Genomic DNA, 72,089 nt, shown 5'->3' on the forward strand with positions numbered 1-72,089 from the left:
AACTACCAAAAAAATAAAAAAAAGTAGATTATTTTTGAGACTAAGCTTTTTATCCATGGCTACATTTAGGCAATGGGTCCCCTTGTAGAAACTAAAACAAGAGGTACAAAGTATCTCAATACCAACTAGGGACACAAACCAACTTCTCCATTCCATGTTGCTCACTTTGAAGCACAGAGTGCATACTAACTACCCCACATTGTACAGATTCATATGGTATGGTTTGTAACAGGTGGCGGTGTAACATTAGGTGTGAAAGCCCCATTGTAAAGGTCATGTAATTCTATATTTGTTGGATTATACCAAAAATCTCTGTTTCATGATCTCTGTGTGGTATTTATCAACACCGCTGTAAATACTCTTTCCTTTGTGAATGTATGTGTAAACACATCCAAAATGATCATGCCGTGAAATAATGTCACATTTCTTTGTTTTATTATAAAGAGAAAAAATGGAAAGAGCAAAAATAAGAAAACAATCTTAATAACTTCTAAAGCAATAAACATTATTCTGGAAAAAAATATATAAAAAAATTAATAATAATAATTAAAAATTGACAAATAAAAACAGGCTGCGTGCTTTGGTTTCTCACTGCAGGCAGTCAAAGTTTCTCCCTGCAGGCAGTCACTGAGTCCAAGGTGCTAAAGGCACTCCTTAACATTCACCCCAAAAAAACATCTGAGTCAGATGGTTTAGACCCTTTCTTCTTTAAGGTTGCTGCCCCTATCATCACCAAGCCTTTATCCAGGCTTTTTAACCTCTCTCCTCTCTGGGGAGGTTCCCATTGCTTGGAAGGCAGCCACGGTGCGTATTTTATTTAAAGGGGGAGATCAAACTGATCCTAACTGTCCTCAATGATGTCACCATTGCACTTGATTTTAAACAATATTGTGCTGCTATTTTTATTGACTTGCCCAAAGCTTTTGATACGGTAGACCATTCCATTCTTGACGGCCGGCTAAGGAATATCGGTGTCTCTGAGGGGTCTTTGGCCTGGCTTGCTAACTACCCCTCTCGAAGAGTGCAGTGTTTAAAGTCAGAAATGTTGCTGTCTCAGCCACAGCTTGTCACCAAGGAGTAGCCCAAGGCTCAATCCTAGGCCCGCGTTCTTCTCAATTTACATCAACAATAGTTCAGTCAGTAGGAAGCTCACTCATTCATTTATATGCAGACGATACAGTCTTATACTCAGCTGGCCCCTAACCCGGATTTTGTGCAACAAAGCTTTCTTAGTGTCCAACAAGCTTTTTCTACCCTAAACCTTTTTCTGAACAACTCAAAAACAAAGGTCATGTGGTTTGGTAAGAGGAATGTCCCTCGTCCCACAGGTGTTATAACTACCTCTGAGGGTTTAGAGCTTGAGGTAGTCACCTCATACAAGTACTTGGGAGTATTGCTAGACAGTGCACTGTCCTTCTCTCAGCACATATCAAAGCTGCTGGCTAAAGTTAAATCTAGACTTGGTTTCCTCTATTGAAATTGCTTTCACCCCAGCTGCCAAACTAACCCTGATTCAGAAGACCATCCTACCCATGCTAGATTACGGAGACATAATTTATAGATCGGCAGGTAAGGGTGCTCTCGAGTGGCTAGACGTTCTTTACCATTCAGCTATCAGCTTTGTAACCAATGCTCCTTATAGGACACATCACTGCACTCTATACTCTGTAAACTGGTCTTCTCTGTATACCCGTCGCACGACCCACTGGTTGATGCTTATTTATAAAACCCTCTTAGGCCTCACTCCCCACTATCTGAGATATCTACTGCAGCCCTCATCCTCCAACATACAACACCCGTTCTGCCAGTCACATTCTGTTAAAGGTCCCCAAAGCACACACACATCCCTGGATCGCTCATCTTTTCAGTTCGCTGCAAAAAAACACTCAAACTGGACAGTTTTATCTTAATCTCTTCATTCAAAGACTCAACCACGGACACTCTTACTCACAGTTGTTGCTGATTTGTGTGATGTATTGTTGTCTCTACCTTATTGACCTTTGTGCTGTTGACTGTGCCCAATAATGTCTGTACTATATTTTGTGCTGCTACCATGTCGTGTTGCAACCATGGTGTTATGTTGTGTTGCTACCATGCTGTGTTGTCATGTGTTGCTGCCTTGCTATGTTATTGTCTTAGGTCTCTCTTTAGGTTGTGTTGTGTCTCTCTTGTTGTGATGTGTGTTTTGTCCTATATTTATATTGTATATATTTTATTACCAGGCCCGCGTCCCCGCACGAGGCATTTGCAGCATAGACCTATGTTCAGTAAAACACTTGTAGATCTTTTCATGTCCAATTATAAGCATACGTTTATCTCTTTAATAATAATAAAAACAAAGGCACAGATGAATAAATTAAGGTACAATGTCATTTATCAAGGTCTACCAGCTTTCTGATTGAATGTGATTAGATAGTTAAAACAGTGTCTCCTCCAGTTGGTCACAGACAGAGGGCAGAACTGTACAGAGAGGACACACACACATACTGTACAAGACGCATGCAGACACACGCAGGCCACACACAACACACAAGTGAAGTTCCCTTTAAATCCTCTGATGAAGACATTTTCCACAGAAACTTCATAATATCTCTTCACACTGATTTCGCACAGAGACAGCGTTGTTACAAAATAAATGCCCATAAATGGTCATCAGTGCGATAAAGAGTTTGAGCCATAACGTGCCCCCCGTTTGAAGGCTGCAGAAACAACCAACATTCCTCGCAAAGTGATTGGCTGAAAGGTTGCACTTGTCACTATTTGTTGTCCTGCAGCTCTTATGTTCTATCACTCTGTTAGATGATCCTGTCAGGTCTATGTTCCTGCTTGAAGGTGGTTGGATACTCAACATTATATTACCTGCAGTGGACCAGAGACAGAGCTCAGAGAGGTACCAGGTGAAGTCACACATCAGAGCTACTACTCAACTACTTGTCAGTACAGTTAGAATCATACAGTAGATATTACCATTACAAGTCAGTTAGAAAGGTTATCAAACAGTTAGTTAAGATGGATGACTACGTCAACAAAGAGGTTGTTGAAATTGACAAGGTTATTGAAGGAAACCAGAATGGAGCAATGAGGAGAGTGACAACTGAGACACATCCCCCAGGTAAGAACACAGAAAACTCTATCACACTCACACACAGAAGCTTTGGGGCCCCTCACCCCACAGAGACTAAATGAACATGTCATAAGCTTTGAATATTGTGTTTTTATATTACAGGAAATTAGCTTTAAAACTGTTACATTTCTCTCAGCCTCATGGCAAAATGTGTAGAATAGCAGGAAATGTGCTCTAGACCAGCAATATTTTCTCTCTTCCCCATGGCAAAAAAAAGACACCCCTCCCAGGTTGGGTGTGGGGGGCCTTGCTCAGACCTGCTCTACACCACTAACCACACACACACACACACACACACACACACACACACACACACACACACACACACACACACACACACACACACACACACACACACACACACACACACAACGACCAAGACATACAAACACATGACGCAAAAACAGAAAAGTCCCAGTGGAAAAGTTATTATTTTACCCCACATTTAGATATGCAAAGGCATGTATGTTTTCAGTGTATTCAGAGGTTCCAACATGTCATACTCATACAGTCAAATCCTGTGGATCCCAGGGAAGAGTAGCTGCTGCTATCGCAACAGCTAAAGGGGATCCTAATAAAATACCACAAGACAGCTGTGAGAAACGATCCTCTTGAAGCTGATCATGATGAAACTGCACTCTGCTGTGTGTCCGTGTGTTTTCACACCAGTGTGTATCTCCCCAGCACCTGACGGTTCAGGGAGAAGACTCTACGGGATGGTTGCTGTAAGCTTTGGGGTGCTGTGTGTTCTACAAGTCGCTCTCAACATCTCCCTGCGACTAGTCTGTGAGTGTATTGTTATTTAATCATTACATTATATCAGACTTTGACAACCGATGAATGTTGTTCTGTTTAGCTAAGTGCTTCCTATGTTAGACATGGTTCAATGACTGGCAAACCACATCCAATATATTCTGTCCTCTTTTAGCAGACAGTCTGACTGAAGAGAGAGACCAGCTACCGACCAGTTACAATGACCTGATTATAGAGAGAGACCAGCTCCAGAAGGAGATAGACTGTATGGGGACGTTTTCTAATCCGGGTGAGTTTACCTAACACTCGATCATAACATTAACTGTACATGTTCGATATGCACAGGGCCGGAGCTACATGAGGACATTGAGGTGCTGACCTCAGTAACTGTTTCTAATGAGAAAAATGAATGAAATAGATTCTTGATCTGACTGAGTTCTAATCGCTCGTCTTTGAAAACGAGTGGAATCAAGAACATCGGTTTATTGTTAAGTTTGCCAAAGTCAACCCGGACTTGCATCCTGGATTTGCCTTTTAAGCAGCACTTTCACCACTTTCTCAAACGGCTAACTCCTCCCTCTCACAGCACTGGCCGAGGGCCTGAGACGGGAAACGACCTACCCCAGCTCGTAGTCCGCTCAAGTAGACACTAGAGACGCTGCTGACTGTGTTTCCGAGATGCCAGACAAAAGTACATTTTAAAACCGACCAGCATCTCCTTTCGTGTCTACAGACATCCCCAAACAAATACAAGTTGAATCTCTGAGAATGAGTACAAAACTATTAAATAGTCGCTTATAGATATGTCAGTCAGTCATGTTTTTCAGATTACCCTCCACAAACACAGTAACAGACAGAGTCACAATCACACAGGTATCCATAACATCAATGCGTTAGTCTTACAGTCAATACGTCACAAACTCATTGCTATAACACCATGTGAAAGAATAGCAGAACTTCCATTCATTTGAAATAAATAAGCAATACATTAGTAGTAATCTGTCATCATGTCAGTAAGATTATGAAGCAGGGACTTTTATTGCAGTAATGTTGAAGGGCTCGGGGTAGTATAAGTAATGTTGAAGGGCTCTGGTTAGTATAAGTAATGTTGAAGGGCTCTGGGTAGTATAAGTAATGTATAAGGGCTCTGGGAAGTATAGGTAATGTATAAGAGCGCTGGGTAGTATAAGTAATGTATAAGGGCTCTGGGTAGTATAAGTAATGTTGAAGGGCTCTGGGTAGTATAAGTAATGTTGAGGTGCTCTGGGTAGTATAAGTAATGTCGAAGGGCTCTGGGTAGTATATGTAATGTTGAAGGGCTCTGGGTAGTATAAGTAATGTTGAAGGGCTCTGGGTAGTATAAGTAATGTATAAGTGCTCTGGGTAGTATAAGTAATGTTGAAGGGCTCTGGGTAGTATAAGTAATGTTGAAGGGCTCTGGGTAGTATAAGTAATGGTGAAGGGCTCTGGGTAGTATAAGTAATGTATAAGTGCTCTGGGTAGTATAAGTAATGTAGAAGTGCTCTGGGTAGTATAAGTAATGTTGAAGGGCTCTGGGTAGTATAAGTAATGTTGACCGGCTCTGGGTAGTATAAGTAATGGTGAAGGACTCTTGGTAGTATAGGTAATGTATAAGGGCTCTGGGTAGTATAAGTAATGTTGACCGGCTCTGGGTAGTATAAGTAATGGTGAAGGACTCTTGGTAGTATAGGTAATGTATAAGGGCTCTGGGTAGTATAAGTTATGTTGAAGGGCTCTGGGTAGTATAAGTAATGTCTAAGTGCTCTGGGTAGTATAAGTCATGTTGAAGGGCTCTGGGTAGTACAAGTCATGTTGAAGGGCTCTGGGTAGTATAAGTAATGTTGACCGGCTCTGGGTAGTATGATTAATGGTGAAGGACTCTTGGTAGTATTGGTAATGTATAAGGGCTCTGGGTAGGATAAATAATGTTGAAGTGCTCTGGGTAGTATAAGTAATGTTGAAGGGCTCTGGGTAGTATAAGTAACTTTGAAGGGCTCTGGGTAGTATAAGTCATGTTGACGGGCTCTGGGTAGTATAAGTAATGTTGAAGGGCTCTGGGTAGTATAAGTAATGTATAAGTGCTCTGGGTAGTGTAAGTAATGTATAAGGGCTCTGGGTAGTATAAATAATGTTGAAGTGCTCTGGGTAGTATAAGTAATGTTGAAGGGCTATGGGTAGTATAAGTAATGTATAAGTGCTCTGGGTAGTATAAGTAATGTTGAAGGGCTCTGGGTAGTATAAGTAATGTTGACCGGCTCTGGGTAGTATAATTAATGGTGAAGGACTCTTGGTAGTATAGGTAATGTATAAGGGCTCTGGGTAGTATAAGTCATGTATAAGTGCTCTGGGTAGTTTAAGTCATGTTGAAGTGCTCTGGGTAGTATTAGTAATGTTGAAGGGCTCTGGGTAGTATAAGTCATGTTGAAGGGCTCTGGGTAGTATAAATAATGTTGAAGGGCTCTGGGTAGTATAAGTAATGTATAAGTGCTCTGGGTAGTATAAGTAATGTTGAAGGGCTCTGGGTAGTATAAGTCATGTTGACGGGCTCTGGGTAGTATAAGTAATGTTGAAGGGCTCTGGGTAGTATAAGTAATGTATAAGTGCTCTAGGTAGTATAAGTCATGTTGACCGGCTCTGGGTAGTATAAGTAATGTTGAAGGGCTCTGGGTAGTATAAGTAATGTTGAATGGCTCTGGGTAGTGTGAGTAATGTATAAGGGCTCTGGGTAGTATAAGTCATGTATAAGTGCTCTGGGTAGTATAAGTAATGTTGAAGGGCTCTGGGTAGTATAAGTAATGTATAAGTGCTCTGGGTAGTATAAGTGATGTTGACGGGCTCTGGGTAGTATAAGTAACGTTGAAGGGCTCTGGGTAGTATAAGTCATGTTGACGGGCTCTGGGTAGTATAAGTAATGTTGAAGGGCTCTGGGTAGTATAAGTAATGTATAAGTGCTCTGGGTAGTATAAGTCATGTTGAAGTGCTCTGGGTAGTATAAGTCATGTTGAAGGGCTCTGGGTAGTATAAGTCATGTTGACGGGCTCTGGGTAGTATAAGTAATGTTGAAGGGCTCGGGCAGTATAAGTAATGTTAAAGGGCTCTGGGTAGTGTAAGTAATGTATAAGGGCTCTGGGTAGTATAAATAATGTTGAAGTGCTCTGGGTAGTATAAGTAATGTTGAAGGGCTCTGGCTAGTATAAGTATTGTGTAAGTGCTCTGGGTAGTATAAGTCATGGTGAAGTGCTCTGGGTACTATAAGTAACGTTGAAGGGCTCTGGGTAGTATAAGTCATGTTGACGGGCTCTGGGTAGTATAAGTAACGTTGAAGGGCTCTGGGTAGTATAAGTCATGTTGACGGGCTCTGGGTAGTGTAAGTAATGTATAAGGGCTCTGGGTAGTGTAAATAATGTTGAAGTGCTCTGGGTAGTATAAGTAATGTTGAAGGGCTATGGGTAGTATAAGTAATGTTGACCGGCTCTGGGTAGTATAATTAATGGTGAAGGACTCTTGGTAGTATAGGTAATGTATAAGGGCTCTGGGTAGTATAAGTCATGTATAAGTGCTCTGGGTAGTTTAAGTCATGTTGAAGTGCTCTGGGTAGTATAAGTAATGTTGACCGGCTCTGGGTAGTATAATTAATGGTGAAGGACTCTTGGTAGTATAGGTAATGTATAAGGGCTCTGGGTAGTATAAGTCATGTATAAGTGCTCTGGGTAGTTTAAGTCATGTTGAAGTGCTCTGGGTAGTATAAGTAATGTTGAAGGGCTCTGGGTAGTATAAGTCATGTTGAAGGTCTCTGGGTAGTATAAGTAATGTATAAGTGCTCTGGGTAGTATAAGTCATGTTGAAGTGCTCTGGGTAGTATAAGTAATGTTGAAGGGCTCTGGGTAGTATAAGTAATGTATAAGTGCTCTAGGTAGTATAAGTCATGTTGAAGGGCTCCGGGTAGTATAAGTCATGTTGACGGGCTCTGGGTAGTATAAGTAATGTTGAAGGGCTCTGGGTAGTGTAAGTAATGTTGAATGGCTCTGGGTAGTGTGAGTAATGTATAAGGGCTCTGGGTAGGATAAATAATGTTGAAGTGCTCTGGGTAGTATAAGTAATGTTGAAGGGCTCTGGGTAGTATAAGTAATGTATAAGTGCTCTGGGTAGTATAAGTAATGTTGAATGGCTCTGGGTAGTATAGGTAATGTTGAAGGGCTCTGGGTAGCATAAGTAATGTATAAGTGCTCTGGGTAGTATGAGTAATGTTGAAGGGCTCTGGCTAGTATAAGTAATGTTTAAGTGCTCTGGGTAGTATAAGTAATGTTAAAGGGCTCTGGGTAGTATAAGTCACGTTGAAGTGCTCTGGGTAGTATAAGTCACGTTGAAGTGCTCTGGGTAGTATAAGTAATGTATAAGTGCTCTGGGTAGTATAAGTAATGTTGAAGGGCTCTTAGTAGTATAAGTAATGTTGAAGGGCTCTGGGTAGTATAAGTAATGTATAAGTGCTCTGGGTAGTATAAGTAATGTTGAAGGGCTCGGGGTAGTATAAGTCATGTTGATTGGCTCTGGGTAGTATAAGTAATGTTGACCGGCTCTGGGTAGTATAAGTAATGGTGAAGGACTCTTGGAAGTATAGGTAATGTATAAGGGCTCTGGGTAGTATAAGTATGTTGAAGGGCTCTGGGTAGTATAAGTAACGTTGAAGGGCTCTGGGTAGTATAAGTCATGTTGACGGGCTCTGGGTAGTATAAGTAACGTTGAAGGGCTCTGGGTAGTATAAGTCATGTTGACGGGCTCTGGGTAGTATAAGTAATGTTGAAGGGCTCTCGGTAGTATAAGTAATGTATAAGTGCTCTGGGTAGTATAAGTCATGTTGAAGTGCTCTGGGTAGTATAAGTCATGCTGAAGGGCTCTGGGTAGTATAAGTAATGTTGAAGGGCTCGGGTAGTATAAGTAATGTTGAAGGGCTCTGGGTAGTGTAAGTAATGTATAAGGGCTCTGGGTAGTGTAAATAATGTTGAAGTGCTCTGGGTAGTATAAGTAATGTTGAAGGGCTATGGGTAGTATAAGTAATGTATAAGTGCTCTGGGTAGTATAAGTAATGTTGAAGGGCTCTGGTTAGTATAAGTAATGTTGACCGGCTCTGGGTATTATAATTAATGGTGAAGGACTCTTGGTAGTATAGGTAATGTATAAGGGCTCTGGGTAGTATAAGTCATGTATAAGTGCTCTGGGTAGTTTAAGTCATGTTGAAGTGCTCTGGGTAGTATAAGTAATGTTGACCGGCTCTGGGTAGTATAATTAATGGTGAAGGACTCTTGGTAGTATAGGTAATGTATAAGGGCTCTGGGTAGTATAAGTCATGTATAAGTGCTCTGGGTAGTTTAAGTAATGTTGACGGGCTCTGGGTAGTATAAGTAATGTTGAAGGGCTCTGGGTAGTATAAGTAATGTATAAGTGCTCTGGGTAGTATAAGTCATGTTGAAGTGCTCTGGGTAGTATAAGTAATGTTGAAGGGCTCTGGGTAGTATAAGTCATGTTGAAGTGCTCTGGGTAGTATAAGTCATGTTGAAGTGCTCCGGGTAGTATAAGTCATGTTGACGGGCTCTGGGTAGTATAAGTAATGTTGAAGGGCTCTGGGTAGTATAAGTAATGTTGAAGGGCTCTGGGTAGTGTGAGTAATGTATAAGGGCTCTGGGTAGGATACATAATGTTGAAGTGCTCTGGTTAGTATAAGTAATGTTGAAGGGCTCTGGGTAGTATAAGTAATGTTGAAGTGCTCTGGGTAGTATAAGTAATGTTGAAGGGCTCTGGGTAGTATAAGTAATGTATAAGGGCTCTGGGTAGTATAAGTCATGTTGAAGTGCTCTGGGTAGTATAAGTAATGCTGAAGGGCTCTGGGTAGTATAAGTAATGTTGAAGGGCTCTGGGTAGTATAAGTAATGTATACGTGCTCTGGGTAGTATAAGTAATGTTGAAGGGCTCTGGGTAGTATAAGTAATGTATAAGTGCTCTGGGTAGTATAAGTCTTGTTGGAGGGCTCTGGGTAGTATAAGTAATGTTGAAGGGTTCTGGGTAGTATAAGTAATGTATAAGTGCTCTAGGTAGTATAAGTAATGTTGAAGGGCTCTGGCTAGTATTACTTAGCCAGCTAGAAGGATGAAGTAAGATGGTAACGTTAAAAGGAGCCCACCTCAGCAGTATCACCAAATAGGCTACTAAGCTCTCATAATAACTTTGCTTTACAAAGATTAGTCTACTGAGACAGACAGTGATGTGGCGCTCAGTGTTGAGGCTGATGAAGGCTGCAATGCATGCAGGAGGAAGCAGAGGAAACAGAGAGAGAGAGGAAGCAAGGCGGAGAGAGGTTAATACAGTGGTTCCAAAACTTAGGGTTGGGGTCCCATATGGGGTCCCCTGACTAAATCTGTATCAAAGAAGTTAGGAACTAAAAGAAAAGAAGATGTGTTTAAATATGAACATATTCACATGGCCTATCTTCCCCGTAGGCCTACATTTAAATGCACTCAAAATGCTAACAATGCAGGTGTAAAATAGTCCTACATTTCCTTTATATCACTGGTTGTTCTTCTTATCTCGATCACCACGGAGTTTATAGTTTATCTATTACACATCTTTTTCTAACCACAACATCACTGATATTAATACAGAATCCTTAGTAATATTCAAATCATTTATGTGAATATGATAACATGATCATCTGTTTGTGCGGAGCTTGATTAGTCATGCATGGAATTCAAATGTGAACGCAATGTCAGTTGAGAAAAGCCATATCTATGTAAAGAGATGATGAATTACGCATTTCAACAATACAACTGACTGAACAGTGTGACTCAGTGTGACTCATTTCTCATATTCATGTTCTCGTAGTCTCATTTCTCGTATAACATTACTGTTGCATAGCTATTAGGCTGTGTGTTTGTAGATCAACTGAGGTGAATGAACCTACAGCAGCCAAGGTGATAAAGGCTGGAGTCATTTTTGATTGTTTTGCTGTGCTCCAAATAGCATTTGAAAGTTTTTTTATTACATAGAAATGCAGTACTTTTTGGGAAGTTTCAAAACAATTAATCCCGCTGTTTTACGACCTCACTAAAATTCAATCCCTGGTTACGGCCCTGAACGCGTACTAAAAATGTTTTTTTAATATTCTTTCATTAATGAGTGAAGAATAATGAGATGCCAATGAATGTTTTAACTAACCTGTTCTGAAGGCTGGAACAAGTTTGAATCCTGTTGGTACTTCGTCTCTTCTGAGATTAAAACCTGGAGTGAGAGCAGACAGGACTGTGTGGAGAGAGGAGCAGACCTGGTGATCGTAAACAGCAGAGAGAAACAGGTGAGAGAGTGGGGGGAGAGAGATAAATACATAGAGAGAGAGAGAGACATGATAAACATATTTTGATCAGTATTAATTTATCTTTCTCAACAACAGAGATTTCTCTTTGCCTTCAACAAGAGAGCCTGGATCGGTCTGACTGACAACGAGACTGAGGGGTCCTGGAAATGGGTAGACGGCACACCACAGATAACAAGGTGAGAGATTTGACCAGTTGTGATATGGAGACTTTGAAAACAAATGACATTGCTTCAGATCATCTTCATAAAAATAAATGTTTCCCTTCATAGATGTCATTCAATGAGCTCTATAGATGAATCATAGAAACCAAGCATTATTTTCTTCAAGAAACTAAAAAGAATTTTTTTTGACACTATATATATATATATATATATATATATATATATATATACGTTTTTCACTTTTTGTTGGTGGCCCACATCAGACAGCGTGTGGCTTTAAAGCTGAAGAAACACAGGCATTATGTCTTTTATTTAGGATGATGTTTTACTGACAGTGTGACTGTCTGGTTCTCTGTGTTGTTAACATAGTTACTGGATAATCGACCAGCCTAATAATGGACGAAGTGTTTCAACCTTTCCGGGGGAGGACTGTGTTGAATTACAAAATGGACAAGACCAGCCTGAAAAGACATGGAATGATTTAAATTGTGCACAAAAACGTATCTGGATTTGTGAGTTGTGTAACAATAACTCACAGTAACAACTACCCATCCACCATCTCCCCTTTTCTATCTCTCTCTATGACTCTCTCTGACTCTCCCTCTGTCTCCATCCCTACTCATTTATGTTTTTTTCATTCTGAACATATAAATCAAATTCCCATTTACAGTACTTCCTGGGATGCATTAGTAGCTTCCTGTCTTCAGTAGTTAAATGATGGACACATCAGACACAGACAATGATTGAGACACAACAACACTAAAAGTAAACAGCTGCATTAGAACAGATAGAAAGGACCAGTATGAGGTTGTTAAGTCAGTACAGTCGACTCCTGATAGGTGCACATCAGATAAGTGTGAGACCTGGGTTCAAATACAACTTGAAATCGTTCAAAAGCTTTGATCGTTTGCTTTAGCCTGCCTTCAGAGCCAGGTGGGTACTGGGGCTTTTCTGTTGCAACAGAAGTATTTAAAATAATTTCATATAGAGAGGCATTCTGGTAGTACTCCTTAGACACTGGATTCATTTATTAGGTCTCGTAGTCTCAGAATTCACAGACACCCAAATGTACATTTTGACATGGCCTATTGATTAACAAGACACACTGTTTATCTTATTATTTTGTGCTATAATTTGCAGTTTACCTTGGAACATATTATCATTAGAATTATTTTACATTGTTGTGTCTCAATGGGCCGCAAGGCTATAAATAGTATTTATGTGCAATGGTCAGGTCACTCTGAGGAAGATGTCAGCTTTATGTTGAAATGTCAGTCACCTGTTCGCATCCTGTACAATGTATTAAAGTGAGCAATAAGAAATCAATCTGTCTTGTTGTTGACTGCTCCAACTCCTTTTTACCTCGAATTTGTCCATTTGGAAGTTCTCCTTGGCAAGCTATTCTCATATTTTCATACAGTATTTCATCCCAGGTCTGGTAAGTCTACACTACCTACTCAGGAATCAGATGAATATGTTTAAAGGAAAATAACATGTCCCAACCTCAACCACCATGTTACTTTATCTTCCTCTTTTAACATTTCCCTTTCTCCTGGGGACAACATATCAAAAACGTCTCAGAAATGGACACAAATCAGACACAGGGGCAGTGATATGTTCAGAACCTGAGTAGACATTGCTGTATAGTATATAGTCAGAAAACACAATGAATTGTTGGAGATGTCTGATGCCGTTCTTGACAAGCCAGATGTAACCAAGAAGGTCAAGTTTGACAGAAGTGAAGCTGAGGAGAGGATTGTGGACATCTACGTCAGTGCAGACACCGAGAGACCATGAGACCAGCACCAAGACAAAGAGGTAGAAGACACTTCTCCAAAGAACGGACCAGGAGGTCAACCTAACACACACACAATTTTTCTCTTTGAAATAACATTGAGTGGCTGCTGCCAACACACTGACTCAACTCCAGCCACTTTAATAATGGGAATTGATGGGAAATGATGTAAAATATATCACAAGCTACTTTAAACAATGCTACCTAATATAAAGTTTACATACCCTACATTATTCATCTCATATGTATATTTATATACCGTACTCTATATCATCTACTGCATCTTTATGTAATACATGTATCACTAGCCACTTTAACTATGCCACTTTGTTTACATACTCATCTCATATGTATATACTGCACTCAATACCATCTACTGTATCTTGCCTATGCCGCTCTGTACCATCACTCATTCATATAGCCTTATGTACATATTCTTTATCCCCTTACACTTGTGTCTATAAGGTAGTAGTTTTGGAATTGTTAGCTAGATTACTTGTTGGTTATTACTGCATTGTCGGAACTAGAAGCACAAGCATTTCGCTACACTCGCATTAACATCTGCTAGCCATGTGTATGTGACAAATAAAATTTGATTTGATGATTTGATTTCTTAGTTTTAAGACAAACTCATCTGCAGAAAGAGTCTTCTTAGTTTACAAGACCAACTCACCTGCAGAAAGAGACCAAATACAGACCAGTTACAAAACACTGACTGAAGACAGAGACCAGTTTTAGAAAGAGACAGACCAGTTACAGACAAGCTACAACACTCTGAATGAAGAGAGAGACCAGCTACAGATCAGTCACTAGTTACTGAGGAGAAAGAAAAGCGACAGTGGGAGAGAAGTGAACCTTGGACCTTGAACAATCTTTTTTAAAATTTTCTGTGGTATTGTTAACAAACACGCCCCCATAAAGAAAATGAGAATTAAAAACAGGTTCATCCACAGGATCGACCGTGATCGTGCGGAGTTACAACACGTCAAGAATTGCATTTGACGAAAGGCTTGGCACACGCATACTCAAGCTGACTGGCTCTCGTTCAAGCAAATGAGAAATAAGTGCACTCAGGCTATCCGTAAGGCCAAAGTTAGTTACTTTAAGGAGCAGCTCTCTCTCTGTGGGTCTAACCCCAAGAAGTTCTGGGAAACAGTTAAAAAAGTAGCGAATAAACCCTCCTCCTCACAGCTGCCCATGTCCCTTAATGTTGATGATGTGGATGTTACTGACAAGAAGAACATGGCTGAGCTCTTTAATCACCACTTCATTAAGTCAGGATTCCTATTTGACTCAGCCATACCTCCTTGTCCGTCCAACATTTCCTCATCTCCCACACCTTCTAATGCGACTATCCACGATGCTTCTCCCCTTTTTCCACTGCCCCGCTACAAAGTTTCTCCCTGCAGGCAGTCACCGAGTCCAAGGTGCTAAAGGCACTTTTTAAACTTCACCCCCAAAAAACATCTGGGTCAGATGGTTTAGACCCTTTCTTCTTTAAGGTTGCTGCCACTATCGTCACCAAGCCTTTATCCAGGCTTTTTAACCTCTCTCCTCTCTGGGGAGGTTCCCATTGCTTGGAAGGCAGCCACGGAACATCCTTTATTTAAAGGGGAGATAAAACTGATCCTAACTGTCCTCAATGATGTCACCATTCCCCTTGATTTTAAACAATATTGTGCTGCTATTTATATTGACTTGGCCAAAGCTTTTGATTCGGTAGACCATTCCATTCTTGTATCGGTGTCTCTGAGGGGTCTTTGGCCTGGTTTGCTAACTACTTCTCTCAAAGAGTGCAGTGTTTAAAGTTAGAAATTTTGCTGTCTCAGCCACAGCCTGTCATCAAGGAGTAACCCAAGGCTCAATCCTAGGCCCCACGTTCTTCTCAATTTACATCAACAACAATAGTTCAGGCAGTAGGAAGCTTTCTCATTCATTTATATGCAGTCTTATACCCAGCTGGCCCCTAACCCGGATTTTGTGCAACAAAGCTTTCTTAGTGTCCAACAGGCATTTTCTACCCTAAACCTTTTTCTGAACAACTCAAAAACAAAGGTCATGTGGTTTGGTAAGAGGAATGTCGCTCGTCCCACAGGTGTTATAACTACCTCTGAGGGTTTAGAGCTTGAGGTAGTTACCTCATACAAGTACTTGGGAGTGTTGCTAGACGGTGCACTGTCCTTCTCTCAGCACATATCAAAGCTGCAGGCTAATGTTAAATCTAGACTTGGTTTCCTCTATCGAAATTGCTCCTCTTTCATCCCAGCTGCCAAACTAACACTGATTCAGATGACCATCCTACCCATGCTAGATTACGGAGACATAATTTATAGATCGGCAGGTAAGGGTGCTCTCGAGCGGCTAGACGTTCTTTACCATTCAGCCATCAAATTTGCAACCAATGCTCCTTATAGGACACATCACTGCACTCTATACTCTGTAAAATGGTAATCTCTGTATAACCGTCGCAAGACCCATTGGTTGATGCTTATTTATAAAACCCTCTTAGGCCTCACTCCCCACTATCTGAGATATCTACTGCAGCCCTCATCCCCCAACATACAACACCCGTTCTGCCAGTCACATTCTGTTAAAGGTCCCCAAAGCACACACACATCCCTGGATCGCTCCTCTTTTCAGTTCGCTGCAAAAAACACTCAAACTGGACAGTTTTATCTTAATCTCTTAATTCAAAGACTCAACCATGGACACTCTTACTCACAGTGGTTGCTGATTTGTGTGCTGTCTTGTTGTCTCTACCTTCTTGACCTTTGTGCTGTTGATGTGCCCAATAATGTCTGTACTATATTTTGTGCTGCTACCATGTCGTGTTGCAACCATGGTGTTATGTTGTGTTGCTACCATGCTGTGTTGTCATGTGTTGCTGCCTTGCTATGTTATTGTCTTAGGTCTCTCTTTAGGTTGTGTTGTGTCTCTCTTGTTGTGATGTGTGTTTTGTCCTATATTTATATTGTATTTATTTTATTACCAGGCCCACGTCCCCGCACGAGGCATTTGCCTTTTGGTAGGCAGTCATTGCAAATTTGATTTTGTTCTTAGCTGACTTTCCTAGTTAAATAAAGGTTAAATAAAATAAATCCAAATATATAAAGAAGTGATCTTAATTGAAAGTTCTCACATCTGTTTACCTAATACATGGTCATGAGATCAACAATTGGAACATGACATCTGACATATTTTTGAAAGAGCTAATGTAAGAGCTGGTGATGGATGGGAGCAAAATGTTCCCTACTGAAATCTCCATTATGCTATTGTTAAGTGGAAATAAAATATGTGAAGAATAAACGTGAACCTTGTGTCTGAAAACCACTTGTAGATCTTTTCATGTCCAATTATTAGCATACGTTTATCTCTTTAATAATAATAATCACAAAGGCACAGATTAATAAATAAAGGTACAATGTCATTAATCAAGGTCTACCAGCTTTCTGATTGAATGTGATTAGATAGTTAAAACAGTGTCTCCTCCAGTTGGTCACAGACAGAGGGCAGAACTGTACAGACAGGACACACATACTGTACAAGATGAATGCAGACACACGCAGGCCACACGCACACACACAATACACAAGTGAAGTTCCCTTTAAATCCTCTGATGAAGACATTTTCCACAGAAACTTCATAATATCTCTTCACACTGATTTCGCACAGAGACAGCGTTGTTACAAAATAAATGCCCCTAATTGGTCATCAGTGCGATAAAGAGTTTGAGCCATAACGTGCCCCCCGTTTGAAGGCTGCGGAAACAACCAACATTTCTCACAAAGTGATTGGCTGAAAGGTTGCACTTGTCACTATTTGTTGTCCTGCAGCTGTCATGTTCTATCACTCTGTTAGATGATCCTGTCAGGTCTATGTTCCTGCTTGAAGGTGTTTGGATACTCAACATTATATCAACTGCAGTGGACCAGAGTCAGAGCTCAGAGAGGTACCAGGTGAAGTCACACATCAGAGCTACTACTCAACTACTTGTCAGTACAGTTAGAATCATACAGTATATATTACCATTACAAGTCAGTTAGAAAGGTTATCAAACAGTTAGTTAAGATGGATGCCTACGTCAACAAAGAGGTTGTTGAAAACAAGAATGGAGCAATGAGGAGAGTGACGACTGAGACACATCCCTCAGGTAAGAACACAGAAAACTCTATCACACAAACACACAAGTTTGGGGCCACCCCCTCACCCCACAGATAGTAAATGAACATGTCATAATCCTGCCTTATTATGTTTTTTATTAAAAGGAAATTAGCGTTAAAACTGTTACATTTCTCTCAGCCTCATTGGCAAAATGTGTAGAATATCAGGAAATGTGCTCCCGAACAGCAACATTTTCTCTCTTTTCCATGGCAAATGAAAAGGCACCCCTGCCAGGTTGGGTGTGGGTGGCCTTGCTCAGACCTGCTCTACACCACTGACCCACGCACGCACGCGCACACACACACACACACACACACACACACACACACACACACACACACACACACACACACACACACACACACACACACACACACACACACACACACACACAAACACTCACACACACACACACACACACACACGACAAAGACGAACAAACACATGACTAAAAAACAGAAAAGTCCCAGTGGAAAAGTATATTTTTTTACAATGATTTTACCCTACATTTCAATTTGCATAGGCATGTATGTTTTCAGTGTATTCAGAGGCTCCGACATGTCATTCTGATACAGTCAATTCCTGAGGACCCCAGAAAAGAGTAGCTGCTGCTATCGCAACAGCTAAAGGGGATCCTAATAAAATACATAAAATACCACAAGACAGCTGTGAGAAACGATCCTCTTGTAGCTGATTATGATGAAACTGCACTCTGCTGTGTGTCCGTGTGTTTTCACACCAGTGTGTATCTCCCCAGCACCTGACGGTTCAGGGAGAAGACTCTACGGGATGGTTGCTGTAAGCTTTGGGATGCTGTGTGTTCTACAAGTCGCTCTCAACATCTCCCTGCGACTAGAATGTGAGTGGATTATTGTTAAATCATCATGTTATATCAGACTTTGACGACAAGATCCAAAATTCTGATGAATTTTGTTCTGTTTAACTAAGTTCCTCCTATGTTAGATACGTTTAAATGACTGGCAAACCACATCCAATATATTCTGTCCTCTTTTAGCAGACTGTCTGACTGAAGAGACAGACCAGCAACAGAGGGAGAAAGATGATCTTATGGGAACGTTTTCTAATCCGGGTGAGTTTACCTAACACTCGATCATAATATTAATTGTACATGTTCAATACGCACAGGGCCGTAGCAACATGAGGACATTGAGGTGCTGACCTCAGTAACTGTTTCTAATGAGAAACATGAATCAAATAGATTCTTGATCTGACTGAGTTCTAATCGCTTCTCTTTGCAAACGAGTGGAATCAAGACAAGTGGTTTGTTTGTTTAGTTTGCCAACGGATTTGCATCCTGGATTTGCCTTTTAAGCAGCACTTTCACCACTATCTCAAACGGCTAACTCCTCCCTCTCACAGCACTGGCCGAGGGCCTGAGACGGGAAACGACCTACCCCAGCTCGTAGTCCGCTCAAGTAGACACTAGAGACGCTGCTGACTGTGTTTCCGAGATGCCAGACAAAAGTACATTTTAAAACCGACCAGCATCTCCTTTCGCGTCTACAGACATCCCCAAACAAATACAAGTTGAATCTCTGAGAATGAGTACAAAACTATTAAATAGTCGCTTATAGATATGTCAGTCAGTCATGTTTTTCCGATTACCCTCCACAAACACAGTAACAGACAGAGTCACAATCACACAGGTATCCATAACATCAATGCGTTAGTCTTACAGTCAATACGTCACAAACTCATTGCTATAACACCATGTGAAAGAATAGCAGAACTTCCATTCATTTGAAATAAATAAGCAATACATTAGTAGTAATCTGTCATCATGTCTGTAAGATTATGAAGCAGGGACTTTTATTGCAGTAATGTTGAAGGGCTCGGGGTAGTATAAGTAATGTTGAAGGGCTCTGGTTAGTATAAGTAATGTTGAAGGGATCTGGGTAGTATAAGTAATGTATAAGGGCTCTGGGAAATATAGGTAATGTATAAGAGCGCTGGGTAGTATAAGTAATGTATAAGGGCTCTGGGTAGTATAAGTAATGTTGAAGGGCTCTGGGTAGTATAAGTCATGTTGAAGGGCTCTGGGTAGTATAAGTAATGTTGAAGGGCTCTGGGTAGTATAAGTAATGTATAAGTGCTCTGGGTAGTATAAGTAATGTAGAAGTGCTATGGGTAGTATAAGTAATGTTGAAGGGCTCTGGGTAGTATAAGTCATGTTGAATGGCTCTGGGTAGTATAAGTAATGTTGACCGGCTCTGGGTAGTATAAGTAATGGTGAAGGACTCTTGGTAGTATAGGTAATGTATAAGGGCTCTGGGTAGTATAAGTAATGTTGAAGGGCTCTGGGTAGTATAAGTAATGTTGAAGGGCTCTGGGTAGTATAAGTAATGTATAAGTGCTCTGGGTAGTATAAGTCATGTTGAAGGGCTCTGGGTAGTACAAGTCATGTTGAAGGGCTCTGGGTAGTATAAGTAATGTTGACCGGCTCTGGGTAGTATGATTAATGGTGAAGGACTCTTGGTAGTATAGGTAATGTATAAGGGCTCTGGGTAGGATAAATAATGTTGAAGTGCTCTGGGTAGTATAAGTAATGTTGAAGGGCTCTGGGTAGTTTAAGTAATGTTGAATGGCTCTTGGTAGTGTGAGTAATGTATAAGGGCTCTGGGTAGGATAAATAATGTTGAAGTGCTCTGGGTAGTATAAGTAATGTTGAAGGGCTCTGGGTAGTATAAGTAATGTATAAGTGCTCTGGGTAGTATAAGTAATGTTGAATGGCTCTGGGTAGTATAGGTAATGTTGAAGGGCTCTGGGTATTGTAAGTAATGCATAAGGGCTCTGGGTAGTATAAGTAATGTTGAAGTGCTCTGGGTAGTATAAGTAATGTTGAAGGGATCTGAGTAGTATAAGTAATGTATAAGGGCTCTGGGTAGTATAAGTAATGTTGAAGTGCTCTGGGTAGTATAAGTAAAGTATAAGTGCTCTGGGTAGCATAAGTAATGTATAAGTGCTCTGGGTAGTATAAGTAATGTTGAAGGGCTCTGGCTAGTATAAGTAATGTTTAAGTGCTCTGGGTAGTATAAGTAATGTTGAAGGGCTCTGGGTAGTATAAGTAATGTATAAGGGCTCTGGGTAGTATAAGTCATGTTGAAGTGCTCTGGGTAGTATAAGTAATGTATAAGTGTTCTGGGTAGTATAAGTAATGTTGAAGGGCTCTTAGTAGTATAAGTAATGTTGAAGGGCTCTGGGTAGTATAAGTATGTATAAGTGCTCTGGGTAGTATAAGTCATGTTGAAGGGCTCTGGGTAGTATAAGTAATGTTGAAGGGCTCTGGGTAGTATAAGTAATGTATAAGTGCTCTGGGTAGTAGAAGTAATGTTGAAGGGCGCGGGTAGTATAAGTCATGTTGATTGGCTCTGGGTAGTATAAGTAATGTTGACCGGCTCTGGGTAGTATAAGTAATGGTGAAGGACTCTTGGTAGTATAGGTAATGTATAAGGGCTCTGGGTAGTATAAGTAATGTTGAAGGGCTCTGGGTAGTATAAGTAATGTTGAAGGGCTCTGGGTAGTATAAGTCATGTTGAAGGGCTCTGGGTAGTATACGTAATGTATAAGTGCTCTGGGTAGTACAAGTCATGTTGAAGGGCTCTGGGTAGTATAAGTAATGTTGAAGGGCTCTGGGTAGTATAAGTAATGTATAAGTGCTCTGGGTAGTAGAAGTAATGTTGAAGGGCGCGGGTAGTATAAGTCATGTTGATTGGCTCTGGGTAGTATAAGTAATGTTGACCGGCTCTGGGTAGTATAAGTAATGGTGAAGGACTCTTGGTAGTATAGGTAATGTATAAGGGCTCTGGGTAGTATAAGTAATGTTGAAGGGCTCTGGGTAGTATAAGTAATGTTGAAGGGCTCTGGGTAGTATAAGTCATGTTGAAGGGCTCTGGGTAGTATACGTAATGTATAAGTGCTCTGGGTAGTACAAGTCATGTTGAAGGGCTCTGGGTAGTATAAGTAATGTTGACCGGCTCTGGGTAGTATGATTAATGGTGAAGGACTCTTGGTAGTATAGGTAATGTATAAGGGCTCTGGGTAGTATAAGTCATGTATAAGTGCTCTGGGTAGTATAAGTAATGTTGAAGGGCTCTGGGTAGTATAAGTAATGTATAAGTGCTCTGGGTAGTATAAGTCATGTTGAAGTGCTCTGGGTAGTATAAGTCATGTTGAAGGGCTCTGGGTAGTATAAGTCATGTTGACGGGCTCTGGGTAGTATAAGTGACGTTGAAGGGCTCTGGGTAGTATAAGTCATGTTGTAGTGGTCTGGGTAGTATAAGTCATGTTGAAGGGCTCTGGGTAGTATAAGTAATGTTGAAGGACTCGGGTAGTATAAGTAATGTTGAAGGGCTCTGGGTAGTGTAAGTAATGTATAAGGGCTCTGGGTAGTATAAATAATGTTGAAGTGCTCTGGGTAGTATAAGTAATGTTGAAGGGCTATGGGTAGTATAAGTAATGTATAAGTGCTCTGGGTAGTATAAGTAATGTTGAAGGGCTCTGGGTAGTATAAGTAATGTTGACCGGCTCTGGGTAGTATAATTAATGGTGAAGGACTCTTGGTAGTATAGGTAATGTATAAGGGCTCTGGGTAGTATAAGTAATGTATAAGTGCTCTGGGTAGTTTAAGTCATGTTGAAGTGCTCTGGGTAGTATAAGTATTGTTGACCGGCTCTGGGTAGTATAATTAATGTTGAAGGGCCCTGGGTAGTATAAGTAATGTATAAGTGCTCTGGGTAGTATAAGTAATGTTGACGGGCTCTGGGTAGTATAAGTAATGTTGAAGGGCTCTGGGTAGTATAAGTAATGTTGAAGGGCTCCGGGTAGTATAAGTCATGTTGACGGGCTCTGGGTAGTATAAGTAATGTTGAAGGGCTCTGGGTAGTATAAGTAATGTTGAAGGGCTATGGGTAGTGTGAGTAATGTATAAGGGCTCTGGGTAGGATACATAATGTTGAAGTGCTCTGGTTAGTATAAGTAATGCTGAAGGGCTCTGGATAGTATATGTCATGTTGAAGTGCTCTGGGTAGTATAAGTCATGTTGAAGGGCTCTGGGTAGTATAAGTCATGTTGAAGTGCTCTGGGTAGTATAAGTCATGTTGAAGGGCTCCGGGTAGTATAAGTCATGTTGACGGGCTCTGGGTAGTATAAGTAATGTTGAAGGGCTCTGGGTAGTATAAGTAATGTTGAAGGGCTCTGGGTAGTGTGAGTAATGTATAAGGGCTCTGGGTAGGATACATAATGTTGAAGTGCTCTGGTTAGTATAAGTAATGCTGAAGGGCTCTGGATAGTATAAGTAATGTATAAGTGCTCTGGGTAGTATAAGTAATGTTGAAGGGCTCTGGGTAGTATAGGTAATGTTGAAGGGCTCTGGGTATTGTAAGTAATGCATAAGGGCTCTGGGTAGTATAAGTAATGTTGAAGTGCTCTGGGTAGTATAAGTAATGTTGAAGGGCTCTGGGTAGTATAAGTAATGTATAAGGGCTCTGGGTAGTATAAGTAATGTTGAAGTGCTCTGGGTAGTATAAGTAAAGTATAAGTGCTCTGGGTAGTATAAGTAATGTATAAGTGCTCTGGGTAGTATAAGTAATGTTGAAGGGCTCTGGCTAGTACAAGTAATGTTGAAGTGCTCTGGTTAGTATAAGTAATGTTGAAGGGCTCTGGGTAGTATAAGTAATGTATAAGGGCTCTGGGTAGTATAAGTAATGTTGAAGGGCTCTGGGTAGTATAAGTAATGTATAAGTGCTCTGGGTAGTATAAGTAATGTTGAAGGGCTCTGGGTAGTATAAGTAATGTTGAAGGGTTCTGGGTAGTATAAGTAATGTTGAAGTGCTCTGGGTAGTATAAGTAAAGTATAAGTGCTCTGGGTAGTATAAGTAATGTATAAGTGCTCTGGGTAGTATAAGTAATGTTGAAGGGCTCTGGCTAGTACAAGTAATGTTGAAGTGCTCTGGTTAGTATAAGTAATGTTGAAGGGCTCTGGGTAGTATAAGTAATGTATAAGGGCTCTGGGTAGTATAGGTAATGTTGAAGGGCTCTGGGTATTGTAAGTAATGTATAAGTGCTCTGGGTAGTATAAGTAATGTTGAAGGGCTCTGGGTAGTATAAGTAATGTATAAGTGCTCTGGGTAGTATAAGTAATGTTGAAGGGCTCTGGGTAGTATAAGTAATGTTGAAGGGTTCTGGGTAGTATAAGTAATGTATAAGTGCTCTAGGTAGTATAAGTAATGTTGAAGGGCTCTGGCTAGTATTACTTAGCCAGCTAGAAGGATGAAGTAAGATGGTAACGTTAAAAGGAGCCCACCTCAGCAGTATCACCAAATAGGCTACTAAGCTCTCATAATAACTTTGCTTTACAAAGATTAGTCTACTGAGACAGACAGTGATGTGGCGCTCAGTGTTGAGGCTGATGAAGGCTGCAATGCATGCAGGAGGAAGCAGAGGAAACAGAGAGAGAGAGGAAGCAAGGCGGAGAGAGGTTAATACAGTGGTTCCCAAACTTAGGGTTGGGGTCCCATGTGGGGTCCCCTGACTAAATCTGTATCAAAGAAGTTAGGAACTGAAAGAAAATAAGATGTGTTTAAATATGAACATATTCACATGGCCTATCTTCCCCGTAGGCCTACATTTAAATGCACTCAAAATGCTAACAATGCAGGTGTAAAATAGTCCTACATTTCCTTTATATCACTGGTTGTTCTTCTTATCTCGATCACCACAGAGTTTATAGTTTACCTATTACACATCTTTTTCTAACCACAACATCACTGATATTAATACAGAATCCTTAGTAATATTCAAATCATTCATGTGAATATGATAACATGATCATCTGTTTGTGCGGAGCTTGATTAGTCATGCATGGAATTCAAATGTGAACGCAATGTCAGTTGAGAAAAGCCATATCTATGTAAAGAGATGATGAATTACGCATTTCAACAATACAACTGACTGAACAGTGTGACTCAGTGTGACACATTTCTCATATTCATGTTCTCGTAGTCTCATTTCTCGTATAACATTACTGTTGCATAGCTATTAGGCTGTGTGTTTGTAGATCAACTGAGGTGAATGAACCTACAGCAGCCAAGGTGATAAAGGCTGGAGTCATTTTTGATTGTTTTGCTGTGCTCCAAATAGCATTTGAAAGTGTTTTTATTACATAGAAATGCAGTACTTTTTGGGAAGTTTCAAAACAATTAATCCCGCTGTTTTACGACCTCACTAAAATTCAATCCCTGGTTACGGCCCTGAACGCGTACTAAAAATGTTTTTTTAATATTCTTTCATTAATGAGTGAAGAATAATGAGATGCCAATGAATGTTTTAACTAACCTGTTCTGAAGGCTGGAACAAGTTTGAATCCTGTTGGTACTTCGTCTCTTCTGAGATTAAAACCTGGAGTGAGAGCAGACAGGACTGTGTGGAGAGAGGAGCAGACCTGGTGATCGTAAACAGCAGAGAGAAACAGGTGAGAGAGTGGGGGGAGAGAGATAAATACATAGAGAGAGAGAGAGACATGATAAACATATTTTGATCAGTATTAATTTATCTTTCTCAACAACAGAGATTTATCTTTGCCTTCAACAAGAGAGCCTGGATCGGTCTGACTGACAACGAGACTGAGGGGTCCTGGAAATGGGTAGATGGCACACCACTGATAACAAGGTGAGAGATTTGACCAGTTGTGATATGGAGACTTTGAAAACAAATGATATTGCTTCAGATCATCTTCATAAAAATAAATGTTTCCCTTCATAGATGTCATTCAATGAGCTCTATAGATGAATCATAGAAACCAAGCATTATTTTCTTCAACAAACTAAAAAGTAATTTTTTTGACACTATGTATATATATATATATATATATACACGTTCTTTACTTTCTGTTGGTGGCCCACATCTGACAGCGTGTGGCTTTAAAGCTGAAGAAACACAGGCATTATGTATTTTATTTCGGATGATGTTTTACTTACAGTGTGACTGTCTGGTTCTCTGTGTTGTTAACATAGTTACTGGATAATCGACCAGCCTAATAATGGACGAAGTGTTTCAACCTTTCCGGGGGAGGACTGTGTTGAATTACAAAATGGACAAGACCAGCCTGAAAAGACATGGAATTATTTAAATTGTGCACAAAAACGTATCTGGATTTGTGAGTTGTGTAACAATAACTCACAGTAACAACTACCCATCCACCATCTCCCCTTTTCTATCTCTCTCTATGACTCTCTCTGACTCTCCCTCTGTCTCCATCCCTACTCATTTATGTTTTTTTCATTCTGAACATATGAATCAAATTCCCATTTACAGTACTTCCTGGGATGCATTAGTAGCTTCCTGTCTTCAGTAGTTAAATGATGGACACATCAGACACAGACAATGATTGAGACACAACAACACTAAAAGTAAACAGCTGCATTAGAACAGATAGAAAGGACCAGTATGAGGTTGTTAAGTCAGTACAGTCGACTCCTGATAGGTGCACATCAGATAAGTGTGAGACCTGGGTTCAAATACAACTTGAAATCGTTCAAAAGCTTTGATCGTTTGCTTTAGCCTGCCTTCAGAGCCAGGTGGGTACTGGGGCTTTTCTGTTGCAACAGAAGTATTTAAAATAATTTCATATAGAGAGGCATTCTGGTAGTACTCCTTAGACACTGGATTCATTTATTAGGTCTCGTAGTCTCCGAATTCACAGACACCCAAATGTACATTTTGACATGGCCTATTGATTAACAAGACACACTGTTTATCTTATTATTTTGTGCTATAATTTGCAGTTTACCTTGGAACATATTATCATTAGAATTATTTTACATTGTTGTGTCTCAATGGGCCGCAAGGCTATAAATAGTATTTATGTGCAATGGTCAGGTCACTCTGAGGAAGATGTCAGCTTTATGTTGAAATGTCAGTCACCTGTTCGCATCCTGTACAATGTATTAAAGTGAGCAATAAGAAATCAATCTGTCTTGTTGTTGACTGCGCCAACTCCTTTTTACCTCGAATTTGTCCATTTGGAAGTTCTCCTTGGCAAGCTATTCTCATATTTTCATACAGTATTTCATCCCAGGTCTGGTAAGTCTACACTACCTACTCAGGAATCAGATGAATATGTTTAAAGGAAAATAACATGTCCCAACCTCAACCACCATGTTACTTTATCTTCCTCTTTTAACATTTCCCTTTCTCCTGGGGACAACATATCAAAAACGTCTCAGAAATGGACACAAATCAGACACAGGGGCAGTGATAGGTTCAGAACCTGAGTAGACATTGCTGTATAGTATATAGTCAGAAAACACAATGCATTGTTGGAGATGTCTGATGCCGTTCATGACAAGCCAGATGTAACCAAGAAGGTCAAGTTTGACAGAAGTGAAGCTGAGGAGAGGATTGTGGACATCTACGTCAGTGCAGACACCGAGAGACCATGAGACCAGCACCAAGACAAAGAGGTAGAAGACACTTCTCCAAAGAACGGACCAGGAGGTCAACCTAACACACACACAATTTCTCTCTCTCACACACACAATGCAAAGAAAAACTATAAACACATTTTATAACACAGGGAAGAGACCCTTGATAAGTCTTGATGTGTTGTCCGACTGACTGGGATCATAGGTCCACTGTTGGTAAATGTAAGAATTCCTACACATTACCGGCCGTTCTGTTGTTCTCTGATTTAGTTATTGCAGATAACGGGTCTCTCAGAGCTTCTTAGTTTATGAGACCAACTCACTGTCACGGCCGTCGTCGGAATGACACCAAGGTGCAGCGTGGTCAGCGTACATTTTCTTTTATTTAGAATAAAATGTCACCAACAAAACAAAGAAATACCAACACGCCCACAACGCTTATAAGGACCATGGTGCCCCTAACAAAGAACTTCCCACAATCACAACAGGGAAAAAAGGCTGCCTAAGTATGATTCCCAATCAGAGACAACGATAGACAGCTGTCCCTGATTGAGAACCATACCCGTCCAAACACAAAGAAATAGAACACATAGAAATCAGAACATAGAATGCCCACCTAAATCACACCCTGACCAAACCAAAATAGAGACATAACAAGGCTCTCTAAGGTCAGGGTGTGACACTCACCAGCAGAAAGAGTCTTTTTAGTTTTTAAGACCAAATCACCTTCAGAAAGAGCCCTCTCCTTTCGGAAAAGCTGACCACGACTACATTTTGTTGATCCCTGCCTACAGACAGAAACTAAAACAAGAGGATCTCCCGCGCGGAGGTCTGTTCAACTCTGGTCCGACCAATCTGATTCCACACTCCAAGACTGCTTCCATCACGTGGACTGGGATATGTTTCGTAGTGCGTCAGACAACAACATTGACGAATACGCTGATTCGGTGAGCGAGTTCATTAGAACGTGCGTTGAAGATGTCGTTCCCATAGCAACGATTAAAACATTCCCAAACCAGAATCTGTGGATTGATGGCAGCATTTGCGTGAAACTCAAAGCCCGAACCACTGCTTTTAATCAGGGCAAGGTGACCAGAAACATGACCGAATACAAACAGTGTAACTACTCCCTCCGCAAGGCAATCAAACAAGCTAAGCGTCAGTATAGAGACAAAGTAGAATCTCAATTCAACGGCTCAGACACAAGAGGTATGTGGCAGGGTCTACAGTCAATCATGGATTACAAAAAGAAAACCAGCCCCGTCACGGACCAGGATGTCTTGCTCCCAGGCAGACTAAATAACTTTTTTGCCCGCTTTGAGGACAATACAGTGCCACTGACACGGCCCGCAACTAAAACATGCAGACTCTCCTTCACTGCAGCCGACGTGAGGAAAACATTTAAACGTGTCAACCCTCGCAAGGCTGCAGGCCCAGACGGCATCCCCAGCCGTGCCCTCAGAGCATGCGCAGACCAGCTGGCTGGTGTGTTTACGGACATATTCAATCAATCCCTATCCCAGTTTGTTGTTCCCACATGCTTCAAGAGGGCCACCATTGTTCCTATTCCTAATAAAGCTAAGGTAATTGAGCTAAACCACTATCGACCCGTAGCACTCACTTCCGTCATCATGAAGTGCTTTGAGAGACTAGTCAAGGACCATATCACCTCCACCCTACCTGACACCCTAGACCCACTCCAATTTGCTTACCGCCCAAATAGGTCCACAGACGATGCAATCTCAACCACACTGCACACTGCCCTAACCCATCTGGACAAGAGGAATACCTATGTGAGAATGCTGTTCATCGACTACAGCTCGGCATTTAACACCATAGTGCCCTCCAAGCTCGTCATCAAGCTCGAGACCCTGGGTCTCGACCCCGCCCTGTGCAACTGGGTACTGGAGTTCCTGACGGGCCGCCCCCAGGTGGTGAGGGTAGGCACCAACATTTCCACCCCGCTGATCCTCAACACTGGGGCCCCACAAGGGTGCGTTCTCCCTCTCCTGTACTCCCTGTTCACCCACGACTGTGTGGCCACGCACGCCTCCAACTCAATCATCAAGTTTGCGGACGACACAACAGTGGTCGGCTTGATTACCAACAATGACGAGACGACCTACAGGGAGGAGGTGAGGGCCCTCGGAGTGTGGTGTCAGGAAAAGAACCTCACACTCAACGTCAACAAAACTAAGGAGATGATTGTGGACTTCAGGAAACAGCAGAGGGAACACCCCCCTATCCACATCGATGGAACAGTAGTGGAGAGGGTAGTAAGTTTTAAGTTCCTCGGGGTACACATCACAGACAAACTGAATTGGTCCACCCACACAGACAGCATCGTGAAGAAGGCGCAGATTACTTGTTGGTTATTACTGCATTGTCGGAACTAGAAGCACAAGCATTTCGCCCATTTGACGAAGAATTGCATTTGACGAAAGGCTTGGCACACGCATACTCAAGCTGACTGGCTCTCGTTCAAGCAAATGAGAAATAAGTGCACTCAGGCTATCCGTAAGGCCAAAGTTAGTTACTTTAAGGAGCAGTTCTCTCTTTGTGGGTCTAAGCCCAAGAAGTTCTGGGAAACAGTTAAAAAAGTAGCGAATAAACCCTCCTCCTCAGAGCTGCCCATGTCCCTTAATGTTGATGATGTGGATGTTACGTTAAAGGTACTAACTCCGCTCCAGACATTAACATGGGCCCGTCCTCCCCAATTATGGTGTCACCAACCTACTGTGTTGCGTTTCCATTTTTGTTCAGTAATAGATGAGCTGGTTAACCTCTTTGATCTCTAGGGGCGCTATTTCATTTTTGGATAAAAAACGTTCCCGTTTTAAGCACGATATTTTGTCACGAAAAGATGCTCGACTATGCATATTCTTGACAGTTTTTGAAAGAAAACACTCTGAAGTTTCAGAGCAAAGATATTGTCTGTAAGTGCCCCAGAACTCATTCTACAGGCGAAACCAAGATGATGCGTCAACCAGGAAATGAGCAGATTTCTGAAGCTCTGTTTTCCATTGTCTCCTTATATGGCTGTGATTGCGCAAGGAATGAGCCTACACTTTCTGTCGTTCTCCCAAGGCGTTAGCAGCATTGTGACGTATTTGTAGGCATATCATTGGAAGATTGACCATAAGAGACTACATTTTCCAAGTGTCCGCCTGGTGTCCCTGCGTCGAAATTGGAGCGTAAAGCCAGGTGCAATTATTTTTCCATTTGAGAGCAAGGAGAAACCAGGCTTCCAGGAAGGATATATCATTGAAGAGATATGTGGAAAAACACCTTGAGGATTGATTCTAAACCACGTTTGCCATGTTTCAGTCGATATTATGGAGTTAATTTGGAAAAAAGTTTGCGTTTTGAGGGCTGAATTTTCGTTTTTTTTTTTTTTTTTTTTGGTAGCCAAATGTGATGTACAAAACGGAGCTATTTCGAATACACAAAGAATCTTTTTGGAAAAACTGAGCATCTGCTATCTAACTGAGAGTCTCCTCATTGAAAACATCAGAAGTTCTTCAAAGGTAAGTTATTTTATTTGAAGGCTTTACTTGTTTTTGTGATAGTTGCCTGCTAAATGCTAACGCTAATGCTAACGCTAAATGCTACGCTAGCTAGCTACTGTTACACAAATGATTGTTTTCCTATGGTTGAAAAGCATATTTTGAAAATCTGAGATGACAGTGTTGTTAACAAAAGGCTAAGCTTGAGAGATAGCATATTTATTTCATTTCATTTGCGATTTTCATGAATAGTTATTAACGTTGCGTTATGGTAATGAGCTTAGGTCTATAAATAGAATCCCGGATCCGGGTTTGGTCGTCGCAACAGGTTAAGAAGCTAAGATTTTTCTACAAAAACAGATTGTTCCTTTCTCTAAGCAGTGAGAAGCAGATTATTCAGTCAACCTTTTTATCTGTTCTTGATTATGGTGACATTAGTTATCAGATGCTGCTACTCTACTGTTACGGATGATGCGAATTCTCTGACAAGAAGAACATGGCTGAGCTCTTTAATCACCACTTCATTAAGTCAGGATTCCTATTTGACTCAGCCATACCTCCTTGTCCGTCCAACATTTCCTCATCTCCCACCCCTTCTAATGCGACAATCCACGATGCTTTTCCCTATTTTTCCACTGCCCCGCTACAAAGTTTCTCCCTGCAGGCAGTCACCGAGTCCAAGGTGCTAAAGGCACTTTTTAAACTTCACCCCCAAAAAACATCTGGGTCAGATGGTTTAGACCCTTTCTTCTTTAAGGTTGCTGCCCCTATCGTCACCAAGCCTTTATCCAGGCTTTTTAACCTCTCTCCTCTCTTTGGGAGGTTACCATTGCTTGGAAGGCATCCACGGAACATCCTTTATTTAAAGGGGAGATAAAACTGATCCTAACTGTCCTCAATGATGTCACCATTCCCCTTGATTTTAAACAATATTGTGCTGCTATTTATATTGACTTGGCCAAAGCTTTTGATTCGGTAGACCATTCCATTCTTGTCGGCCGGCTAAGGAGTATCGGTGTCTCTGAGGGGTATTTGGCTTGGTTTGCTAACTACTTCTCTCAAAGAGTGCAGTGTTTAAAGTTAGAAATGTTGCTGTCTCAGCCACAGCCTGTCATCAAGGAGTAACCCAAGGCTCAATCCTAGGCCCCACGTTCTTCTCAATTTACATTAACAACAATAGTTCAGGCAGTAGGAAGCTTTCTCATTCATTTATATGCAGTCTTATACCCAGCTGGCCCCTAACCCGGATTTTGTGCAACAAAGCTTTCTTAGTGTCCAACAGGCATTTTCTACCCTAAACCTTTTTCTGAACAACTCAAAAACAAAGGTCATGTGGTTTGGTAAGAGGAATGTCCCTCGTCCCACAGGTGTTCTAACTACCTCTGAGGGTTTAGAGCTTGAGGTAGTCACCTCATACAAGTACTTGGGAGTGTTGCTGTCCTTCTCTCAGCACATATCAAAGCTGCAGGCTAATGTTAAATCTAGACTTGGTTTCCTCTATCGAAATTGCTCCTCTTTCATCCCAGCTGCCAAACTAACACTGATTCAGATGACCATCCTACCCATGCTAGATTACGGAGACATAATTTATAGATCGGCAGGTAAGGGTGCTCTCGAGTGGCTAGACGTTCTTCAGCCATCATCTTTGCCATCAAAGCTCCTTATAGGACACATCACTGCACTCTATACTCTGTAAACTGGTCTTCTCTGTATACCCGTCGCAAGACCCACTGGTTGATGCTTATTTATAAAACCCTCTTAGGCCTCACTCCCCACTATCTGAGATATCTACTGCAGCCCTCATCCTCCAACATACAACACCCGTTCTGCCAGTCACATTCTGTTAAAGGTCCCCAAAGCACACACACATCCCTGGATCGCTCCTCTTTTCATTTCGATGCAGAAAACACTCAAACTGGACAGTTTTATCTTAATCTCTTCATTCAAAGACCCAACCATGGACACTCTTACTCACAGTTGTTGCTGATTTGTGTGATGTATTGTTGTCTCTACCTTCTTGACCTTTGTGCTGTTGATGTGCCAAATAATGTCTGTACTATATTTTGTGCTGCTACCATGTTGTGTTGCAACAATGGTGTTGTTATGTTGTGTTGCTACCATGCTGTGTTGTCATGTGTTGCTGCCTTGCTATGTTATTGTCTTAGGTCTCTCTTTAGGTTGTGTTGTGTCTCTCTTGTTGTGATGTGTGTTTTGTCCTATATTTATATTGTATTTATTTTATTACCAGGCCCACGTCCCCGCACAAGGCATTTGCCTTTTGGTAGGCAGTCATTGCAAATTTGATTTTGTTCTTAGCTGACTTTCCTAGTTAAATAAAGGTTAAATCAAATAAATCCAAATATATAAAGAAGTGATCTTAATTGAAAGTTCTCACATCTGTTTACCTAATACATGGTCATGAGATCAACAATTGGAGCATGACAACTGCCATGTTTTTGAAAGAGCTAATGTAAGAGCTGGTGATGGATGGGAGCAAAATGTTCCCTACTGAAAGCTCCATTATGCTATTGTTAAGTGGAAATAAAATATGTGAAAAATAAACGTGAACCTTGTGTCTGAAAACCACATCTATTGTTTCTCCCGGTTAGCTGTAGAGGAAGAAGACATGTCAAGTGAATGACGGAGAGAGAGAGAGAAAACAAAAAACATTGTGATGTGAAGATTCAGAGGAAAGCATACTGTACTCTGTAAAATACATGTCGGAATTGTTTTTATTAGAAACATGTACGTTTCCAGCATAGACCTATGTTCAGTAAAACACTTGTAGATCTTTTCATGTCCAATTATTAGCATACGTTTATCTCTTTAATAATAATAATCACAAAGGCACAGATGAATAAATAAAGGTACAATGTCATTTATCAAGGTCTACCAGCTTTCTGATTGAATGTGATTAGATAGTTAAAACAGTGTCTCCTCCAGTTGGACACAGACAGAGGGCAGAACTGTACAGAGAGGACACAGACACATACTGTACAAGATGCATGCAGACACACACACACACATACTGTACAAGATGCATGCAGACACACGCAGACCACACGCGCACACACAACACACAAGTGAAGTTCCCTTTAAATTCTCTGATGAAGACATTTTCCACAGAAACTTCATAATATCTCTTCACACTGATTTCACACAGAGACAGCGTTGTTACAAAATAAATGCCCATAAATGGTCATCAGTGCGATAAAGAGTTTGAGCCATAACGTGCCCCCCGTTTGAAGGCTGCGGAAACAACATACATTCCTCACAAAGTGATTGGCTGAAAGGTTGCACTTGTCACTATTTGTTGTCCTGCAGCTCTTATGTTCTATCACTCGGTTAGATGATCCTGTCAGGTCTATGTTCCTGCTTGAAGGTGGTTGGATACTCAACATTATATCAACTGCAGTCGACCAGAGAAAGAGCACAGAGAGGTACCAGGTGAAGTCAAACATCAGAGCTACGACTCAACTACTTGTCAGTACAGTTGGAATCATACAGTAGATATTACCATTACAAGTCAGTTAGAAAGGTTATCAAACAGTTAGTTAAGATGGATGACTATGTCAACAAAGAGGTTGTTGAAATTGACAAGGTTATTGAAGAAAACGAGAATGGAGCAATGAGGAGAGTGACAACTGAGACACATCACTCAGGTAAGAACACAGAAAACTCTATCACACTCACACACAGAAGCTTTGGGGCCCCTCACCCCACAGAGACTAAATGAACATGTCATAAGCTTTGAATATTGTGTTTTTATATTACAGGAAATTAGCTTTAAAACTGTTACATTTCTCTCAGCCTCATGGCAAAATGTGTAGAATAGCAGGAAATGTGCTCTAGAACAGCAATATTTTCTCTCTTCCCCATGGCAAAAAAAAGACACCCCTCCCAGGTTGGGTGTGGGGGGCCTTGCTCAGACCTGCTCTACACCACTGACTCACACACACGCACATACACACACACACACACACACACACACACACACACAACGAACAAGATGTACAAACACATGACGCAAAAACAGAAAAGAACTAAAAAAAAGTAATTATTTTACCCCACATTTAAATATGCAAATGTTTTCAGTGTATTCAGAGGTTCCGACATGTCATTCTGATACAGTCAATTCCTGAGGACCCCAGAAAAGAGTAGCTGCTGCTATCGCAACAGCTAAAGGGGATCCTAATAAAATACATAAAATACCACAAGACAGCTGTGAGAAACGATCCTCTTGTAGCTGATTATGATGAAACTGCACTCTGCTGTGTGTCCGTGTGTTTTCACACCAGTGTGTATCTCCCCAGCACCTGACGGTTCAGGGAGAAGACTCTACGGGATGGTTGCTGTAAGCTTTGGGATGCTGTGTGTTCTACAAGTCGCTCTCAACATCTCCCTGCGACTAGAATGTAAGTGGATTATTGTTAAATCATCATGTTATATCAGACTTTGACAGCAAGATCCAAAATTCAGATGAATTTTGTTCTGTTTAACTAAGTTCCTCCTATGTTAGATACGTTTAAATGACTGGCAAACCACATCCAATATATTCTGTCCTCTTTTAGCAGACTGTCTGACTGAAGAGAGAGACCAAAAACAGAGGGAGAAAGATGAACAGTTCTCTATTCCGGGTGAGTTTACCAAATACATGATCATAATATTAATTGTACATGTTCAATATGCACAGGGCCGTAGCAACATGAGGACATTGAGGTGCTGACCTCAGTAACTGTTTCTAATGAGAAACATGAATCAAATAGATTCTTAATCTGACTGAGTTCTAATCGCTCCTCTTTGTAAATGAGTGGAATCAAGAAAAGTGGTTTGTTTGTTAAGTTTGCCAAAGTCAACCCGGACTTGCATCCTGAATTTGACTTTTAAGCATCGTTTCACCACTTTCTCAAACGGCTAACTCCTCCCTCTCACGGCACTGGCCGATGGCCTGAGACGTGAAACGACCTACCCCAGCTCGTAGTTCGCTCTAGTAGACACTAGAGATGCTGCTGACTGTGTTTGCGAGATGCCAGACAAAAGTACATTTTCAAACCGACCAGCATCTCCTTTTGTGTCTACAGACATCCCCAAACAAATACAAAATGAATGAGTACAAAACTATTAAATAGTCGCTTAAATATGTGTCAGTTAGTCATGTTTTTTCGATTACCCTAAAAAAGTAGACGGCCCGGGTCAAAATTTTGATTTATGGCCCTGTGTCCAGATGATGTGTACATGTCCAAATATGGGCCTCTGGCCAGGACATCCTGTTCCTGTCGTCACGTGTTAGAGGGTGTGTTATTTTATATCTATATTGCATCTATTCCTTTGAAGTTGTCATGCTGATTGATGTCTAGAGACCTGGTTGACCTGGGGGGGTTCTGTGTTTTAACTTTTGAAAGAGTATGGCCCCACACCCCCAGTTTTATTGCCCTTATGGTTACTACAGTGCCTTGCGAAAGCATTCGGCCCCCTTGAACTTTGCGACCTTTTGCCACCTTTCAGGCTTCAAACATAAAGATATAAAACTGTATTTTATCATCAGCAACAAGTGGGACACAATCATGAAGTGGAATGACATTTATTGGATATTTCAAACTTTTTTAACAAATCAAAAACTGAAAAATTGGGCGTGCAAAATTATTCAGCCCCCTTAAGTTAATACTTTGTAGCGCCACCTTTTGCTGCGATTACAGCTGTAAGTCGCTTGGGGTATGTCTCTATCAGTTTTGCACATCGAGAGACTGACATTTTTTCCCATTCCTCCTTGCAAAACAGCTCGAGCTCAGTGAGGTTGGATGGAGAGCATTTGTGAACAGCAGTTTTCAGTTCTTTCCACAGATTCTCGATTGGATTCAGGTTTGACTTGGCCATTCTAACACCTGGATATGTTTATTTTTGAACCATTCCATTGTAGATTTTGCTTTATGTTTTGGATCATTGTCTTGTTGGAAGAAAAATCTCCGTCCCAGTCTCAGGTCTTTTGCAGACTCCATCAGGTTTTCTTCCAGAATGGTCCTGTATTTGGCTCCATCCATCTTTCCATCAATTAAAACCATCTTCCCTGTCCCTGCTGAAGAAAAGCAGGCCCAAACCATGATGCTGCCACCACCATGTTTGACAGTGGGGATGGTGTGTTCAGGGTGATGAGCTGTGTTGCTTTTACGCCAAACATAACATTTGCATTGTTGCCAAAAAGTTTGGTTTCATCTGACCAGAGCACCTTCTTCCACATGTTTGGTGTGTCTCCCAGGTGGCTTGTGGCAAACTTTAAACAACACTTTTTATGGATATCTTTAAGAAATGGCTTTCTTCTTGCCACTCTTCCATAAAGGCCAGATTTGTGCAATATACGACTGATTGTTGTCCTATGGACAGAGTCTCCCACCTCAGCTGTAGATCTCTGCAGTTCATCCAGAGTGATCATGGGCCTCTTGGCTGCATCTCTGATCAGTCTTCTCCTTGTATGAGCTGAAAGTTTAGAGGGACGGCCAGGTCTTGGTAGATTTGCAGTGGTCTGATACTCCTTCCATTTCAATATTATCGCTTGAACAGTGCTCCTTGGGCTGTTTAAAGCTTGGGAAATCTTTTTGTATCCAAATCCGGCTTTAAACTTCTTCACAACAGTATCTCGGACCTGCCTGGTGTGTTCCTTGTTCTTCATGATGCTTTCTGCGCTTTTAACGGACCTCTGAGACTATCACAGTGCAGGTGCATTTATACGGAGACTTGATTACACACAGGTGGAATGTATTTATCATCATTAGTCATTTAGGTCAACATTGAATCATTCAGAGATCCTCACTGAACTTCTGGAGAGAGTTTGCTGCACTGAAAGTAAAGGGGCTGAATAATTTTGCACGCCCAATTTTTCAGTTTTTGATTTGTTAAAAAAGTTTGAAATATCCAATAAATGTCGTTCCACTTCATGATTGTGTCCCACTTGTTGTTGATTCTTCACAAAAAAATACAGTTTTATATCTTTATGTTTGAAGCCTGAAATGTGGCAAAAGGTCGCAAAGTTCAAGGGGGCCGAATACTTTCGCAAGGCACTGTATCTATGAAGCAGGAATGTCCGGGGTATTGGCTGTGGCAGACACATTATAAATAAAAGTCCAGAACAAGGCATGCGACCCCAGAACAGTAAACAAGATTTTTTTAATTAACATGGATTTTGTGATCAGTGGCAAAGCTGTGATGACTGTAACAACGGAAGCAGGACCGCGGCTGAAACATAGAGAAAGGGCTTAGTATAATGCCACAATATACGATGCGCCAAAAAAACAGTTTCTAAGTGTGTATAGAACCCAGATACCGCCCGCAACTGCGCTGAAAGATCAAGTGCTGATGTCGAATGGACAGCAATGGGGGTATCTGTTTGATTACCTGGCCTGTAGAGTGAACCTCTATACGGTAGCCGAAGGAGAAGAATATACCGACCAGACAAGGTTTTGTGTCCCGAACTGAGACTTATCACCAAGGGGTATAGCTTGTTCACAGGCTACGAGACCCGTTGGGAAGGTACCCCTGACTCCTCAGGGACACCATCAAGGCCTCTGTAGCCACGCTTTTAGACGTGGTGATTGGAAAGTATATACGAGAAAAATGCATCGGTTGTGAGATCAATCACCCCAGCCAGCTCAGGCATCCTTGCCTATACAACCCCCCAAGATACTACTTCTTCAACCATTTTGAGGCGCTGGTGAAAAGACTTTGGTCCTGCAGGTTTATACCATCGCTGGTCAGAGCCCTGGAGTCTATGGGTCTATAGAGTTATCCTATAGAGTTATCAGAAGCCTATAGAGTTATCAGAAGCCTGGGAAGTAGGTCTCAGCGAGATGACATACCCCCATAGCTGGTATAATATCAAAGATAAGGACCGTGATTTTTATTGCAAAAAGTTATCGGAACCTGCAAAACTTATTAATTGAATGAACTCCTAACACTGAACAATATGGAAATATTCCTGATCTACAACCCTACGTAAACGTGTACAAATCTCAGGAGATGCTGCCGGGGGAATAAAGACCAGCGGTAATTTAGCCTACATGTTGGGGATGGGTCCATTTAGGACGTATGTGAAAGATAAAGTATTCCCATTCCCTGCGCATATACATGCAGGATTTTACAACATATTTGTGTATACCGACATCATATCCTATCAAAGGGTCAGAGACAGCTGTGTGCCACTCCTGAGAACAGTTCATATAGATGGAAAGGATGGGGACATAGTCACTATCACCTACGACAAGCCACACTACGTACCTGTAAGCAAGAAATATATTGAAAACATTCTTGTTGAGCTTAAAACGGATCAGAACGAAAACATTGCATTTACTTATGGTAAAACAATTGTAAAAATCCACTTTAGACCCACCAAAACCTCTCTACATATATAATATTAGTATTATATATTTTATATACATAATACAAATAAATTAAAAAGGGTTATGGAACACCGACATCTCGACCTTAACCGTTATGTCTCATACTATGTTGATCAAATGGGTAATGGGTTACCCGGCTATTATGGATCCCCAACCATGTACGGTTCGGGGATAGGAGGTATATTTCGTAACCTCTTTAGGATGGTTTTACCGTTTATGAAGGGTGGCCTCAGCATAGCCAAACCGCATTTAAAATCATCAGCAAAAAATATAGTAAGTGAGGTTGTAGCCAATGCTATGACCAGAAGGGCGTCACCAGATGTCGAGCGTCAAGAAGGCTCAGGGTTGATGATGTTGTCTCGAAGACCAAAAAAGAGACCTCCGGGTATAGGGCGCAGGCTTGCGCCTAAAAAACAGTTAAAAGAAACTCAGTAAGTCAAAGACGGGGTAAAGTGAGGAGGTCTGGACCAAAAACGGTAAAAGAATTCTCTGAAGTATTTTCTAAAAGAACAAGCACCATGGCTCTTTTACACCGCATGTCCTCTGAAGCTATAATGACAGAGCTCGATCTTTTCACGGCCCCCTTAACCCAACATTTAGTAGAGGGGTCCAGTTATGTGGAGATAGCCCCACTCTCTGCCATTACAGACAACGGGCCCATAGAGTTTTTCATACCAGGCCACGGTGACAACTATCTGGACCTCAACAACACCTTGGTGCATTTGCGTCTAAAAGTGACCAAAAGAGATGGTACTAATATTGCAAACGATGCCAAAGTGAGTCTCATTAATTACCCAGTGGCCACCATCTTCTCCCAAGTGGATATGACTTAGGGTGAACGTCTAATAAGTCAAAGCAGTGCCACATACCCATATAGGGCCATCATGGAGTGCTTACTCAACTACTCTGAAGACACTCTCAAGACACAATTCAGCACCGGGCTGTTTAGCAAGGATACTGCAGGAGTCTCTATGGAATCGACAGACCCATCCACCGGTGCAAACAAAGGACTGCAGGCACGGGCTCGCTACTGTGCCGAATCTCGAGAGTTTCATCTGCTAGGCCCTATACACTCTGACATTTTCTTTCAAGAACGTTTAGTCTTAAATGCGGTTGATTTAAGACTAAAATTAACCAGGATGAGTTTTGCCTAATGTCTGCCCAGGACAGAGACTTTAGTTTAAAAGTGTTGGGGGCCACGCTTTTTATTAAAAAAGTGTCTGTATCTCTGGCAGTTCGTCTGGGTCACTCACAGGCTTTGATGAAAGGAAATGCCCTTTACCCTTTCCAAAGAATTACCATGAAAACCTTTAGCATACCTGTGGGCAGTAGAATCTGCAGTCAAGAAAACCTATTTCTAGGCCCTTTACCACGATACATGGTTATAGGTTTGGTCGATCACGCCTCTAATACGGGCAGCTTAAATAAAAACCCATTTAATTTTCAACACTTCAATGCAGAGTATGTAGCTCTCTGTTAGGACGGACGCTAAGGAATTCCAACCGCAATTTAATAACAACATATCTGTGTGAGAATTTTACAATCTATTCCTGGCTACCGGGAGGTATCTAAAAGATCTCTCTTTACCTATTGACAGAAACGATTTTGCAGAGGGTTACACATTGTATGCTTTCAATTTATCACCTGATGATGACACCTCAGGAAACCTTTCGGTGGTGGCCCAAGGTAACCTCAGGCTGGAAATGCGTTTCCGTACATCTTTAGCCTGTACCGTTAGCATGATTGTTTATGCATGCTCTGATTCAATCTTGGAAGTGAATACCCAAAGACAGGTCTTAGTAGATTATTATTAAGGATCGTTAAGCAAAGACATGAATACCCAAGAGTTGGAAGGGCTCATGAGCCGACTGATTGGAAAACAATTTTGTGGAGTGTTGGCTTGTGATGAATTACCTATTGAGAAATGGCAGGAGGGGCCTGCCATGTTTATTGTCAATACCCATCCTAAACACACAGTGAACATTGGCTAGCTGTGACATTAGAAGAGGAAGGAGGAAGAAAAATCTCAATTTTTTTTTATTCCTACGGTTTTTCACATTTCCCCAAATCTATTAAAGAATTTTTGACCAAAAATGGCTCAAAGATATACTACAACATCAAACAAGTGCAAGATAACCTTTCCACTACATGTGGTCACCTCTGTGTATTCTACCTATGCCAAAGAGCCTGGGGAGTTTCTTTTGAAGATGTTATGTCTCTTTATAAGGATGATTTAAGAAGTAATGATAACGTTGTAGCTTGTTTTGTTAGAAAATATCAAAAGTGTTCAAATGTGTTTCCTTTAAGACCGTGTAATCAAGGTGTATGCTCACGTCAAATGTTTCAAGAATGCCACAAATGTTAAATTGCTTATTTTTTTCAATTGATTGAATTTAATCATAGTCATTCAAAAGTCTAACCACCCAGAGAGATCGGGATTAGGGAAAGGTCCGGAGGTGTTCAGGGGGGTAAATGAGTTATCATCATTCATTTCATAGGGAGGCGGGTTGTTTGGGAATCTTTAGGGGTGCTGTATCTCGTTGAAGGTTTTTGTTTTAAAGGGTGAATCTGTTGACGAAGCTTATAGTTGGGTACACCCGAGAGGGGAATGTTGAGGATGGCCAGGGCCTTAAGAAACTGAAGCCACCCTGGAGGTCTTCTGTCATCAGCAACCTTGTGGGCCGATGTGGTACTTTTAAGCAAGTCAAGCATATGTGAACCCCTGACAACAGAGCCCTGAAGGATAAACTCTCCTTTGCCGTTCCATGTAGCGGCCCCATTTGAGTCTTTTATCTTGTTCATAATGTATCTAACATTTATCCTGTTACGTGCCGGAACATGGGTTAACATGTCATGCATAACTTTATCTTCAACAGGCATTTGATCTTCAGACGGTAAGTTCGCAGGTACAGGCATTACAGGGGCTTGGCTCTCGCTAGGCTCGTCATCTTTTAAAGGGTCCGGTAGGGAAATAGTTAAATGGCCGGTCTCTCTCTCCCCTTATTTCACCAAGGACAAATACCTTTGCAAGAGGTTTGTGTATTTTTGGACCTTATCATAGGGGTTCAATCCTTTTTGATTCAAAATATCCTTCATGGCCGTATCCAAATCATTTTCCGCTGTTTGTCTGATATTTTCAGGACCCTGCACTTGTTTTTTAAGTCTATCCAACTCTTGTTGTGGCACCAGATACATTTTAGTGTCCATCACCCTCTGTGTTCAACCCCCACGTCTGGCAGCAATAAGGCTGGTGATGAAGGGCACGGGTATACTTATTAAAACCTCTTACTTCTACCCCCTCCTTTTTCGAACATTCTGTTAAAAATCGCGCAACTTTTCAGCGTCCTGCTACTCATGCCAGGAATATAGTATATGCATATGATTAGTATGTGTGGATAGAAAACACTCTGAAGTTTCTAAAACTGGTTAAATCACGGCTGTGACTATAACAGATCGTGTGTTTCATTGAAAAACGCAAGAAAAACTGCTCTCTGAAAGCTAAAAATAATTTCCATAAGTCACTTTCATGGGTTGTTAAAAGAGGACAAAATGTAATATCGACCTGCATGCAATTCATACAAATTCCACACGATGTCGCCATTGTCGTCATTTTCAATTGAATTTTTTGTTGGAAAATCCAAGTATCTGGCTTCCGTTTCTTCCAGTCTCCACCAGGACGCTGTAAATGTGGACAATGGCAGCCATTGATTTGCAGACGAGGAGCAATTGAATATACATCGCCCTGTAATCATTTTGATAGATTATAAACGTTTACTAATACCTAAAGTTGGATTACAAAAGGATTTTGAAGTGTTTTGTGAAAGTTTATCGTCGACTTTTTTAATTTTAAAAAATGACGCAGCGTTTAAAAACGATGTTTTTTTCTGAATGACACAGCTTCCATAGAAAGCTATTTTGGGTAAATATGGACCGATTTAAACGAAAAAAAGACCCAATAGTGATGTTTATGGGGCATATAGGAGTGCCAAGAAAGAAGCTTGTCAAAGGTAATGAATGTTTTATATTTTATTTCTGCGTTTTGTGCTGCGTCGGATAAGCAGAGTCTTTGTTTACGTCGCATTCAGGCATTTTGAGGTGGTGCATGCTATCAGATAATACCTTCTCATGCTTTCGCCGAAAAGCATTTTAAAAATCTGACTTGTTGGCTAGGTTCACAACGAGTGTAGCTTTAATTCAATACCCTGCTTGTGAATTTTGATCAAGGTTTGAGTTTTAACGAGTACATTTAGCATTTAGCGTAGCGCATTTGCATTTCCAGGTGCCTACTTGAGACATATGCGTCTCAAGTAGAATCAAGAAGTTTAAAGGTAGAAGAAAACCCCCAGACTGTTGTATGCTATGTCGTTTCTTTTGAAGACTGGCCCTTTTATTGGCAAAGAGTTTGATCGCGGTCTTTTGTCTCTTTAATTTTTTCAATTGGGTCAGGGTGAGTGGAATGCGTCCTTTGAGAAGATTCAAAGCAATCTCATAGGGATAATATGAGATCTGAAGAATAGGGACCCAAGATGGCCTTCCGTTCATTAGCTGTAGCCCCAACTAGGCTTCTCAAGAGGGGCAGGTTTCTTTTTGAACGCAGAGACATAGCGGTTACTTTTTAGGAATGTACGCAGCCGGCCACTCCCACGGGAACAGACCTGTTCGTAGCCTCAGGTGTTCTGGAGTGTTTGCTTTTAAATCCACGACTAAATAAGAAAATTGTGCTTGGTAGCGTCCTCATAGCTCTCCATGAAGTAGGATTTCCTTCCCGGGTACATCTGCTGAGCTAGAGTGTTAATTTGTACTTTGTCTCTAGGATTTTTGAACAAAACCATATAATTGGCGTTCAAACTGATGGTGCGGCTATTTTTACCTTGGTGAAAGACATTCTGCACCAAGTAAAGCACGGACAGGTTTCTATGATGAGTATATTGGGTAAAAGCTCAGGCAATTTCGGGATGTTCACTACCTGCAAATAGCATATCGTCCAAAACCAGCAGATTGTTTTTATGAGGAGGTAAAAGTTCATCATCAGACAGGGATTCAGGTATTCCTTCAACAAACTTGATTTTTATTGTCTTCAACAATTCATCATAAAGAGGTTGATAACAAGAATAACACCACACAACATTATCAGGCTTTTGAGATAACACGTTCAGAATTCTCTAAAATACTTTTTACAAAACAAGTTTTACCGCTATTAGACGGCCCTGCGATTAAGGCCGAAAATGGTAGTTGCAACCGGGGGTCAAAACCTTCTACAGCAGTCATTATATCTTAAGCTTTAATGACACACTGCAGCTTGTTGCATAAGTCAGTAGCCAAAGGGCAATGTGGTCCCGTCAGGCAAAAGCAGTCTCTTGTCATAGACACCCTGAATCTTTTAGTAAGTGGGGCATTCCTTAGATGGAAGCCCTTTTTATCCCTAACAATTTCGACACATTTCGTTTGGTTTTGTTGACCTCTATTCTGTAAGGGTCAAGAAGTATGCCTTCTCTGTCGTGATAGTCTTGAATGTACTTGTCTTTGCTCTCTTGATCTGTGACCGATGCAGGATAGCCTGAAGCCATTTGCTTCAAAGATTTTGGCCACACGATACCCCATCTCTAAAGCCTTAGAGAATTCAACTGTGACCCAAACCCCTGTCAGGGCTCTTTCTTGATCTAAGTGACCACATGGGGTTTGCTGTTTGTTTTCACTGCAGGTGCGACAAAGGGGAAAGAAAATACCAACACTGGTATAAACAAACCCCTAGGAGGGTAGACAGTTGCTTTGATCAGACCAAAATAGTTTTGAGGTAAGTCAAAATCGCGATGAATAATTTCCGGATGCCCCATAGGATAGCATGAGGAACTCATTACATGAGGATAAAGGGATGTAAAATCTACATATCCTATTGTCTCGTTGGGTTGCGCTACATACCGCAAGGTCAAAGCATTGGTGCGGCCTCCATACAAGGCCTGTCGTGGTTCCAGGGGTTCTGGTGTGTCATAGCTGGAAAGGAAGGCTTGAACATGAGGATCAGACTTTTTGAGGGCGGCCCATTCGTGCTCTCACAAAAACTCCACTTTTAGCCCGTAAGTAGCCTGTAAAGAATCCAATTTGGCTTGAAACTCTTGGTACATTTCCCCAAAAGTATTTTGGGTTAGGACACATAGGGCCTGGGGCACAAAGCAAGATTTACAACCGTGGAAGAAACAACCGTTGTACTCATACACGGTCTCAACCCCGTCAATCTGGTTGTATCCATCTTTATGGTAAGATCCAAACACCTTCTCCCCCCGATTCAAAGCATGTTGAATAAAAATGTCTTTATTGTGGGCCAAATACTCCAACCATTGAATGGACCCACTAGAGTATGACTTGAATTGGCGTCGGTAGTTGTCAGGCGAGGGGATTGCTATAGATGATGTAGGCAGAAAGTGTGTACGATAGGTTTTCATGCATGCCAATGCAAAAGTTGTACAACTCCAGGGGTCAGTGCCTGCATCTTTGATTACCTCTTCTCTGAATCTGAGGCATCCTTCACGAAGTATAACTACATCATTGTCACAGTATGATTCCATCTCTTTATAGAAATCAAAGGTGCCATGTCTTCCTGTCTCGTACCACGTCATGAATCTCTCACGCTCTTTGGGAGACATTTGGTCACACCCGTACATTTCTGGGCTGGGATATGATCCGACATAATGTAGATTCTCCTCAGATGTGAAGAAGTGGGGGAACCAGCCTTTCACAGAGTTTTCAAAACCCAAGGCCTCTGGCATTTGAGCCAATCTCATGGGTAAGAAGCTTAAACTGTCAATGTATCTCTGATTGAAGGCTGGGTCTACAAAACACAAGATTTTACTAACTTGAGCTATGACACTGGGTGCCACGCCTTGCTGTATCAAGGGATTCAGAAGAAGGTAAGAGTCGTAGGCTCTAGCATTGTGCGCTATAAACGTGAAGTTTCTGTACTGGGGTTTTCTAAAGTGTTTTAGAAAGAGCAGTGCACAATTGGGTCCCTCTGCCGACCACTTTTCACCCTTGAAAGTCATGGTAGATACAAAAATAGCTAAATTTGTCTTAAAATCATAGAACACATATTTCTCTGAATGTTCATCTTCAGCCAAGGGCTGAATATAACACTCGTGTGGCACTTCTTGAACCACTTCAGCGTCTCTGCTTTTCAAAGGCCCTTTACAGATTGGACAATGTATGATTCCACACACATGTGGTTTAGGGCTATCTATTTTAAGGTTGTAATTGCAATGGCATTTTGGGCATATCTTGTTAATGTCACAACTGCTTACAGATTTACATGCCTTGGGGTGCCATGTTTCGAAATTTTGTGTTTTTCGTAAGAGTAGGTCGAACGACATGTGCGGTGGTAATCCTCACAGGGTGTCAAGTTTAAGGGTTGCATTGGGCAATTTGCATGCTGACATACTGAACAGTTATAACGGCACGAGTGCCCCCCCCCTTTCGGGTGTAGCCGGTATGGCAGGATGGACACACATGGTGCGCCTAAAAATGCAATGATGTTAGTAACTGCATAGTAATGTTTGTTTTGCACATAAAAGTACAGAATCTGAGGATGCGGTTGGGGGTTGTTTTGGAACTTCAAGAGAGCTGGATTAGCTCTACTGTGGTAAAAAAACACAATCTTGATATTCAGAAAGTTTTCAAATTTGACTATGTCAGAGAAAGCCACAGCATCCTGTATACCGAGACCCACAGCCGTTTGGATCTCTCTAGCCTTTTGCAATGCCGTCAGATCCGTACATCCAGGGTTAAGTAAATGCGCTAGGCCTATTGCAAAACATAGCTTATTATCGGGATTGTGAACGTTTATGAGGTAGGCCCTTTTGTTGCTTATGATTTCTGACTGCATTAGGCTATCAAGCTTCCTTCTCTGCCCACCACCACCCTGGGGTTGACGTATTATTTGCACTACAAGCTCGAGGGTCTGATCTGCTATGATGGCTAAATTTGACTGAACAAGGCGTTCTAGCAGTGCGATAAATTGTTCAAGATCTGCTTCGCCATTGGGTAAAATAAGAGATACTGTGTTATGCTTCTCCACAAATTTCCAAATGTAAGACATCACGTGGTTCGCCATAATCTCTTGCCCTGTCCAACAGATCGTTCAGAGTGTCCAATATCATTACGTAAAACACAGCATAGTCAAGGTTCTGATTCACCCATAGGAAATTGAAAAACTGTCGAATCTCTGTATTGTTGAATTTATTTCGGTACACAACCCGGACATTTCTATCAATATCATCTCCCTCCTGATTTATTAGACAATTTTCCAATTCCCCCAAAACATTGTGTTACGTTTCAGACTCTACGGACATGGGCGTTAACGGTTGGGATGTCGCTGTTGGTGTAGGGGGTGCCGAAAATGTCCGGCTCTCGTTCATCCGATTAATTAGGGTTATGAGGGCTTCGGGAATCTGTGATAACAGGTTTTCATCGGGCGTCCCTGACTCGTTCATACGATTAATCATTTCTAGGAGTTCGGCTGGAATCTGTGATAATATGCTTTCATCTATCGGTATTATGTCTGTTACCCCCGCCTCGTTCATACGATTAATAATTTCTAGGAGTTCTGGCGGTATCTGTGCTAAGAGGCTTTCAACTGTCTCAACTTGTTCCTGTGGTTCTGCCATTTGGATAATTAAGGATGTGCGTTTTGGGGTATTTCTGGAATGATCCGTGTTACATATATGATTTTACCACCTGTATTTGCGTTTTTTAATCGGTTTGCTGTTTAACATGCGTGGAATTGTTCTATGCCAGAATAACAGATCGTCTCGGTACTGTCTCTCAAGTAAAACCCCCAGTCGTTTGTGTAACAAAACCTTCCTCGATTTCAAAGCCCTGGAAAAGACTGTGAAAAACCTTGCTTGTTCTATTTCAGATCCGGATGTTGACGCCATAGAATTGTCGGGGTCAAGAAGGTTGGCTGCATCACAGAATAACCGGTTGTCAACCTCTGAAATGTCATTAAAAACAGGGATATCCCCTGCTTTGGTTGTTTCATTGGGAATGTTCGGTGAGCCGGAATCCCCCAGCTCTAGATGTATGTGGCCTTCTGTGCCGTTTTTCGCCGGGGAGGAGTCTGATAGAAAATAATACATACAACATAGGTTATTAAATATAAAAATATGTTATATACATAAAATGTCAAATATATTTCAGGTATAATACTATATATTAACAATAAATAGTTAAAATACCTCGGCTTTTTTAGCGCTGGCTGAATCTGCTGAATCGCAGAAACCGGGGGGCGTGACTTTTTCATCTAGTGTTCCCGATTCTGAAGGGCCGGTCTCGTGGGAGTCTGAAAAAAACATTATTTGTCCTTGTTTTAACATATTCAAGCCTACAAATGTATAAATAATAAAACTATGTATAACTAATAATATATATATATATATATAATGACTTCATGCCGTGTTGATGGAGCGCCGAATCGTGACGCCTCACGTTCCCGGCACAGTAATACCTTTCTGGAGGTGTTGATTCAGAGCAATGTACAAGAGCCCTCGTTATGCATTGCTTGTTGGGGCCTGGAATGTGTAGCGAGTGGGTGGAGGTTCCCGGGGGAGTTGTCGGAACGTTTAAATTCTCTGTTCTCCGTGTGCTGGAAAAAACGTTCGTGCAGAACGGGAGAATTGCATCCAAGTCACCCGTTGTGTCAGTTGTCCCAACGAAGTCGTTCAGGGTCCATAATGATGCCTTTATCCTTCTTGGCTGTATGTCGGCTGTAAATACAAAAGTAGCTTTTAATATAGGGTGCACACTATTTGTTTTTTAATTTCTAAATATTCTTGGGTATGTGATTATTTGGACTTACGTCGAAAATAGGTTGATGGCGATTGGCTGGCGGGGGTTTGAGTCTGCAAATCACCGTCTAACTCGTTCTGTTCCAGATCAGTTAAACCTCTTAAAAGCTGCATAAATGATGGGGACCCTAACAAACGTTAGATAATATTAACAGTTATACAATATACATTAAAACGCTAATATTATCTAACAGTTATACGAAATATATACACTTGAACTTATATGTGCATTTAGCATGAAATACATACCTTAAAAAAATCGTTGTCCACCCCCGTTTAAACACAAATAACTCGTGTTTAATATTACAGTAATATCACGATAATATTCAAACAAATCTTAAAATATATTTTTCACTTACTCACCTCCAGAAATATCCATTAGAAGGGCTTCACAGACTATCCTTTGTTATCTGTCCTGGGACTGCTGCCTGGTGTTTGGAGTTAGGGTAAGGCCGTTGGTACAAAAAATGTAGAATAGCATCTGTTTCATCTGCTCTTCCGAAGTCATTCAGAGTGCACACTTTTCGTTTTTTAATATCTAAATATTCTTGGGTATGTGGTTATTTGGACTTACACCGAAAATTGTGTGATCGTGAAGGGCTACGTAAAGGACAGTCGCTTCCCAATCACTTATGTCCAGTAGCCTTCAGAAATATCCATTAGGAGGGATTCACAGACTCTTTTTTAATCTTTCCTGGCAGCTAAATATTCGGGGCTGTTGGTCTGTGGGTTTTCGCTAAAGCTGTGCTAACATAGTGTTAAAGTATATGCTCCACTAGACTCGCTCCGCGTTCGTGTCCCTAACTAGAGAATGTACGGAATGAGTTTACAGGGCCGTGGTGGCATTGTCTCGGGAGATGTCATGTTTGCAACACCCTGTATATTTGGTTTAGAGAACAAAGGCAGTGAATTCAAACAACAGGAGGGGATGTCGAGACATTTTGTCTACAACCGGGGTGGGGGCATCGGGAGCTGATTAGAAATATCAATGTTTAACCCCGGGGGGTCGGCAGATATCTGGACATGCTGTATGCATGATAGTGCAAACCTTGGTTTCAAACGATCCCCTACAGAGATAAAGTGCCTTGAGTGCAGATGCCTCAAGGCAAGGTTTTAATTCAACATTTTTACCCCCCACACACACTCCTCCTGGTACGTCACACGCACACTCACGCACGCACCCTGATTTTCCGTGTCTTTTATCTTCGCGACAGACCGGGGTGATGATGTAAAATACATTTTCCTATCATTAAAGGGTGAGATACAGTTTTAAATTCCTTTGATTTAATCCCAAAAAAATTGTACAAACTTTTTTAAGACATGTTAGAATTAATTACCAAATTTGACTAATATTTAAACATGCATCACGAGTGTTTTGTGTAAAAACATTGGAGGCCTACAGTTGTACATCATTACAAACTTTAATAACCAGTAATGTTTATAACATAACATTGTAGGAAAGACTATAAAATAATACATTATTTTTTATAAGACATTGCATGCTACAGACCAGGGCGTGAGAGAAAATACTATTTCTCCTTTCGTTAATTAAAGGGTGAGATACATTTTTAAAACCAATGATTTAATTCAAAATATTTAGTACATACATTTTAACACACGTTATAATTCAACATTTTTACTATTTCTTACAGATTAAGGGTCTGGTTAGCCCTGACCATTATCCGTTTCCAATTCACCATCGCAAAGACGCTTGCCCGCTCCATCAAAGCTCCGGACGTTTTCACTCCAGGGAAAGATCCTCCTTATGGATTGTGAGTCCTGGGTATGTCTCAACGATAACCTCGGCCATCGCCGTAATTGTTCACGATTTTGGAAAAGACTGTCCAGCTTATTCATCAGTGTTCTGAAAATATGATAATTGCGCCATTTAAAACTGAACACTGGCATAAAAAAGTTTACATCCTTGCATGCATTGGAAAATACATGTGAACTGACAGATTTCGTCGCATTTGCACTATCAAATTGTTCACAAGCTAAAATTGTCACTTTGGAGTCAGGGGTATAAGCCATTGAAGTGATTCTTAGGGCCATCAGATCACTTCGTCCGCAGACCAGTTCTTCCACCGCATATCCGGGTAAACTTGAAGCGCTCAAGGCCTGTTCAATTTAACACAGCGCGAGTCTTATCTTAAGCCATTCTCTCATCCTTAGCGCTGGAGAAAAACTCCTGGGTTCTGCCCGATAAAGGGGTTTGGACACGCTGTCTGTGAATATCTTAACCGTAGATTCCTCAGGTTGGAATATGTAAGACATATGTCCCTCACTCCTACCCAAAACCTAAAACATTCTGGGGCCTCACGCAAAACATCCTCCAGGCTTTTGTCATTGGGTTCATGACATGATCCGCAATACACCCCGAGAATTGGCCTAGGAGACATATTTTTATGTTTAATATTCTGGGCTTTATTTTAAAAATCTTGTTTACTGTTCTGGGGTCGCATGCCTTGTTCTGGACTTTTATTTATAATGCGTCTGCCACAGCCAATAACCCGGACATTCCTGCTTAATAGATAGCAACCATAAGGGCAATAAAACTGGGGGTGTGGGGCCATACTCTTTCAAAAGTTAAAACACAGAACCCCCCCCCCCAGTTCAACCAGGTCCCTAGACATCAATCAGCATGACAACTTGAAAGGAATAGATGCAATATAGATATAAAATAACACACCCTCTAACACACGACAACAGGAACAGGATGTCCTGGCCGGAGGACCATATTTGCACATGTACACGTCATCTGGACACAGGGCCATAAATCAAAATGTTGACCCGTGCCGTCTACTTTATTCTCTTATTCTCTCTACCCTCCACAAACACAGTAACAGACAGAGTCACAATCACACAGGTATCCATCCATAACATCAATGCGTTAGTCTTACAGTCAATACGTCACAAACTCATTGCTATAACACCATGTGAAAGAATAGCAGAACTTCCATTCATTTGAAATAAATAAGCAATACATTAGTAGTAATCTGTCATCATGTCTGTAGGATTATGAAGCAGAGACTTATATTACAGTAATGTTGAAGGGATCTGGGTAGTATAAGTAATGTTGAAGGGCTCTGGGTAGTATAATTAATGTTGAAGGGCTCTGGTAGTATAAGTAATGGTGAAGGGTTCAGGGTAGTATAAGTAATGTTGAAGGGCTCTGGGTAGTGTAAGTAATGTTGAAGGGCTCTGGGTAGTATAAGTAATGTTGAAGGGCTCTGGGTAGTATAAGTCATGTTGAAGGGTTATGGGTAGTATATGTAATGTTGAAGGGCTCTGGGTAGTATAAGTCATGCTGATGGGCTCTGGGTAGTATAAGTAATGTTGAAGGGCTCGGGGTAGTATAACTAATGTTGAAGGGCTGTTGCTAGTACAAGTAATGTTGAAGGGCTCTGGCTAGTATAAGTAATATTGAAGGGCTCTGGGTAGTATAAGTCATGCTGGCGGGCTCTGGGTAGTATAAGTAATGTTGAAGGGCTCTGGGTAGTATAAGTAATGTTAAAGGGCTCTGGCTAGTATAAGTAATGTTGAAGGGCTCTGGCTAGTATAAGTAATGTTGAAGGGCTCTGGCTAGTATAAGTAATGTTGAAGGGCTCTGGGTAGTATAAGTCATGCTGACAGGCTCTGGGTGGTATAAGTAATGTTGAAGGGCTCTGGCTAGTATAAGTAATGTTGAAGGGCTCTGGGTAGTATAAGTCATGCTGGCGGGCTCTGGGTAGTATAAGTAATGTTGAAGGGCTCTGGGTAGTATAAGTAATGTTAAAGGGCTCTGGCTAGTATAAGTAATGTTGAAGGGCTCTGGCTAGTATAAGTAATGTTGAAGGGCTCTGGCTAGTATAAGTAATGTTGAAGGGCTCTGGCTAGTATAATTCATGTTGAAGGGCTCTGGCTAGTATAAGTAATTTTGAAGGGCTCTGGCTAGTATAAGTCATGTTGAAGGGCTCTGGGTAGTATAAGTAATGGTGAAGGACTCTTGGTAGTATAGGTAATGTATAAGGGCTCTGGGTAGTATAAGTAATGTATAAGTGCTCTGGGTAGTATAAGTCATGTTGTAGTGCTCTGGGTAGTATAAGTCATGTTGAAGGGCTCTGGGTAGTATAAGTCATGTTGACGTGCTCTGGGTAGTATAAGTCATGTTGAAGTGCTCTGGGTAGTATAAGTCATGTTGAAGTGCTCTGGGTAGTATAAGTAATGTTGAAGGGCTCTGGGTAGTATAAGTCATGTTGAAGGGCTCTGGGTAGTATAAGTCATGTTGAAGTGCTCTGGGTAGTATAAGTCATGTTGAAGTGCTCTGGGTAGTATAAGTCATGTTGAAGTGCTCTGGGTAGTATAAGTAATGTTGAAGGGCTCTGGGTAGTATAAATCATGTTGAAGGGCTCTGGGTAGTATAAGTAATGTTGAATGGCTCTGGGTAGTATAAGTCATGTTGAAGTGCTCTGGGTAGTATAAGTAATGTTGAAGTGCTCTGGGTAGTATAAGTAATGGCTCTGGGTAGTATAAGTCATGTTGAAGTGTTCTGGGTAGTATAAGTCATGTTGAAGTGCTCTGGGTAGTATAAGTAATGTTGAAGGGCTCTGGGTAGTATAAATCATGTTGAAGGGCTCTGGGTAGTATAAGTAATGTTGAATGGCTCTGGGTAGTATAAGTCATGTTGAAGTGCTCTGGGTAGTATAAGTAATGTTGAAGTGCTCTGGGTAGTATAAGTAATGTTGAAGGGCTCTGGCTAGTATTACTTAGCCAGCTAGATGGATGAAGTAAGATGGTAACTTTAAAAGGAGCCCACCTCAGCAGTATCAACAAATAGGCTACTAAGCTCTCATAATAACTTTGCTTTACAAAGATTAGTCTACTGAGACAGACAGTGATGTGGCGCTCAGTGTTGAGGCTGATGAAGGCTGCAATGCATGCAGGAGGAAGCAGAGGAAACAGAGAGAGAGAGGAAGCAAGGTGGAGAGAGGTTAATACAGTGGTTCCAAAACTTAGGGTTGGGGTCCCATGTGGGGTCCCCTGACTAAATCTGTATCAAAGAAGTTAGGAACTAAAAGAAAAGAAGATGTGTTTAAATATGAACATATTCACATGGCCTATCTTCCCCGTAGGCCTACATTTAAATGCACTCAAAATGCTAACAATGCAGGTGTAAAATAGTCCTACATTTCCTTTATATCACTGGTTGCTCTTCTTATCTCGATCACCACGGAGTTTATAGTTTACCTATTACACATATTTTTCTAACCACAACATCACTGATATTAATACAGAATCCTTAGTAATATTCAAATCATTCAAGTGAATGTGACAACATGATCATCTGTGTGCTCCATTGATATCTGTTTGTGCGGAGCTGGATTAGTAATGCCTTGTAATACAAATGTGAACGCAATGTCATTTGAGAAAAGCCATATCTATGTAAAGAGATGATGAATTACACATTTCAATACTACAACTGACTGAACAGTCACTGACGCTACTTGTCAGTGTAACTCATTTCTCATATTTCTCCCCTTTCCGGGGTATAACATCAATATTGTATAGCTATTAGGCTGTGTGTTTGTAGATCAACTGAGGTGAAAGAACCTACAGCAGCCAAGGTGATAAAGGCTGGGGTAACTTTTGCTTGTTTTTGCTGTTCTCCAAAAACCATTTAAAAGTTTTTTTTATTATATTGAAACTCAATCCCTGGTTACGGCCCTGAACGCGTACTAAAATGCTTTTTTGTATTCTTTCATTAATGAGTGAAGAACAATGAAATGCCAATGAATGTTTTAACTTACCTGTTCTGAAGGCTGGAACAAGTTTGAATCCTGTTGGTACTTGGTCTCTTCTGAGAGTAAAACCTGGAGTGAGAGCAGACAGGACTGTGTGGAGAGAGGAGCAGACCTGGTGATCGTAAACAGCAGAGAGAAACAGGTGAGAGAGTGGGGGGAGAGAGATAAATACATAGAGAGAGAGAGAGACATGATAAACATATTTTGATCAGTGTTCATTTATCTTTCTCAACAACAGAGATTTCTATTTGCCCTCAACAAGAGAGCCTGGATCGGTCTGACTGACAGAGAGACTGAGGGGTTCTGGAAATGGGTTGACGGCACACCACTGATAACAAGGTGAGAGATTTGACCATCCATTTGTGATATGGAGACATTGAAAACAAATGGTATTGCTTCAGATCATCTTCATAAAAACACATTTTTCCCTTCATAGATGTCATTCAATGAGCTCTATAGATGAATCATAGAAACCAAGCATTATCTTCTTAAAGAAGTAAAAAAAGTAATTTTTTTGACACTATATATACACTGCTCAAAAAAAAAATAAAGGGAACACTTAAACAACACAATGTAACTCCAAGTCAATCACACTTATGTGAAATCAAACTGTACACTTAGGAAGCAACACTGATTGACAATAAATTTCACATGCTGTTGTGCAAATGGAATAGACAACAGGTGGAAATTATAGGCAATTAGCAAGACACCCCCAATAAAGGAGTGGTTCTGCAGGTGGTGACCACAGACCACTTCTCAGTTCTTATGCTTCCTGGCTGATGTTTTGGTCACTTTTTAATGCTTTCACTCTAGTGGTAGCATGAGATGGAGTCTACAACCCACACAAGTGGCTCAGGTAGTGCAGCTCATCCAGGATGGCACATCAATGCGAGCTGTGGCAAGAAGGTTTGCTGTGTCTGTCAGCGTAGTGTCCAGAGCATGGAGGCGCTACCAGGAGACAGGCCAGTACATCAGGAGACGTGGAGGAGGCCGTAGGAGGGCAACAACCCAGCAGCAGGACCGCTACCTCTGCCTTTGTGCAAGGAGGAGCAGGAGGAGCACTGCCAGAGTCCTGCAAAATGACCTCTAGCAGGCCACAAATGTGCATGTGTCTGCTCAAACGGTCAGAAACAGACTCCATGAGGGTGGTATGAGGGCCCGACGTCCACAGGTGGGCGTTGTGCTTACAGCCCAACACCGTGCAGGACGTTTGGCATTTGCCAGAGAACACCAAGATTGGCAAATTCGCCACTGGCGGCCTGTGTTCTTCACAGATGAAAGCAGGTTCACACTGAGCACATGTGACAGACGTGACAGAGTCTGGAGACGCCGTGGAGAACATTCTGCTGCCTGCAACATCCTCCAGCATGACCGGTTTGGCGGCGGGTCAGTCATGGTGTGGGGTGGCATTTCTTTGGGGGGCCGGACAGCCCTCTATGTGCTCGCCAGAGGTAGCCTGACTGCCATTAGGTACCCAGATGAGATCCCCAGACCGACCCCTTGTGAGAACATATGCTGGTGCAGTTGGCCCTAGGTTCCTCCTAATGCAAGACAATGCTAGACCTCATGTGGCTGGAGTGTGTCAGCAGTTCCTGCAAGAGGAAGGCATTGATGCTATGGACTGGCCCGCCCATTCCCCAGACCTGAATCCAATTGAGCACATCTGGGACATCATGTCTCGCTCCGGATGCTTTAGTCCAGGTCTGGGAGGAGATCCCTCAGGAGACCATCCGCCACCTCATCAGGAGCATGCCCAGGCATTGTAGGGAGGTCATACTGGCACGCGGAGGCCACACACACTACTGAGCCTCATTTTGACTTGTTTTAAGGACATTACATCAAAGTTGGATCAGCCTCTAGTGTGGTTTTCCACTGTAATTTTGAGTGTGACTCCAAATCCAGACCTCCATGTGTTGATAAATTTGATTTCCATTGATAATTTTTGTGTGATTTTGTTGTCAGCACATTTAACTACGTAAAGAAAAAAGTATTTAATAAGAATATTTCATTCATTCAGATCTAGGATGTGTTATTTTAGTGTTCCCTTTATTTTTTTGAGCAGTGTATATTTTTTACTTTTTGTTGGTGGCCCACATCTGACAGCGTGTGGCTTTAAAGCTGAAGAAACACAGGCATTATGTATTTTATTTAGGATGATGTTTTACTGTCAGTGTGACTGTCTGGTTCTCTGTGTTGTTAAACATAGTTACTGGATAATCGACCAGCCTAATAATGGACAAAGTGTTTCAACCTTTCCGGGGGAGGACTGTGTTGTACTACAAAATGGACAAGACCAGCCTGAAAAGACATGGAATGATATAAATTGTGCAGAAAAACGTATCTGTATTTGTGAGTTGTGTAACAATAACCTACTGTAACTACCCATCCACCATCTCCCCGTCTATCTCTCTCTATGACTCTCTCTGACTCTCCCTCTCTCATTCTGTCTCCATACTTACTCGTTTATGTTTGTTTCATTCTGAACATATGAATCAAATTCCCATTTACTTCCTGGGATGCATTAGTAGCTTCCTGTCTTCAGTCGTTAAATGATGGACACATCACAGACACAGACAATGATTGAGACACAACAACACTAAAAGTAAACAGCTGCATTAGAACAGATAGAAGGGACCAGTATGAGGTTGTTAAGTCAGTACAGTCGACTCCTGATAGGTGCACATCAGATAAGTGCAAGACCTGGGTTCAAATACAACTTGAACTTGAGCTTTGAGTGTTTGCTTTAGCCTACCTTCAGTGCCAGGTGGGTACTGGGGCTTTTCTGTTGCAACAGAAGTATTTTAAATGATTCATACAGAGAGTCATTCTGGCAGTACTCCTTAGACACTGGATCCAGAGGGGTGAATTCATGATTTTTCTCTGTGCTCATTTCTATAATGTTGATGCCTTGATTTATTGGGTCTCATTGTTTCCGGATTCACAGACACCCAAATATCCCCTACGTATATTTTGAAATGGCCTATTGATTAACGAGACAAACTCTATCTTATTATTTTGTGCTATATTTTGCAATTTTCCCTGGAACAAGTTATTATAAATTGTTTTACATTGTTGTGTCTCAAATGGGCCACTAGGCTATAAATAGGATCTATGTCAGGTCACCCTAATGAAGATGTCAGCTTGACGTTGAAATGTCAGTCACCTGTTCGCATCCTGTACAATGTATTAATGTGAGCAATAAGAAATCAATCTGTCTTTATTTGTAGACTGTTCCAACTCCTTTTTACCTCAAATTAGTCCTTTTGGAAGTGTTCCTTGGCAAGCCATTCTCATATAGTATTTCATCCCAGGTCTAGTAAGTCTACACTACCACTATGTTTAAAGGAAAATAACATGTCCCAACCTCAACCACCATGTTACTTTATCTTCCTCTTTTCACATTTCCCTTTCTTCTGGGGACAACATATCAAAAACGTCTCAGAAATGACTAAACAATAACTAAACAAACTACAAAACGAACGTGAAGCAATACTATAAATGTGCATACACAGGCAACTAGACATAGACAATAACCCACGAAATACCCAAAGAAGATGGCTGTCTAAATATGGTTCCCAATTAGAGACGATACACACCTGCCTCTAATTGAGAACCAATCATAGACATAAACACCTAGATCGTCAACAACCCCAAAAACCTACAAAACCCCTAGACAGTACAAAAAACACACATATCACCCATGTCACACCCTGACCTGACCAAAACAATAAAGAAAACAAAGAATACTCAGGTCAGGGAGTGACACACACAGTCTTGCTCTCTCACACACACACACACTCACATGTGCAAATACACACACACACACAACGCAAAGAAAAACTAAACACACATTTTATAACACAGGGAAGAGACCCTTCATAAGTCTTGATGTGTTGTCCGACTGACTGGGATCATAGGCCTGTCTGTCCACTGTTGGTAAATGTTAGAATTCCTACACATTACCGGCCATTCTGTTGTTCTCTGATTTAGTTATTGCAGATAACGGGTCTCTCAGAGCTTCTTAGTTTATAAGACCAACTCACTGTCACGGCCGTCGTCAGAATGAGACTGTCACAGGCCGGCTCATAGCCTGTGGCAAAAATGAGAGGACATGAACAACAGGTTTTGGCCAATCAAAAAGGTTCTTTATTGTAAACCAAAACTATTAACTTAAAACAAAGAAAAAGGAATGAGGTGTGAAAGTATCATAATGTAAGGTGTATGTAAAGTGCAGGGATGCGTGAATCTGTGTGTGTGAATGACTGAGTCAAAACTACAAAGGCACAAACAAAACAGGATCATACCTGGAGGAGCAGAGAGAGAGAGAGAGAGAGAGAGAGAGAGAGAGAGAGAGAGAGAGAGAGAGAGAGAGAGAGAGAGAGAGAGAGAGAGAGAGAGAGAGAGAGAGAGAGAGAGAGAGAGAGAGAGAGAGAGAGAGAGAGAGAGAGAGAGAGAGAGAGAGAGAGAGAGAGAGAGAGAGAGAGAGAGAGATTAGTCAAGCCGTTTAAATACCATGAGCCCAGGTGACTCCAATCACTAACGACCCTCCTCTGCCTGCAGGAGGAACCACCCCTGCACTGCAGAGGGGCTGTGACAGTAAATTTGTAAAAAAAAAAATATATTTTTTTTTAATGTCGCCAACAAAACAAAGAAATACCAAAACGACCCCGCAGCTTATAAGGACCATAGTACCCCTAACAAAGAAATTCCCACAATCACAACAGGGAAAAAAGGCTGCCTAAGTATGATTCCCAATCAGAGACAACGTTAGACAGCTGTCCCTGATTGAGAACCATACCCGGCCAAACACAAAGAAATAGAACACATAGAAATCAGAACATAGAATGCCAACCTAAATCACACCCTGACCAAACCAAAATAGAGACATAAAAAGGCTCACTAAGGTCGGGGCGTGACACTCACCAGCAGAAAGAGTCTTTTTAGTTTTTAAGACCAAATCACCTTCAGAAAGATCCTTCTTAGTTTTAAGACAAACTCATCTGCAGAAAGAGTCTTCTTAGTTTACAAGACCAACTCACCTGCAGAAAGAAGCCAAATACACACCAGTTACAAAACCCTGACTGAAGACAGAGACCAGTTTTAGAAAGAGACAGACCAGTTACAGACAAGCTACAACACTCTGAATGAAGAGAGAGACCAGCTACAGATCAGTCACTAGTTACTGAGGAGAAAGAAAAGCGACAGTGGGAGAGAAGTGGACCTTGAATGAACCTTCTTTTTAAATATTTTATGTGGTATTGTTAACAAACACGCCCGCATAAAGAAAATGAGAATTAAAAACAGGTTCATCCCCTGGATCGACCGTGATCTTGCGGAGTTACGACACCTCAAGAATTGCATTTGACGAAAGGCTTGGCACACGCATACTCAAGCTGACTGGCTCTCGTTCAAGCAAATGAGAAATAAGTGCACTCAGGCTATCCGTAAGGCCAAAGTTAGTTACTTTAAGGAGCAGCTCTCTCTCTGTGGGTCTAAGCCCAAGAAGTTCTGGGAAACAATTAAAAAAGTAGAGAATAAACCCTCCTCCTCACAGCTGCCCATGTCCCTTAATGTTGATGATGTGGATGTTACTGACAAGAAGAACATGGCTGAGCTCTTTAACCCTTTCACACGTACCATCACACTGGTGTGATCGTCCTACAGTGGTCCCTGAAGCGTACGATCACACCCCGTGTGATTAGAACACTCATTTAGAATGCTAGTTTAGAACGGCCAGTTTCGAATGACGCAACAATCAGCGTTTGAGCTGCCAACACTTTTTTCACAAACACAGTCCTTACAAAGTTATGTCCAAAATGTGAGCATGTTTATTTTTGGATGCAATGTTCAGATATTCACAGAAGTGTATATATAGCATAACACAATCATCCTAACCGGATAAATGTAGGCTACATTTGTCCTAGAGCTAACTGAGGAAAGATTGACCCAACACAAGCAGTCATATTTTCGAACTCTCGGCTGACATAAACTACAACTCTCGGCTGACATTAGCTAATTGCAATTACTATGTATAATTAATCACATCACGGGTGAGCTCACCATTGATCGAAATAACTAGGTGAAACACTTTATAGAAATCGAAAGTAATCCGACGATTAGTTTCAGCGTGCAGCCATGCATTTTTTCCTCACAGAATCCGAAGATAAGAGAAGACAGATGAGTTTGGTCTGTTTATAGTATGCATGTTGAAGGGGTGTGTCATCTACCGTTGTTCACATCCCACCATTAATTTCCGGAAGTCCTCAAAAAATTTGTGAACTCTTACTCACCTCATTTTGCTATAGCATCTTTGGTCCGACAGACGATCAAGTGAAACCCAGAATGCATTGTATGTCAACAAACATGGCTCCACACACATAGCTGGAATTAGCTTAGCTCATAATCAGTGCAACCTTCAAAACATTATTTTACACACATATTATGTGCCCTTTACAATCTATGCAAAAATCGGAATGCATGATTTATCACCATTAATTGAAAAACGTGAATAAAATAGTAAATATATCAACACCACACAAAACATTTTCTGATAGTGATTTATTGATACAAATGGCGCGTGCAGGCAGTCAATCACGTAACCTCGCACTCCCACTCTGAGCCATTAAGTGTTGTTATGTACGTAGCTAATGAGCTAAACTGTAGCATTAGCAATGTCTTTCAAACGGAGACAACTCAGAAATGCAGAAATGGAGAATTTTAAAAAAATCTGACAATGAGTCTGAAAGTCAGGAATCAGATTCTGACAGTGACAGAGGACCACTTGACCACTGACAAAGTCCCAGTTCCCTTTGAAGATGCTGGTGGTGATGATGATGGAGGCAGACCGATAGTACAGGAGTTCTGTGGTAGCTGGAAGGCTGCCAGCCATTTCACCCCTCCTGGCCCTGCTGTTTGTGTTGATGAGTCCCAGTCTGGAGTGCAACGCCCCTTGCCATTTCCATCTGAGGCAGAGTGCTTCAAGTTGTTTCTAACAGAGGAGCTGGTGGGAGACATAGTAGAGACCAATCGATAAGCCTTGGAGCTACAAGAGAAGAGAGAGCCAGGAGTGGGGGGGCAGCCACAATTAGTGAAATGTACATTCCTTGTGACAGTAAAGAAGAACTCCCTAAGAGAATACTGGAGCAGAAATCCTGTGTTTGCAACTCCCTTCTTTGCCACCCTCTTTTCCCAGGACTGCTTTCTAGTTCTGCTGCTATGACTGCATTTCATCAACAACGCTACTGCCATCCTAAATGACCCAATATACAAAATAAAAAATGTTAACAGCTGGCAGTAAAGTTCCATGACAAACGAGACGTCCATGTCCTCTCCTCTGTCCATACAGCAACCATGTTGGCCACAGGGAAGGTGGACCACCTGACGGGAGAGAGAAACAAACCAGACAGAGAAACATCAAACCAGACTGTGTGCTTGACTATAACCTCAAAATGGGGGCAGGGGATAAGGCTGACATGATAAACAGCTTTGTGGAATGCACTCAGAAAACGAACAAGTGGTATAAGATATTTTAAAATTTTTCCAGGGTAGCGTCAAAATACAACATCTTCTTCTGACGCATTTAGCATTGTTTTACAGAGCTAATAGAAGAATGTAACTAGCTACGTAAGCACGATTGAATATAACACCATAAAAGGTGAGTAACGTTACCTAGCGTGTCCGCGGTTATAAGGAATATACACAAATATATTATGCTCCATACACACAGTGAGCTACAGTAGAAACGGTATAACACGACACACAGAAACTATTATAACGTAATAAGGCACTTACTTTGATAGAAACGCAGTCTGGATTTGAAGATGGGTGTCTGTAGTGACGCCTCTAGCACAGAGACGCTCTGCCACTTGGGAGTCATAAGGCCAGGGTAGCTTCAAAATACAACACATGCTAATACTTCCCTGACGCAATTAGCATTGTTCTCCAGAGCTAATAGAAGAATGTAGCTAGCTACCTAAGCATTGAGTATAACACCATAAATGTTATGAAATGAGTAACGTTACATCGCGTGTCCGCGGTTATAAGGAATATACACAAAAACATTATGCTACAGTAGAAACGACATGCAGAAACTATTATAACGTAATAAGGCACTTTGATAGAAACGCACACATTTCAAAAGTTATTATTGGTAACGAAAACAACTTTGATTGCGATGCAGGCGACAGGTGGAAAATATGAACACGTGTGTGCAGGACGGCAGATGACCAAATATCTGAAGATTTGAACTGCACAAACAATTGAGAAGTGTTTGGGGAATTTTGTCCGGGTCAGAAATGTCTAAAAAATGAATTGGTCCGCAAAAGTAAAAATGACTACTTGTATGTGAATGAATGAGGCGGAACACACCTCATTTCAAACTGTTATTAGAAAATAAAAAACTTATTAGAAAATAATTAAGGAGGCTGCTACAGTTAGTTGTTTGTTGGGAAAAATGATCATCCCCCAAATTCAAACAATTAGTCATTTTGCTCTGCTAATATAATGCTCTGGTACTGTAAGTCACATTTCTAACTCCATACTTGTTTGTTTGTTATTGTTTAATGCCAATTTCAATTGCTTAACTTTCTTCAGTGAGAGGGAGAGAAAGAGAGAGAGGAAGAGAGAGCTGGACAAATCTAGAATTTGTATCAACATTTCATTGTATATATTTTATTTTGGTGTACCTTACATTTCATTATTATCAACATTTTAAAAGTTAGCTGTGTTGGTGTGATTGAATTACGTATTTAAATAATGTTGGGAAATTGACAAGTATAGGTGTATTAAAGTTTTAAATAATGAACAGCAGTCAGAGTATCTGCGCTGGAAAGGTGTTTTTTCTATGAGGATGATATATGGGGAATTGTCTCATATTTTCTCAACCCCAGCTAATTGTGCCCTTTGGTAATTTTCCAAGATGCCCTTTGGGTTTAAATATTCTGGTAGTGTTATTTTTATAGTTAGCATTCACCCAGTGTAACTGTTCTCTCATTTCTCAAATGTGAGTAAAATTGGTTTCAGCACATTCTTTCAACTACCAAAAAAATAAAAAAAAGTAGATTATTTTTGAGACTAAGCTTTTTATCCATGGCTACATTTAGGCAATGGGTCCCCTTGTAGAAACTAAAACAAGAGGTACAAAGTATCTCAATACCAACTAGGGACACAAACCAACTTCTCCATTCCATGTTGCTCACTTTGAAGCACAGAGTGCATACTAACTACCCCACATTGTACAGATTCATATGGTATGGTTTGTAACAGGTGGCGGTGTAACATTAGGTGTGAAAGCCCCATTGTAAAGGTCATGTAATTCTATATTTGTTGGATTATACCAAAAATCTCTGTTTCATGATCTCTGTGTGGTATTTATCAACACCGCTGTAAATACTCTTTCCTTTGTGAATGTATGTGTAAACACATCCAAAATGATCATGCCGTGAAATAATGTCACATTTCTTTGTTTTATTATAAAGAGAAAAAATGGAAAGAGCAAAAATAAGAAAACAATCTTAATAACTTCTAAAGCAATAAACATTATTCTGGAAAAAAATATATAAAAAAATTAATAATAATAATTAAAAATTGACAAATAAAAACAGGCTGCGTGCTTTGGTTTCTCACTGCAGGCAGTCAAAGTTTCTCCCTGCAGGCAGTCACTGAGTCCAAGGTGCTAAAGGCACTCCTTAACATTCACCCCAAAAAAACATCTGAGTCAGATGGTTTAGACCCTTTCTTCTTTAAGGTTGCTGCCCCTATCATCACCAAGCCTTTATCCAGGCTTTTTAACCTCTCTCCTCTCTGGGGAGGTTCCCATTGCTTGGAAGGCAGCCACGGTGCGTATTTTATTTAAAGGGGGAGATCAAACTGATCCTAACTGTCCTCAATGATGTCACCATTGCACTTGATTTTAAACAATATTGTGCTGCTATTTTTATTGACTTGCCCAAAGCTTTTGATACGGTAGACCATTCCATTCTTGACGGCCGGCTAAGGAATATCGGTGTCTCTGAGGGGTCTTTGGCCTGGCTTGCTAACTACCCCTCTCGAAGAGTGCAGTGTTTAAAGTCAGAAATGTTGCTGTCTCAGCCACAGCCTGTCACCAAGGAGTAGCCCAAGGCTCAATCCTAGGCCCGCGTTCTTCTCAATTTACATCAACAATAGTTCAGTCAGTAGGAAGCTCACTCATTCATTTATATGCAGACGATACAGTCTTATACTCAGCTGGCCCCTAACCCGGATTTTGTGCAACAAAGCTTTCTTAGTGTCCAACAAGCTTTTTCTACCCTAAACCTTTTTCTGAACAACTCAAAAACAAAGGTCATGTGGTTTGGTAAGAGGAATGTCCCTCGTCCCACAGGTGTTATAACTACCTCTGAGGGTTTAGAGCTTGAGGTAGTCACCTCATACAAGTACTTGGGAGTATTGCTAGACAGTGCACTGTCCTTCTCTCAGCACATATCAAAGCTGCTGGCTAAAGTTAAATCTAGACTTGGTTTCCTCTATTGAAATTGCTTTCACCCCAGCTGCCAAACTAACCCTGATTCAGAAGACCATCCTACCCATGCTAGATTACGGAGACATAATTTATAGATCGGCAGGTAAGGGTGCTCTCGAGTGGCTAGACGTTCTTTACCATTCAGCTATCAGCTTTGTAACCAATGCTCCTTATAGGACACATCACTGCACTCTATACTCTGTAAACTGGTCTTCTCTGTATACCCGTCGCACGACCCACTGGTTGATGCTTATTTATAAAACCCTCTTAGGCCTCACTCCCCACTATCTGAGATATCTACTGCAGCCCTCATCCTCCAACATACAACACCCGTTCTGCCAGTCACATTCTGTTAAAGGTCCCCAAAGCACACACACATCCCTGGATCGCTCCTCTTTTCAGTTCGCTGCAAAAAAACACTCAAACTGGACAGTTTTATCTTAATCTCTTCATTCAGACTCAACCACGGACACTCTTACTCACAGTTGTTGCTGATTTGTGTGATGTATTGTTGTCTCTACCTTATTGACCTTTGTGCTGTTGACTGTGCCCAATAATGTCTGTACTATATTTTGTGCTGCTACCATGTCGTGTTGCAACCATGGTGTTATGTTGTGTTGCTACCATGCTGTGTTGTCATGTGTTGCTGCCTTGCTATGTTATTGTCTTAGGTCTCTCTTTAGGTTGTGTTGTGTCTCTCTTGTTGTGATGTGTGTTTTGTCCTATATTTATATTGTATTTATTTTATTACCAGGCCCGCGTCCCCGCACGAGGCATTTGCAGCATAGACCTATGTTCAGTAAAACACTTGTAGATCTTTTCATGTCCAATTATAAGCATACGTTTATCTCTTTAATAATAATAAAAACAAAGGCACAGATGAATAAATTAAGGTACAATGTCATTTATCAAGGTCTACCAGCTTTCTGATTGAATGTGATTAGATAGTTAAAACAGTGTCTCCTCCAGTTGGTCACAGACAGAGGGCAGAACTGTACAGAGAGGACACACACACATACTGTACAAGACGCATGCAGACACACGCAGGCCACACACAACACACAAGTGAAGTTCCCTTTAAATCCTCTGATGAAGACATTTTCCACAGAAACTTCATAATATCTCTTCACACTGATTTCGCACAGAGACAGCGTTGTTACAAAATAAATGCCCATAAATGGTCATCAGTGCGATAAAGAGTTTGAGCCATAACGTGCCCCCCGTTTGAAGGCTGCAGAAACAACCAACATTCCTCGCAAAGTGATTGGCTGAAAGGTTGCACTTGTCACTATTTGTTGTCCTGCAGCTCTTATGTTCTATCACTCTGTTAGATGATCCTGTCAGGTCTATGTTCCTGCTTGAAGGTGGTTGGATACTCAACATTATATTACCTGCAGTGGACCAGAGACAGAGCTCAGAGAGGTACCAGGTGAAGTCACACATCAGAGCTACTACTCAACTACTTGTCAGTACAGTTAGAATCATACAGTAGATATTACCATTACAAGTCAGTTAGAAAGGTTATCAAACAGTTAGTTAAGATGGATGACTACGTCAACAAAGAGGTTGTTGAAATTGACAAGGTTATTGAAGGAAACCAGAATGGAGCAATGAGGAGAGTGACAACTGAGACACATCCCCCAGGTAAGAACACAGAAAACTCTATCACACTCACACACAGAAGCTTTGGGGCCCCTCACCCCACAGAGACTAAATGAACATGTCATAAGCTTTGAATATTGTGTTTTTATATTACAGGAAATTAGCTTTAAAACTGTTACATTTCTCTCAGCCTCATGGCAAAATGTGTAGAATAGCAGGAAATGTGCTCTAGACCAGCAATATTTTCTCTCTTCCCCATGGCAAAAAAAAGACACCCCTCCCAGGTTGGGTGTGGGGGGCCTTGCTCAGACCTGCTCTACACCACTAACCCACACACACACACACACACACACACACACACACACACACACACACACACACACACACACACACACACACACACACACACACACACACACACACACAACGACCAAGACATACAAACACATGACGCAAAAACAGAAAAGTCCCAGTGGAAAAGTTATTATTTTACCCCACATTTAGATATGCAAAGGCATGTATGTTTTCAGTGTATTCAGAGGTTCCAACATGTCATACTCATACAGTCAAATCCTGTGGATCCCAGGGAAGAGTAGCTGCTGCTATCGCAACAGCTAAAGGGGATCCTAATAAAATACCACAAGACAGCTGTGAGAAACGATCCTCTTGAAGCTGATCATGATGAAACTGCACTCTGCTGTGTGTCCGTGTGTTTTCACACCAGTGTGTATCTCCCCAGCACCTGACGGTTCAGGGAGAAGACTCTACGGGATGGTTGCTGTAAGCTTTGGGGTGCTGTGTGTTCTACAAGTCGCTCTCAACATCTCCCTGCGACTAGTCTGTGAGTGTATTGTTATTTAATCATTACATTATATCAGACTTTGACAACCGATGAATGTTGTTCTGTTTAGCTAAGTGCTTCCTATGTTAGACATGGTTCAATGACTGGCAAACCACATCCAATATATTCTGTCCTCTTTTAGCAGACAGTCTGACTGAAGAGAGAGACCAGCTACCGACCAGTTACAATGACCTGATTATAGAGAGAGACCAGCTCCAGAAGGAGATAGACTGTATGGGGACGTTTTCTAATCCGGGTGAGTTTACCTAACACTCGATCATAACATTAACTGTACATGTTCGATATGCACAGGGCCGGAGCTACATGAGGACATTGAGGTGCTGACCTCAGTAACTGTTTCTAATGAGAAAAATGAATGAAATAGATTCTTGATCTGACTGAGTTCTAATCGCTCGTCTTTGAAAACGAGTGGAATCAAGAACATCGGTTTATTGTTAAGTTTGCCAAAGTCAACCCGGACTTGCATCCTGGATTTGCCTTTTAAGCAGCACTTTCACCACTTTCTCAAACGGCTAACTCCTCCCTCTCACAGCACTGGCCGAGGGCCTGAGACGGGAAACGACCTACCCCAGCTCGTAGTCCGCTCAAGTAGACACTAGAGACGCTGCTGACTGTGTTTCCGAGATGCCAGACAAAAGTACATTTTAAAACCGACCAGCATCTCCTTTCGTGTCTACAGACATCCCCAAACAAATACAAGTTGAATCTCTGAGAATGAGTACAAAACTATTAAATAGTCGCTTATAGATATGTCAGTCAGTCATGTTTTTCAGATTACCCTCCACAAACACAGTAACAGACAGAGTCACAATCACACAGGTATCCATAACATCAATGCGTTAGTCTTACAGTCAATACGTCACAAACTCATTGCTATAACACCATGTGAAAGAATAGCAGAACTTCCATTCATTTGAAATAAATAAGCAATACATTAGTAGTAATCTGTCATCATGTCAGTAAGATTATGAAGCAGGGACTTTTATTGCAGTAATGTTGAAGGGCTCGGGGTAGTATAAGTAATGTTGAAGGGCTCTGGTTAGTATAAGTAATGTTGAAGGGCTCTGGGTAGTATAAGTAATGTATAAGGGCTCTGGGAAGTATAGGTAATGTATAAGAGCGCTGGGTAGTATAAGTAATGTATAAGGGCTCTGGGTAGTATAAGTAATGTTGAAGGGCTCTGGGTAGTATAAGTAATGTTGAGGGGCTCTGGGTAGTATAAGTAATGTCGAAGGGCTCTGGGTAGTATATGTAATGTTGAAGGGCTCTGGGTAGTATAAGTAATGTTGAAGGGCTCTGGGTAGTATAAGTAATGTATAAGTGCTCTGGGTAGTATAAGTAATGTTGAAGGGCTCTGGGTAGTATAAGTAATGTTGAAGGGCTCTGGGTAGTATAAGTAATGGTGAAGGGCTCTGGGTAGTATAAGTAATGTATAAGTGCTCTGGGTAGTATAAGTAATGTAGAAGTGCTCTGGGTAGTATAAGTAATGTTGAAGGGCTCTGGGTAGTATAAGTAATGTTGACCGGCTCTGGGTAGTATAAGTAATGGTGAAGGACTCTTGGTAGTATAGGTAATGTATAAGGGCTCTGGGTAGTATAAGTAATGTTGACCGGCTCTGGGTAGTATAAGTAATGGTGAAGGACTCTTGGTAGTATAGGTAATGTATAAGGGCTCTGGGTAGTATAAGTAATGTTGAAGGGCTCTGGGTAGTATAAGTAATGTCTAAGTGCTCTGGGTAGTATAAGTCATGTTGAAGGGCTCTGGGTAGTACAAGTCATGTTGAAGGGCTCTGGGTAGTATAAGTAATGTTGACCGGCTCTGGGTAGTATGATTAATGGTGAAGGACTCTTGGTAGTATTGGTAATGTATAAGGGCTCTGGGTAGGATAAATAATGTTGAAGTGCTCTGGGTAGTATAAGTAATGTTGAAGGGCTCTGGGTAGTATAAGTAACTTTGAAGGGCTCTGGGTAGTATAAGTCATGTTGACGGGCTCTGGGTAGTATAAGTAATGTTGAAGGGCTCTGGGTAGTATAAGTAATGTATAAGTGCTCTGGGTAGTGTAAGTAATGTATAAGGGCTCTGGGTAGTATAAATAATGTTGAAGTGCTCTGGGTAGTATAAGTAATGTTGAAGGGCTATGGGTAGTATAAGTAATGTATAAGTGCTCTGGGTAGTGTAAGTAATGTTGAAGGGCTCTGGGTAGTATAAGTAATGTTGACCGGCTCTGGGTAGTATAATTAATGGTGAAGGACTCTTGGTAGTATAGGTAATGTATAAGGGCTCTGGGTAGTATAAGTCATGTATAAGTGCTCTGGGTAGTTTAAGTCATGTTGAAGTGCTCTGGGTAGTATTAGTAATGTTGAAGGGCTCTGGGTAGTATAAGTCATGTTGAAGGGCTCTGGGTAGTATAAATAATGTTGAAGGGCTCTGGGTAGTATAAGTAATGTATAAGTGCTCTGGGTAGTATAAGTAATGTTGAAGGGCTCTGGGTAGTATAAGTCATGTTGACGGGCTCTGGGTAGTATAAGTAATGTTGAAGGGCTCTGGGTAGTATAAGTAATGTATAAGTGCTCTAGGTAGTATAAGTCATGTTGACCGGCTCTGGGTAGTATAAGTAATGTTGAAGGGCTCTGGGTAGTATAAGTAATGTTGAATGGCTCTGGGTAGTGTGAGTAATGTATAAGGGCTCTGGGTAGTATAAGTCATGTATAAGTGCTCTGGGTAGTATAAGTAATGTTGAAGGGCTCTGGGTAGTATAAGTAATGTATAAGTGCTCTGGGTAGTATAAGTGATGTTGACGGGCTCTGGGTAGTATAAGTAACGTTGAAGGGCTCTGGGTAGTATAAGTCATGTTGACGGGCTCTGGGTAGTATAAGTAATGTTGAAGGGCTCTGGGTAGTATAAGTAATGTATAAGTGCTCTGGGTAGTATAAGTCATGTTGAAGTGCTCTGGGTAGTATAAGTCATGTTGAAGGGCTCTGGGTAGTATAAGTAATGTTGAAGGGCTCGGGCAGTATAAGTAATGTTAAAGGGCTCTGGGTAGTGTAAGTAATGTATAAGGGCTCTGGGTAGTATAAATAATGTTGAAGTGCTCTGGGTAGTATAAGTAATGTTGAAGGGCTCTGGCTAGTATAAGTATTGTGTAAGTGCTCTGGGTAGTATAAGTCATGGTGAAGTGCTCTGGGTACTATAAGTAACGTTGAAGGGCTCTGGGTAGTATAAGTCATGTTGACGGGCTCTGGGTAGTATAAGTAACGTTGAAGGGCTCTGGGTAGTATAAGTCATGTTGACGGGCTCTGGGTAGTGTAAGTAATGTATAAGGGCTCTGGGTAGTGTAAATAATGTTGAAGTGCTCTGGGTAGTATAAGTAATGTTGAAGGGCTATGGGTAGTATAAGTAATGTTGACCGGCTCTGGGTAGTATAATTAATGGTGAAGGACTCTTGGTAGTATAGGTAATGTATAAGGGCTCTGGGTAGTATAAGTCATGAATAAGTGCTCTGGGTAGTTTAAGTCATGTTGAAGTGCTCTGGGTAGTATAAGTAATGTTGACCGGCTCTGGGTAGTATAATTAATGGTGAAGGACTCTTGGTAGTATAGGTAATGTATAAGGGCTCTGGGTAGTATAAGTCATGTATAAGTGCTCTGGGTAGTTTAAGTCATGTTGAAGTGCTCTGGGTAGTATAAGTAATGTTGAAGGGCTCTGGGTAGTATAAGTCATGTTGAAGGTCTCTGGGTAGTATAAGTAATGTATAAGTGCTCTGGGTAGTATAAGTCATGTTGAAGTGCTCTGGGTAGTATAAGTAATGTTGAAGGGCTCTGGGTAGTATAAGTAATGTATAAGTGCTCTAGGTAGTATAAGTCATGTTGAAGGGCTCCGGGTAGTATAAGTCATGTTGACGGGCTCTGGGTAGTATAAGTAATGTTGAAGGGCTCTGGGTAGTGTAAGTAATGTTGAATGGCTCTGGGTAGTGTGAGTAATGTATAAGGGCTCTGGGTAGGATAAATAATGTTGAAGTGCTCTGGGTAGTATAAGTAATGTTGAAGGGCTCTGGGTAGTATAAGTAATGTATAAGTGCTCTGGGTAGTATAAGTAATGTTGAATGGCTCTGGGTAGTATAGGTAATGTTGAAGGGCTCTGGGTAGCATAAGTAATGTATAAGTGCTCTGGGTAGTATGAGTAATGTTGAAGGGCTCTGGCTAGTATAAGTAATGTTTAAGTGCTCTGGGTAGTATAAGTAATGTTAAAGGGCTCTGGGTAGTATAAGTCACGTTGAAGTGCTCTGGGTAGTATAAGTCACGTTGAAGTGCTCTGGGTAGTATAAGTAATGTATAAGTGCTCTGGGTAGTATAAGTAATGTTGAAGGGCTCTTAGTAGTATAAGTAATGTTGAAGGGCTCTGGGTAGTATAAGTAATGTATAAGTGCTCTGGGTAGTATAAGTAATGTTGAAGGGCTCGGGGTAGTATAAGTCATGTTGATTGGCTCTGGGTAGTATAAGTAATGTTGACCGGCTCTGGGTAGTATAAGTAATGGTGAAGGACTCTTGGAAGTATAGGTAATGTATAAGGGCTCTGGGTAGTATAAGTATGTTGAAGGGCTCTGGGTAGTATAAGTCATGTATAAGTGCTCTGGGTAGTATAAGTCATGTTGAAGTGCTCTGGGTAGTATAAGTAACGTTGAAGGGCTCTGGGTAGTATAAGTCATGTTGACGGGCTCTGGGTAGTATAAGTAACGTTGAAGGGCTCTGGGTAGTATAAGTCATGTTGACGGGCTCTGGGTAGTATAAGTAATGTTGAAGGGCT

At 41.3% G+C, this 72,089-nt stretch overlaps 3 protein-coding genes across 3 annotated transcripts; all 3 read left to right on the forward strand.

The window, feature by feature from the left end:
• Nucleotides 1–3,009: 3,009 nt before the first annotated feature.
• Nucleotides 3,010–11,441, forward strand: LOC139419273 (C-type lectin domain family 4 member M-like). Its single transcript, XM_071169227.1, has 4 exons — nt 3,010–3,112; nt 3,794–3,910; nt 11,116–11,240; nt 11,337–11,441. Exons 1-4 carry the CDS (start codon nt 3,010–3,012, stop codon nt 11,439–11,441), a joined length of 450 nt encoding a protein of 149 aa, XP_071025328.1.
• Nucleotides 11,442–17,065: 5,624 nt separating this feature from the next.
• LOC139419666 (C-type lectin domain family 4 member E-like) lies at nt 17,066–26,361 on the forward strand. Its single transcript, XM_071169651.1, has 6 exons — nt 17,066–17,367; nt 18,136–18,237; nt 18,394–18,468; nt 24,743–24,867; nt 24,964–25,064; nt 25,409–26,361. The coding sequence occupies exons 1-6, from the start codon at nt 17,286–17,288 to the stop codon at nt 25,578–25,580; spliced, it is 657 nt and encodes a 218-aa protein (XP_071025752.1). The 5' UTR covers nt 17,066–17,285; the 3' UTR covers nt 25,581–26,361.
• Nucleotides 26,362–33,660: 7,299 nt separating this feature from the next.
• Nucleotides 33,661–57,800, forward strand: LOC139419667 (C-type lectin domain family 4 member E-like). Its single transcript, XM_071169653.1, has 6 exons — nt 33,661–33,986; nt 34,638–34,739; nt 34,896–34,961; nt 54,342–54,466; nt 54,563–54,663; nt 56,531–57,800. Exons 1-6 carry the CDS (start codon nt 33,884–33,886, stop codon nt 56,700–56,702), a joined length of 669 nt encoding a protein of 222 aa, XP_071025754.1. The 5' UTR covers nt 33,661–33,883; the 3' UTR covers nt 56,703–57,800.
• Nucleotides 57,801–72,089: the final 14,289 nt, after the last annotated feature.

The sequence above is a fragment of the Oncorhynchus clarkii genome, chromosome 10 (genome assembly GCF_045791955.1).
Source record: "Oncorhynchus clarkii lewisi isolate Uvic-CL-2024 chromosome 10, UVic_Ocla_1.0, whole genome shotgun sequence".
NCBI lineage: Eukaryota > Metazoa > Chordata > Actinopteri > Salmoniformes > Salmonidae > Oncorhynchus > Oncorhynchus clarkii.

Coding starts and splice junctions, on each gene's coding strand:
- LOC139419273 (XM_071169227.1), top strand. CDS start 3,010: ATGGATGACTACGTCAACAAAGAGGTTGTTGAAATTGACAAGGTTATT. Junction 3,911..11,115: donor CATCTCCCTGCGACTAGTCT/GTGAGTGTATTG, acceptor CCTGTTCTGAAG/GCTGGAACAAGTTTGAATCC. Junction 11,241..11,336: donor TAAACAGCAGAGAGAAACAG/GTGAGAGAGTGG, acceptor TCTCAACAACAG/AGATTTCTCTTTGCCTTCAA.
- LOC139419667 (XM_071169653.1), top strand. CDS start 33,884: ATGGATGACTATGTCAACAAAGAGGTTGTTGAAATTGACAAGGTTATT. Junction 33,987..34,637: donor AACTGAGACACATCACTCAG/GTAAGAACACAG, acceptor GTATCTCCCCAG/CACCTGACGGTTCAGGGAGA. Junction 34,740..34,895: donor CATCTCCCTGCGACTAGAAT/GTAAGTGGATTA, acceptor GTCCTCTTTTAG/CAGACTGTCTGACTGAAGAG.
- LOC139419666 (XM_071169651.1), top strand. CDS start 17,286: ATGGATGCCTACGTCAACAAAGAGGTTGTTGAAAACAAGAATGGAGCA. Junction 17,368..18,135: donor GACTGAGACACATCCCTCAG/GTAAGAACACAG, acceptor GTATCTCCCCAG/CACCTGACGGTTCAGGGAGA. Junction 18,469..24,742: donor GGGAACGTTTTCTAATCCGG/GTGAGTTTACCT, acceptor CCTGTTCTGAAG/GCTGGAACAAGTTTGAATCC.